Genomic DNA, 72,089 nt, shown 5'->3' with positions numbered 1-72,089 from the left:
TTTGGCTAAACCGAAGTGTATCAATGATGTTCAACGCCTTTCAGGCCGGATTGCCGCGTTGAGCCGGTTTATCAGTCGCCTTGGTGAGAAGGCCATCCCTTTATATCAGATGCTGAAGAAAACGGATAAATTCATCTGGAGTGACACCACCAATGAAGCATTTGAGGACTTAAAGCGGTAGCTTGCTAATCCGCCGGTTCTTGCGGCTCCTGTCGATAAAGAGCAATTGTTGCTATATGTGGCAGCTAATGCCTGGGCTGTTAGCGTGGCTATTGTGGTGGAGCGCAAGGAGGCTGGAAAGGAGTATCCAGTTCAACGACCGGTTTATTATATCAGTGAGGTACTTATTGAGTCCAAGCAAAGGTACCCGCATTGGCAGAAGTTGGTGTATGGAGTTTTCATGGCAAGCCGGAAACTTAAGCAATATTTCCAAGGTCATCCCATCACGGTGGTCAACTTTGCTCCTTTGGGGGATATAATCCAGAACAGGGAGGCAACTGGCCGGATTGCTAAGTGGGCTATTGAGCTTGGGCCTCACGGGTTGAAGTATATGCCTCGGACGGAGCTCAAGTCTCAGGCACTGGTGGACTTCATCAATGACTGGACAGAGTTACAGGCACCAGAAGAGAAGCCTGATCATACTTATTGGACTATTCATTTTGATGGGTCCAGGCAATTGGAGGGCTCGGGGGCTGGAGTCGTGTTAACTTCCCCACGAGGTGATAAGTTTTGTCATGTTCTTTGTTTAATGTTCCCTTGCACTAACAATGCAGCTGAATATGAGGCTTTACTCCATGGTCTTCGGATGGCTAAGGAGATGAATCTAAGCTGAGTTAAGTGCTTTGGTGATTCGGACCTGGTGGCTCAACAAGTGTCCGGTACTTGGGATTCCAAGGACCCACTCATGGCGGCGTATCGTCGCGAGGTGGATATTGTGGCAGGTCACTTTAAAGGTTATCAAGTCGATCATGTGGACCGGCGGAAGAATGAAGCGGCGGACGCTTTAAGCCGTTTGGATTCCCAACATAAACCGGTTCCACCTAATGTCTTCCTGGATGTGCTGCATAATCCGTCCGTCAAGCTCCCTGGTAAAGAGGATTTGGCTGTTCCTGATCCGGAGGCTCAGTTGGTGGCGGATCTTCATTTTATTCCGGAACGGACAGTTCCATATTTGGCGTATATGAACCGGGGCGAGTTACCAGAAGACAAAACTTTGGCCTGGCAGATAATCAGGCGGTCCAAATCCATGACTATTATCAACGGAGAGTTACATCATTGCAGTGTGACAGGGGCATTTCAACGCTGTGTATCTCCTGACGAAGGCCGTGAAATTTTGTGTGAGATCCACGAAGGAGATTGTGGTCACGACGCCGGTTCAAAGTCTCTGGTAGCCAAGGCGTTTCGTCACAGCTTCTATTGGTTGACAGCCCATGCTGATGCCGAGGACTTGGTCAAAAGATGTGATGGCTGTCAAAAATTCTCAAGGCGCGCTCATGTACCGGCTGAAGAATTGAGGATGATTCCAATCACCTGGCCGTTTGCGACTTGGGGGCTCGATATGGTTGGACCCTTCAAGAGATCCAAGGATAAGAAGACCCACCTTTTGGTGGCGGTGGATAAATTCACCAAGTGGGTGGAGGCAGAGCGAGTCAGTAAGTGTGATGCAGCTACGGCGGTTCAATTCATCAAAAAGGTGATTTTCCGGTTTGGCTTTCCACACAACATTATAACAGATAATGGTACCAATCTATCAAAGGGTGCCATGAAGGAGTTCTGTCAACGTGAGCACATCCGGCTTGATGTGTCATCAGTGGCTCACCCCCAGTCTAATGGTCAAGCGGAGAGAGCTAATCAAGAGATCTTGAAAGGCATCAAGCCCCGGCTTATGGTTCCTTTGAAACGGACGCCAGGTTGTTGGGTGGAGGAGTTACCTTCTGTGTTGTGGAGCATCAATACCACACCCAATCGGTCTACGGGTTACACACCGTTCTTCATGGTCTATGGAGCGGAGGCGGTTCTCCCATGTGACATCCGTCATGACTCGCCTCGTGTGGCGGCTTATGTTGAAGCTGACAATGAGAAGGCGCGGCAGGAAGCACTTGACCTGTTAGATGAAGAGCGTGACATTGCAGCAGCCCGTTCGGCGATTTATCAGCAAGATATGCGTCGTTATCACAGCCGACGGGTTAGAACCAGAACTTTTCAAGAAGGCGATCTGGTGCTCCGACTCATCCAGGATCAAACTGATATGCACAAGTTATCCCCACCTTGGGAAGGACCCTTTGTGGTCAGCAAGAATCTGCACAACGGGTCATGCTACCTAATCGATGTTCGAGAGCACAAAGACTCACGTAAGTCGGAGGAGGAGACCCACCGGCCGTGGAATATCGCTCATCTTCGGCCCTACTACACTTGAGCCATAGGCTCTGCTTATGTACATATTTATGACAATGTATATATTATGATCAATATAATAAACCGGAGCCTCAGCTAAAGCGGGGTATCTGTTGTTTTTCTTATATCATGTGTGGTTACATGGGGGCTTCTGTTCATAAAGCGGCGTCCGGTTTACCCCTTGATTCAGCTTATTAAAGCTTTATACAAAATCACTTGGGGGCTTGGTCGTATTCGAACCATAGTCACGCCTCTTGATCGGCTAAAACGCCAAATTACTTCGGGGCCAAAGAGAGTGTTGCAAAAGAACTACTCAAACATAGGCACCCACTGAGCACAGCTCAAAATGTTACTTGGGGATTCTTTGCTATCGCAATGAACAAAGAATCTACACTTGTAATAGGCTATCAAGCCATGGCTTGGAAGCCTGGTGTATACACCTAAAACCCCGGGTTAGCCTGCCTATTTAACTAAGTCACTCCGCCCAGGTAAACCTGGTATGACCCTTCGAACTTTGACAAGTTACTCTAATAAGACCCTGAACTTGTCAAGTTAAAACGATGATTGGTTAAGGATTGAGGACCATCTTAAAAGGCTTTGTGAAATGGTTTAACTCAGTGGCCTGGCAGCCCATGAAAAGCCTCGAATTTGGGGCCTGGCAGCCCGTGAAAAGCCTCGACTACAAGTTTTCATTTGCTTTTTGCCAAGTTTTTCTCTCTTTTGACAAAACTTATGATGTTTTCTGATAAACCGGTATTCATTAACCCGGCTAGGCTGTCAACTGCAAGTTGTTAGTACGTACTCAATTATAACCCGGAGTTTCTTAACCCGGTCTAGTTTAGACTCAAAGTCGCCAGTATTGAATAAACCGGTGTTTATCACAACCCGGAATGGTTTTATCATAAACTGGCAAAATATGAGAAGAGCTATTATACTCAACATTAGGGTTATCACCCTTACTACAATGTTGGTCAGCCAACATTATGACTCAAGGTCAGAGGTATCAATTATTTTCATATTTGATCATCTTTTTACAGCCTCGGTTATAAACCCTGGCTATGTATCTCGGCATCATGACCCGTCCGGCGGTAAACCGCCAGGACACTATCTACTTCTTGTGTGCAGGAATAGCTTGAGTAAATCGCTACGAATTATGCGCATCATCTATCTTAAGCATGGCGGATTAACAAATGTCAGGCACACGTAAATATGCACGATGGCATAGCAGGTGTTTTAACTAGCCTATTACAAGGCGTTTCAGTACCCAAAAGGATAATTGTTTCTCAATAAGCATTGCAGCACGTGGAAGACTAAACCGGCCTCCGGATCAGGGCTGGTCACTGGCTTGACCTGACGGCTGCGGATCATCTTGCACCAGTTCATCCTCTTCGTTTCTACCCAGCGGCTGGAAGTCAATAGTTGTCCAGTCGATCCCAGTTAAAGCTTGGAATACAGATTCATCGCTTATAAGGTTGGACGGTTCAATGTCAGGAGCATAAGTTTGCTTACGGATTGGTGGGATCAGATTTTGAGCTTCAGCAGTCGGTGCAGCAACCCGCTTGTTATTGGTGTCATAACTCGCCTGGTAAAATGTAAGATCAGCTTCTTCAGCAAGTTGACAAGCCAGTGGACATATTTCCCGGTTTATGGCGCGGAGATCCTCATTGCCAAATTCTGATCCGTCTTCTTTTAAGATCGGATAACCTTTGTTGACATCCTCCGGATCAAGATCAGGCACCCACGCCTTTGCCCGGGTTAGTGCGGTCAGAGCACCAGTCCTTGCAGCTGATTTCTTTAATTCTTCAAACCGGGCAGGCAGCATGGATAGTCTTTCTAAGGTATCCTTGATTAATGTTGGAGGAGGTCTATTGTGTGAAGCGGCGCAGATGATCCGTTGCGCGCCGGTATACAACTGCTCTTTCAGCGTATAGGCAGCCTTCAGTTTCTTCTGTACGTCAGAGCCCAGATGGCTAATGCGAGTTCCTGCATCATTCTAAAGATCAATAAACCGGCAAAACATGGGAAGATATGTTGAAAGGATAAGAAAAAGATGTTTACCAAACACAGCAGCAGTCATGGCATGTATCTGCCTCTTTACGCCAGTCAGCTCATCTACCACCGGTTTAAGAGCTGCTTCGACGTCTTCGGCTCTTTTTCGTAAAGCGGATTTTTCTGTCTCCCAATCCGCCCGCTCCTTATTGAAGCTCTCTTTCAGTTTCTCCATAGCGTCTAAAGCGCTGGTCAACTCTTCCTTGGCCTTGGAGGCTGCGGCTTGCTGGGATTTGATGTTCTCTTGTAGATTAGCAGTTTGAGTTTCCTTTTTGCTCTGCTCAGCCTAAAAAGAGACAGACGTATAATGAGTTACATATTTGAAGTACAAAGCACATAACAAGTTATGCCCTTGATACTTGGGGGCTAATGCATGTTTGCTCTTTATCAGAAATTTCTATGAAGTCCCAAGCACAATACAAGTATTATTCTTGGCACTTGGGGGCTAATGTATGTTTGCTCAAAGTACAGATCTGAGGAGTCTTTTAAAAAGTCCCGGTTCATCTTTACAAAGTTAAACCGGCCCCTTGGGGGCTACATCAGTGAAAAGATACAGTATTGCAAATATAAAGCTATTATTAAGTCCTGGTTTGGATTGATATCATAAACCGTCACTTGAGGGCTAAGGGAGTTGATATTTGGAATCTAAAGAGGAGCAGTTATGCAGAGTTGAGTATTAATTACCTCGTATCGCTCCTTCATCAGATTTACTAAACCGGCTTCATAATCACGGCTGGTGTACAAACGGTTCAAGAAGCCAGAGTGAATATCTTGGGCGTTGAGATCGGCGTAGCTGGACAAATCGGTGCTCCATTTGCCTTTACCAATAGTAGAAAGCTCGTCCTTGGCAGTATGCTTTGATAAAGCGACAGGATTGCAAGGAGTGGTGTGGCCAACACCAGTAACCATGACTTCATCCTCTTTATCATTAGCGGCCTTCGCTGGAGTTGACGGTTTGTCAGTCTCCTTAGCTGGGCTAACCGGTTTGTCGTCAGGTCAGGCCGGGCTGGACGGATTTTTAGCATGGCTTGTAGTGTCAATTTGTACTTGTTCAGTAAACAAGTCATGGTCTTGAGGCGGCGGATCATTGAGCATTGCATCAGCATCGGTTTCTTCCGGATCTGGAGTTTTTTCCGGTTCAACAACTGTATTATCGTCAGCCGGTTTATTCAACCAAGCTTTCTTGCTGGGTCTGGGTTTGGCACTGTGGAGAAGTAAACATGAAGATCAGTACAGTATGCAAAAATAATATATCAAGGATAAACGCAAGTACACAACTCGCCAGAAGATGAATGGGAAGTGCCCTGACAATTCGAATCAGACGGATTAAGAGGCTGGCGGAAACAACCCGCTTTGGGGCAAGAAGTGTCAAGAGTATAAGAGACCTCTGATCGGCGTTTCCGAACCGGAGTGTTCGGTAAACCGGCGGAGGTAACTACGTGGCTGCTGTGCCGGGTCGTGCGGCGAGCTTCGTGTTGCTGCGTCTTCAAAAGAAAGTTTGGGTCCAAGTAAGCAAGGGGTGAGAAAATTTACTTTCTGGTTTGCTCGACGGATTTTCGATGTTGGCAGAGGATCTAAATCGGAGGAAAGAATGATTACCTCGACGTCATCAGCTTGACTGCCTTCAGCATCATCCTGATAATAGTCATTGTCAATGAGGTGTACGAAAAATGAACCAAGAGAGTCAAATTCTACCTCTGATTCCGGGTTACCCACATCGTCATCAGCGTTTGGCTTGGAGGATGCAGTGGTCCTTTTCTTGGCAGGTTTCTTAACAACCTTGGTCTTCGGGCGAAGTGGCTTGGCCGGTTTGTCCTGTGGTTTTGCCGGTTTATCCTGTGGCGGTTTCTTCTTCCAGAACGGATCATCACCCTGGCAAAGATGAACAAAATTTTGAGGGAATGTTTTAAAAGGATTAAGCTAAAAACAAAGAAGTCATATGGTTCTTACAGCTGGCGGTTTGTTGGAGATGCAGAAAGGACTTAGTCCGGTCTGGCCGCAGACGGCCTCCGGTTCATTCAACATTTTCTTGACAGCCTCTGTAACTTCAGCCTCTGTTAGCTGAATGTTAATATGGCGTTGAGGGTTGGTCAAACTCCCTGTATATTCACACATCAAACTAGGGCGCCGGCTTAAGGGCAGAATGCTCCAGCTTATCCAACAGCGGGCAAAATCAACACCTGTTAAACCGTTTGCCATAAAGGCTCTAAGCTTTGACAGTTGTGGAGCATAGGTGGACCTTTCCTTTGCAGTGAACCTCTGAGGAAAACGATGTGTATTGCTTAGGCGGTGAGGCCGGTAACCCGGCAAGGGGTTTTCATCAGTCGGAGATGTATCTTTGCAATAAAACCAAGTGTGGTTCCACTCCTTGGGGTGGCTGTGAAGCTAGGCTTGAGGGAACCTGACTTCCTTCCTTTTTTGAACCGCCATTCCGCCAAGTTTAGTATTGGGTCCATCTGTGAATTCTGTGCGACGGTTTAAGTGGAAAAAATCTCTAAACAATTCAACTGTGGGCTCCTCTTGAAGATAAGCCTCACAAAAGACTTGAAAATGGCAGATGTTGGACACAGAGTTTGGACCGATGTCTTGAGGGTGAAGCTGGAAACTGGCAAGCACGTCTCGGAGGAATTTTGAACCGGGGGTGCTAAAGCCTCGGTCCAGGTGGTCAACAAAGACGACTACTTCTCCGTCTTTGGGCTCAGGAGGATTTTCTAGACCGGGGGCCCTCCAGTGGATGACCTCTTTCTTGGCTAAAGCGCCAGTCAACACACATCTGTCCAATTGCTCTTCGGTAACCCGGGAAGGAGCCCAGTTGCACTCATAGACTTGTTTGGCCATTTCAATGACAAGCTGAAACATAATTATTACCGGTTTAAGATTCACAATGGACAGCTATAAAGCGGTGCAAGGATGTATGCATAATGTTAAACCGGAGTTTGTTATTGGTAAACCGGAGTCTGGCAATGGAGAAGGTGCAAGGAAAAATGCATTGGTGGTTCAATAGGGGACTAATGGTATCTACCGAATCATCATTTTTCTATGAGATTAAACCGCCTAGTCTGGTATTGAAGATACAAGTTTAAAGATGCGTCAGTAAAGGAAAAACAAGTTTCACAGCTGGGCATGGTAATTTCAGATCTGCCGTGCGTTGGAAAATCAAAATATATTCTGACCTAATTTCAAGTGCTCAAAGAGTTCAGTAAGATCAGATGAGTTTGATATAAAGCAGATCCCTTAACAAGGAAAAAGGAGTTTAAACTACAAGGGCACTGGAAAAAATCAGATCTAGCTAGCCATTGGTATTACTAAAGAGGAACAAGGAAGAATAGCTTCAAGAACTTCGAAGAACTATGAAGAACACTGAACCCTAATGGTGGATTTGGAGTAAGGAGAAGATGAACTTACTGGTGCTGAGGAAGCAGCGGAGGATCGCCGCGTTTCTCTGGTACGGTCAGGTTGATGCAGCGGCCGTTGTTGAGGCAGAGGCGAAGGGCGAGGGCGGCGGCAGAGCTTGAAGGTCGGTCGGCGCGAGGAAGAAGACGACACGAAGAGGCACGAGGGGGAAAAGTGAAAGGGACCCCTCGGCCTTATTTATAAGGGGAATGGATAAAAAGCAGGCGCGAGAATCGAGGAGCCCGAAAAATGGGATATGTGACAGCTCTGTTGCCTCGATTGTCGGAGGCCCATTAATGAAGGTGGGTTATGCGTAGTGTTTTAAATAACAGATGACGTCATGGCGATTTATCATGGTCCTGGAAGGTGATGTCACGGCGGTTTACAAGATTATGTGAAGGTGTTGAAGAAGAAACTTTCTTAAGTATTGAGGATTGACATGAACCAGTTCAAATCAATCTGGGGCCTAATGTTGGGGATATTACTACTGGGCGTAAACCGGCCAGGAGAGGCCGGGTTAACCCCATAGTGGTTCATTATATCTGAAGCCCATGAAGACAAAGACGGTGACGCTTTACGAAGGCCTAGGGCCCGAAGCCGGTTTAAGGCCTGTAGACATAAACCGGCATTGATATGTAAACTTGTGTTGTAAGATAGAAAGAGCAGAGACCGAGCCGGACACGTTTATGAGCCGGCCTCGGGATTCTGTAAACCGACGGGCGTCAACCCATGTATATAAGGGGACGACCCGGCGGCGGTTTGAGGACAACAGACAACAACTCGAGACTCAGCAAAGCGTATTTGCTCCCTGGTCATCGAAACCCAAGCAATCCCACAACAACTGGATCGTAGGCTTTTACCTTCACCGCAAGGGGCCGAACCAGTATAAACTCTCTGCGTCCCTTGTCCGCTTTAACCCCTTTAAGCTAACCCGTTGCGATGGCTCCACGACTAAGTCCTTTACCTAGAACATCTGCCGTGACAAAACCACGACACTTTCTGATCGATCTATTCAAGAGTCCGTAGTAAAATAACAAGCTATTCTTTCCGTTCGATCTATCATAGAGTTCGTACTAGAATAACACCTTAAGACACAAATCAACCAAAACCCTAATGTCAACTAGATATTCCAATGTCACCTCAAGTATCTGTGGGTATGATTGTACGATATGCATCACACAATCTCAGATTCATCTATTCAACCAACACAAAGAACTTCAACGAGTGCCCCAAAGTTTCTACCGGAGAGTCAAGACGAAAACGTGTGCCAACCCCTATGCATAAGTTCACGAGGTCACGGAACCCGCAAGTTGATCACTAAAACATACATCAAGTGAATCACGTGATATCCCATTGTCACCACAGATAAGCACATGCAATACATACATCAAGTGTTCTCAAATCCTTAAAGACTCAATCAGATAAGATAACTTCAAAGGGAAAACTCAATCCATTACAAGAGAGTAGAGGGGGAGAAACATCATAAGATCCAACTATAATAGCAAAGCTCACGATACATCAAGATCGAGCCAAATCAAGAACACGAGAGAGAGAGAGAGAGAGAGAGAGAGAGAGAGAGATCAAACACATAGATACTGGTACATACCCTCAGCCCCGAGGGTAAACTACTCCATCCTCGTCATGGAGAGCGCCGGGATGATGAAGATGGCCACCGGTGAGGGTCCCCCCCCCCTCCGACAGGGTGCCGGAACGGGTCTAGATTGGTTTTCGGTGGCTACAGAGGCTTGCGGCGGTGGAACTCCCGATCTATTGTGTTCCCCGATGTTTTTAGGGTATATGGATATATATAGGCGAAAGAAGTCGGTCAGGGGAGCCATGAGGGGCCCACGAGGGTGGGGGCGCGCCCAGGGGGGTAGGGCGCGCCTCCCTGCCTCGTGGATTCCTTGAACCCTCCCTGACGTCTACTCCAAGTCTCCTGGATTGCTTTCGTTCGAAAAATAACTCTCCCGAAGGTTTCATTCCGTTTGGACTCCATTTGATATTCCTTTTCTTCGAAACACTGAAATAGGCAAGAAAACAGCATTTTGGGCTGGGCCTCCGGTTAATAGGTTAGTCCCAAAAATAATATAAAAGTTTATAATAAAGCCCATTAAACATCCAAAAGAGATAATATAATAGCATGGAACAATCAAAAATTATAGATACGTTGGAGACGTATCAACCTCCCATGCCATCTGGTCCGCCCTCGCCAACATGTTCTCTGCCCAATCCCGCTCTCGCTGCAATCACATCCGCATCGCCCTCACCACTGCCCAGAAGGGAACCCAATCTGCTGTTGCATACTTCGGCAATATGCCGGGTCTTGCCGATGAAATCGCAGCGGCTGGAAAGCCCATAGATGAGGAAGAGCTTCTTTCCCACATCATATCCGGGCTCGACATGGAATACCAGCCCATCATCAGCGCCTTGGACGTGCGTCCTGAGACAACCACCGTCGACGAACTCTTTGGCATGGTATCCACCTTCGACCAAAGACTCGAGATGTTCCAGGGCACAGACGGCCAAGCCTTCAAATCTTCGACCAACGCCGCTTCCCGCGGGCGGGGTGGCCCTTCCAAAGGCTACCGTGGCGGTGGCGGCGGCTCTCGTGGTGGAGGACATGATGTGAGAAGTGGTGGTGGCCACTACGGCGGCGGTGGCAGCGGCTACTACTCCAACTCTCATGGTGGTGGTAGCGGCGGCCACTACGGTGATGGTGGTGGTGCCTATGGCGGCCACTACTCCAACTCCGGAGGCAGCGGAGGACACAACTACACCAACAACGGCGGTCGCCCCTTCTACAACAACAACAGGGGATGCCATAACAACTACAACAACAATTTTAGAGGGTATGATGAGTACGAAGGAAAATGTCAGATTTGCAAGAAAACTAATCATATTGCAAAAGAATGCAAGTGGCGCTATGCAGATGATAACTCACAGAAGAAGAAAGTTGCCGCAGCAGCCAACAAGTCATATATATGGTGTAGATACCAACTGGTATGTGGATCCTGGTGCAACCAACCACATCACTCATGAGTTGGAAAAGGTCACCATGCACGAAAGATATCACAGACATGATCAAGTCCACAATGCGGATGGTACAGGTATGGAGATATGCAACATTGGCCATTCAATTATTCATTCCCCACATAGAGATATTCATCTAAACAATATTCATCACTGCCCTAGTTCATCCAAACATCTCCTATCTATTCATCGCATTGCTCTTGACAATCATGTTTTTCTAGAATTTCACCCATTCTTCTTTTTGATCAAGGATCAGGTCACGAGGCAAGTTCTCTACCGAGGTAGATGTGTGGATGGACTTTACCCGTTGATTCCCCAAGTCAGCAGATTCAATAAACAAGTGTGTAGTGCTATTAGGCTCTCACTTGAGCGGTGGCATGCTCGTTTAGGCCATCCTTCCTTTTCTATTGTTAAGCAAGTACTTAGCAAAAATAAACTCTCATTTGTTGGAGAGCACAATCCTGAAACAGTGTGTGATTCTTGTCAAAGAGCAAAAAGTCATCAGTTGCCATACCCTATATCAACTAGTGTTTCTACCAAACCACTACAACTTATATTTTCTGATGTTTGGGGTCCTGCCCCTCTTTCTGTTGGTAGACATGCTTATTATGTTAGCTTCATTGATGACTTTAGCAAATACACATGGATATATCTTCTTAACAAACGGTCTGATGTCTTTCAAGTCTTCCTTAATTTTCAAGCTCTTATTGAAAGACAGTTTGATAGTAAAATCCTTGCCGTTCAATCCGACGGGGGGTCGGGGGTGAATACGAAAAACTCAATTCTTTTTTTCAGAAAGTGGGAATATCTCATCATTTCTCTTGCCCACACGCACACCAGCAGAACGGTTCTGCCGAGCATAAACATAGACACATAGTTGAGGTAGGCCTTGCTCTGCTTGCTGCTGCATCTATCACTACTAGGAAAAGGGCTATAGATAATATTGACATTAATGGCGCACCATACATGTGGTGCGTCACTACTATATACTAATGGCGCACCATGTGTTGGTGCGCCATTAGTGTCCAAATACTAATGGCGCACCACATCCACGGTGCGCCACTAGTAACAATTTTTTTAATTTTTTTTCAAAACTAGTAATGGCGCGCCAGGGGATAGTGCGCCATTACTAGTTAAACTAGTAATGGCGCACCACATCCACGGTGCGCCACTAGTAATTTTTTTCAATTTTTTTTATTTTTTTTTCAAAACTAGTAATGGCGCACCGTGTGTGTGGTGCGCCATTACTAGTTGAACTAGTAATGGCGCACCACTCCCACGGTGCGCCATTACTAACTTGGCCCAAAAAATCCACCGAATGCACCCTTTTTTTCAAAACTAGTAATGGCGCACCGTGTGTGTGGTGCGCCATTACTAGTTCAACTACGGTGCGCCATTATTAACTTCGCCCAAAAAATCCACCGAATGCACCCCCCCCCCCCCCGACCGCCTTTTCAGTTTAAAAAAAATAAAAGAAAATGATGGAAATGTCAAAAAAATAAAAGAAAATAAGTTTCCCATGTGATATGTGGTCTACTTGTTGGGAAAATTTACAAATATGAATTTCGACTTTATTTGCAAAATCTCTCTGGAATTTGTAAAATGGGCATAACTTTTGCATACGAACTCGGATTAAAAAGTTTTTTATATGAAAAAGCATCTACTCGAAAAGTTACATCCGAATTTAACTGGGGGAACCCCGTTAAACATTTTCAAAATCCTCAAAAACCTAACAGAAAAAAGTTACGGGGCTTTTAAGATCTAGAGGGGGAAAAATGAAAAAAGTTCAAACTTACTAGTGGCGCACCATTTCTAGGTGCGCCACTAGTAACAGAAAAAAAAATTGGTTTCGAACTTTTTTTAGAATTTTTTTTCAAAAACTGATACGTAATATGACCGGGAAGTTTGAAATATTTTTCAAAATTTCATCATACTCATGAACATGAACAAAGTCGTAGACATCAAGAAGGTTTAATAGGATTGATATGATAGATATATCAACAAGTGCCTGTTAAGTGAGGTGGTGCTGGGGTTGGATAGAACTGCGAAGTTAAGCATGCTCGGGCTGGAGTAGTGTGAGGATGGGTGACCTTCCGGGAAGTTTGACCACTTAGTGCAATTTGACTTGAGATTGAGCATATTGACTCGAGATTAAGAAAAAAATGAAAAAAAAATGAAAAAAAATTCTGAAAAAAATGTTAGTAATGGCGCATTTCTATGTGGTGCGCCATTACTAAGTCAGATAGTAATGGCGCACCATGGGATATACTAATGGGGTGCGCCATTAGTATTAAATTTTAATGACGTGATGCTAGTGGCGCACCTGTAGTGCGCCATTAGTAGCCAAAACAGGTGCGCCACTAGCAGGCCTTTTCCTAGTAGTGTATGCCATTAAAATTCTGGGACGAAGCATTCCTTACTGTTGTGCATCTTATAACACATCTTGCCAAGTCGTGTCATCAAACATGACACTCCCACTGAACGACTCCTGCATACTAAACCGAACTATGCTCCAATTCGCGTGTTTGGGTGTGCATGCTGGCCCAACCTTCGTCCCTACAACAATCGAAAACTTATGTTTCGTTCCAAGCAATGTGTATTTCTTGGCTATAGTGCGCACCACAAAGGAGTTAAGTGTCTAGATATTCCCACTGGACGCGTCTACGTCTCTCGTGAAGTTGTCTTTGATGAAACACAATTTCCGTTTGCTAAACTCACCCCAACGCTGGTGTACTCCTCCGAAAAGAAATCCTTCTTTTGCCTCCACATCTTTCTGGTATTGATAGTGGGGAAGAAAATAATTGTTTTGGTCCATTATTGCCTAACTCTCCTAATGCTTTGCCTAAGTGTACTATTTCAGAAATACCAGCTACAGTACAAGATTTCATGTGCACGGGGTTCCCAGGCGCATCCTCCTCGGAATCAACCCCGCCCGACACTCTAGGGGCCTCGGGATCCACGCAGATTCGCTCGTCAGGTGTGCCTGCGACTGCAGCGCGATCCACTGCGGGATCTGTGCCTGTCCCTGGCCCCTCCTCGCATGCGGCGCCCCTCGACGAGTCGGGTCGGTCCGCGTGCCCCTCACCGAATCCCGCGCCCTCCACTCGCGCGGTGGCCACCAATCATCGCCTCGCCTCGGCCGACCGTGCGGGCCCTCGCGACCACGCTGCTTCCCCGGCTCCATCTGATGCAACGGGTGCCGCACCCTCGGGCTCCGCGCCTGTGGCGGCTGCTGATTCGCCGGCCCCATCTGACGCGACAGATGACGCTTCCTCGGGCTCGGGATCCGCGACGGCTGCAGATCCTTCTTCCGCATCTGGTGGGGCGCTCAGATCTTCTGCGGCTGCGCCTTCACCTCCACGTACACGGCTACAAATTGGAGTCACAAATCGCATAAACTATAAAAATATTTCCAAGTATGGCCTCACTTGTTTGACAGGAGAAGCTAGTGAACCTAAGATCCTGGCTGATGCACTTGGGGATGCACACTGGAAACAAGCCGTGGGAGAAGAAGTCTCTGCGTTACACCGTAACAAAACATGGCACCTTGTCCCTCGTCGTGAAGGTACAAATTTAATTGACTGCAAATAGGTTTATAGGGTCAAAAGAAAATTAGACGGTACTATTGATCGTTACAAAGCATGTTTGGTTGCCAAAGGTTTTAAACAACGCTATGGTATTGACTATGAGGATACTTTTAGTCCTGTTGTCAAGGCCGCAACCATTCATCTTGTGTTATCCATTGCTGTTTCCAGGGGATGGAGTCTTCGACACCTAGACGTACAGAACACGTTTCTTCATGGTGTTCTAGAAGAGAAGGTGTACATGAAACAACCTCCTGGGTTTGAGGATAAACACCCTTTCATGTTTGCAAGCTTGACAAGGCACTATATGGGCTGAAACAAGCTCCCAGAGCATGGTACTCTCGGTTAAATCTGAAATTGCAAGCGCTTGGCTTTATTCCATCAAAGTCTGACACCTCTTTATTCATTTTCAACAAGTTTCGCACCACTATCTTTGTTCTCATATATGTTCATGATATCATCGTAACCAGTTCAGCAGTCACATCATTGTTAAAAGATCTTAGGTCAGATTTTGCTCTCAAAGATTTGGGTGATTTGCACTATTTCTTAGTTGAAGTAATGAAAACTGACTATGGCATTCACTTATCACAAGGCAAGTATGTGACTTACCTGTTGCGCAGAATTGGTATGCAAGACTGCAAACCTTGTCCAACTCCTCTGTCCAGTTCAGAACCACTTTCTTTGACAGAAGGAGAACCCCTACATCAGGAGGATAGTACCAGTTACAGGAGCATTGTTGGCACACTTCAGTACTTAACTTTGACCAGACCTGACATTTCCTTTGCAGTTAACAAAGTATGTCAGTTTTTGCATGCACCCACCACGGCTCACTGGACTGCAGCAAAACGTATTTTGAGGTATGTCCAAAATACAATGGGTTCTGGTCTAGCAATCAACAAATCATCTTCTACTCGTGTCAGTGCTTTTTCTGATGCGGACTGGGCCGGTTGCTTGGAGGACAGAAGGTCCACGGGGGGATTTGCCATTTTTCATGGTCCTAATATGATTTCATGGTGTGCAAAGAAGCAACCTACTGTATCCAGGTCCAGCACTGAAGCAGAATATAAGGCCTTGGCCAATGCCACAACTGAAGTTATTTGGGTTCAGGCTATATTAAAAGAACTTGGAGTGGTGCACACTCAAACTCCTCTTCTTTGGTGTGATAATCTTGGTGCAACTTATTTGTCTACTAACCCAATCTTTCATGCTAGAACCAAACACATTGAAATAGACTTTCATTTTGTTAGAGAAAGAGTTGCAAATAAAGAACTGGAAATCAGGTGCATTCCTTCTAAAGATCAGCTTGCAGATGGGTTTACCAAGGCACTACCTACTAGAAGCTTTGAAGTGTTTCGACGTAATCTCAACTTAATCCAGCTGTGATTATGGGGGCGTGTTAAACACTGTCACATTACAAGTCTATCACGGCCAGCCTTGGACCTCAAGTCATCGGAGTAGTTAGGAAGATCTCCTTATCTTTCTCCTGTTGTAATCTTCTCTTATCTCTCTGTGTATCTCTCAACCACATATGTATGCCTCTGCGAGATCAGGCCTCGCTAATATCAATATATACATCGCGGGCTCCTGTGTATAGGAGTTGAGACGCTTCGATACATCTTCTCACAGCCTGGCCCGTAAATTCTCCACCCTGTGAAACTGGACGATGGCATCGACAAAGACGAGCATTGCTGAGACGCTCGCTGTGGCAAACCGTGCGGCCGCTGGCGCGCCGCTGCGGGTGGTGATCAACTCTTGGTCGATACTGGAGACAATTATGGTGAGAGCTCGGATCCACCTCTCGACCATTTCTTGGAGCCAATACCCAGATTCATGTTGGAGCTGGAACTGCAGCGGTTGGAGAACCCAGTCGGCGCCAAGCTCGATGAACTAATTCTTCAGTGCACGGTCCAGGCCAATTGTTCCCATGAGAGAGACACTGTGGAACGCTTGTACCATGCGCTGGGTGTAACCGTCTCTGACCATTCTGTGAGCAATCTTCGTGAGCTCGCTAGTACCCAAGCCCGCTGAGCCGACGGATGCCGAGTTGGAGGAGTACCCGGAGTTGTTGGACCTTGAGGCACCGGAGCTGCTAGAGTCGTAGTTGAAATTGGATCCACTCTGACCGGACTGGGAGGAGAGGGTTGATCTGATGCTCCACTCGGGGCAGACGATGCGGACGCTCCGGATTGAGTCGCGGTAGGCCGTAGGAGTTGGGCGGCGGCAAGGCATCCGTGAAGCCGGTGGTGCTCTCCTTCGGAACTGAAGCAATCTGCCCCGACGTGCTCTCCTCCAGCACGGAAGCGAGCTGCCCCGGCGTGCTGCTACCCTGAAATAGCTCTCTGAGACCGCTGAACACGCTTGACAGGTGCACCGCCACCATGCGCATTCTCTGCAGAGGTGGAAAAGATTGCTAGGGGAGAAAACTATGAGAAGTGCCGGCCCGGATTCGACAGTAGTTGCCAATGATACAACGATAGTTTCAATGAGAGTTTCCATTATAATTTACGTAGAATATAAACACTGATTGCCAGAAGCGCGTGACAGCGACAGATGACCGCACTAGCGCTCTAGCAGAGCTACTGATTGTTAGCCGAGAGCTACTGATTCCGGCCCCTACAGTTGGGATCTTGCGGAGTAAAAATAGTTGTATAAGTAAATGCATCATAGCTTCAGAATGCAGGTCATGAGCGCGTTGTAATTCAGCTGTATTGTGGGTTGTGTAACATGAAGGGGTTAGATGCTTGTTGAAGGAAAAGTCTTGGTGCTTCGCAGGTTCTGTTTTTGTGACGAAATTACCCCATCCCTTCCGTTTCAGTGCTCTTGGCATCTGCAAGCTGAAGTTTTACTGAACCAGACAAAAAATAAGTGCACACAGAATGCCGTTTAATCAAAACTAGCACATGGCACTTATCTATGTACCAAATTGACAAAGAAGTAGCATTTGGGAGTATTTTAAATGGAAACACGAAATCAAATAAAAATTACACCCGCAACTGGTGCCCAGGTTACAGTATCTGGCGCTTATTAAGCTACCAACGAAATTCAGAATACAACATAGCTTCACTTCAAAAGGAAGGGAATTTTTCTTAAAAATACAGCGCTGAAACATTACTCTGGCCTCTTATTTTTCGGGGGACCCTGTTCCATACCTGGAGCAGTTTTCATCCTTCATATAGCTCTCCCAACATCTCCTCCAAAACTTGAGGACTGCTGCTTTGGCGGCCAACATGTTTCTCTAGCTCCGGATGCTCCTCCAGGTAGTTACGGTAACCAGTAATGACTCTCTCAATGATAGCTCTCCGCAGCGCTTCTCTGAGCCGAGGGTCTGGAACCTTCCAGAACTTCTGAGCCTGATACGTTTCGTGAAATGCTGACTGGAATTTGGCCAGTGAAGGGGTATTGACCAAACGATGGATCAATCCAAGAGATCTCGATTTTGGTATGCAGGAGAGCACATGTCCCCAAGAAAAATCGAGATAACTATCCATGTACTTCTTACATTCAGGCGTAAGTTTAGGTGTGAGGTCCCACGGATCATCAGGAATGAACGATCCTGATGACTCAGAGACTACATGAGCTACGAAATAGGAATTATTGAGCAGGAACAAGTACCTGAGGCTTGGATCTAAGAGCAACCATGATTTTCTCAGAAGCAGATCCTCCAGATACTCGATATCGATCAGGCCATCAAGGTTTTCACTGTTGTTGCTCGGTGCAGAGTTGTGCATTGATGTTCGTGCAATCGTCATGGATACTATGCAATCCATGATGAACCGAGTGTTCTTGTGAACCTCTCCTCTTCCTCGCAGGATCTCGATAGCCCATGAATCATCTTCCTCCACGAGTGTCCTCACCTCCTTGGTGCTGTTTGATATGATCTCGCTTAGCCTGATTCCTTCTCTCTCTAACGAGTTGCCTAACTCTTTGAAAATGCTTTGGGCTTCTCGAGAGATCATGACCGGCCTAATCATGTGCGACGTACCACATACGCAGGTAAACATGTCAAGCACGGCCTGCAGCTTCTTGGCTTCGAGAGCAGTGACGATGACATCGACGACATTGAGCATCTCGGTGATGCTCGCTTTGCCAAACAGTGCGACTGCCGGCGTCCTGTGGAAGGCGAATTCGTACTCTGTCTCAGTGATACTGGCAACAATCACGGTAAGAGCCCGGACCCACTTGTCGATCAATTCTTGCGTCGTGACCGGCTTGTCTCGGAGCAGCCGTCGTAAGCCATGCTCGTCATCGATTTGGAGAACCCAGTCGATGTCGAGCTCCAAGAACCAATTCTCCAGGGCATGGCCCCGGACACCACCACCATGTTTGAATGCCGCCGGTGCAGATGAGGCGTCGTCGAATGCTTGGACCGTGTGCCAGATGTATCCGTCGTTGACCATTTGGTGAGCGATCCGCGTGAGCTCACCATTGTCGACAATGGCGGCGGACACCGAAATGGTTCCGCTGGAATTGCCGGAGTTGTTGGACGGACAAGAATTCGAGGCACCTGAGCTTGAGTAGCTGGATAATCCGTTACGGCCGGACTGAGAGTTGGGGAGACTCCATCTTATCGGCGATCCGGAGACGGGGACTGCCTGGATCAACTCGTGGTAGGAAGTGCGCGGCCGGCAGGGAGCTGTGAAGCCGATGGTGCTCTCCTCCGGCATGGAAGCAAGCTGCTCCGTCATGCTGGCTGCTACTTCGTGGAGCGACACCCTTGGTGGGGGTGGAGCTCGGTGAGATTGGCAGGGGAATGAACTATGGGAAGTGCAGGGCGTGGGCACAAGAATCCTTCTCCGTTGCTGGTATGGCTGCCCGGTGCTCAAAAGAAAAGGGGCCCATTCGCTTCTTCTGCTTCCCTCAGGAAATTTGGCGTGAAAGAAACAGAGGTGCCTCCTGTGCATAGGTTCGTTAGTTTGGCGCACGATGCGATTAATCTGTGGAACATGGCAGAGGCAAAAACCCCTTTCCGTTTGTGGAACATGGTTGAAGGTGCCGCCGGTGGCACGTATCTTTCCGTTTCTATTATCTGGTTCTGGCTTTTAGCATTCGCTGATTGTCTCTTTTTCTTTCTCCGTGTAACTCTTTTCTACTAATCAATGGAATTTGGCAGTTCTCCAGCCAATATTTAAAGGAAAAAAGAATCCTTTGCCGTCCATGCGGCTAAAGTCTCGATTAAAGCTTCCGGTGCCGGATTAAAAACACTACTTTGCCTGAACCGCGTGACGACGATGGACAATCGCAGGACCCGGGTCCGCGGGTCAACACCAACTACAAGAACCGCGTGATGGATGGCGTCTAAGGCAACTCCCAATGCTCAAGGAAGGGCCCATAACATTGTATGCAGACAACCAAATCTTGGTTAAGGCTGTGTTCGGTTGAGTTGCGGATTCTGCAAAAGTTGATGTGGAAAAGCTGCTATGAAAATGCTATTGTGGAAAAGCTGGAGGCAGTTTGGCAAAACAATCGTGAAACTGTAGATTTGGTTGTGAATTGTCTGTAATGCCAATGGGCCCTCAACGAATATGTTTATATACTTAATTGATCATAATGCAGTGATATGTATATTTGCAGGTAATTGAATGATAATTTCCAAACGAAAATTATGACAATGTAGGCGATTCATAGCTAACACATATGCAATTCAAAGATTGTATTTTGATGTTTCATACATTTCAATTGATAGTGATCCCATTCCTTTCACACAAAAAAGATAGTGATCCCATAATATTATTACAGAACACATGCACCATACAATACACATATGGTTCACCTGGGGATGACCTCCATTGACCTAGTACGAAATTGTTCATGCTATCCTCGTTCTCCTCCTCTTCAACCAGATCCGCTTGTGTTTGTACCACCTCCGATCATACTTCAGTCAAGCGAAACCAATTCAATCATATAATTTGTGATGCCTACCTAGTTGAGGTCATGCATACAATCAAATATATCCTACAATTCACTAAACTAGAAGAACAAGTACATAGGTACTGCTGGCCAATGACCTACTAGTTCAAAGTACATAGCAAATGGTTGTTAGATCAATCTGGTGCAGCAAGCAATTACATATCTATAGCAATAGACAGAAACATGACAAAATTGGGCCAATTGTTCTTCTACCTAACCCAAAATTGGAATATGGCATATACCAATACATCAGGGCTGCCTGCAGTTCTTCTATATGTCATGCATACTACCAAATATATCATACATCAAAGTGGGTTTATACAAGCAAATACAATTTTTTTTCATACAAGCAATAACACATAAATATTCAGAAAAGCAATGTCAAGGGGAGGGGATGAGGGAGGGGGTGGGGTAGAGGAGAAGCTTGGGAGGAGCCGGTAGTCCCATGTCCGGCCCGCGGCGCTGGACCACCCGCTGACAGGAGCCTCCTCGTTCCTGACTATGCAGCAGGCAAGCAGTAGGGGAGAAGGGAGAAGGGAGGAGGAAGCAAGGAAGAAGGAGGGAAGAGAAAGAAAGGGACGACGAAGAAAGGAAGGGACGGTCGGCGGACATCCAGCCGCCGCCGCCGCTGGACGGTCGCCTTGAAAAGGGCCGGCCGGAAGAGGGTTACAGGGATGGGGGAGCGAGAAATAAGGAAGGACGAGGCGCTACCTTTAAGAGAGGGGCCGAGGTGGAGGGTACTCTGGGCGGCGGGGCAGGCCGGAGGTGCTCGGGAGGGCCAGCTGAAGCGGCGGTTGCCAAACCCTAGCGTGCGGCGGCCGGCGGCAGCAGAGCCTTTTGTGCGCGAGTGCGGGTACGAGAGAAAACAGATACGAAGCGGTATGACTTGGCGAGGCAAAAACGACAAATTTGACCTGTGGACAAAAAAATTTACAAAGTGAACTGTCTTTGAAATTTTTTCACTCCGCTGACCCTTTCATGTAGCACCCGACAGCCAGGGGCCACACTACACTATGCAGCGCCTGACTGACAGACACTACACGTCTGACCAGCGTTGTACTCCGGGCTACCAAAAAATTGCTAAGTCAATGTGCAACGTCTGAGAACTGTAGCGCCTAGACACTAGGCGCTGCACTACTTGCATCTACAACAGCTGCAGCAGCTAGCACTCCCTCCGATCATCTCGAACGTTGTACACACAAACATGCGGCCGGTCAAACTGCGCTGCGGTTGACGTCGTCCGTCTGCTAGGTCAAAACTGCTTGATGCAACATGCATGTTAGTGTAAGAATCTATACCTACTAATAAAAGGAATAGGTATTCTTAGTTCGTCATGCTATTTTATAGAAAACCCCCTGATTTTTAAAAGGAATAGGTATTCTTAGTCCGTCATGCTATTTTATAGAAAACCCCCTGATTTTTTTGACATTAAACCCGCAGTAGATATCAAATATTTTTTAAAATACTCATATATCTTTTAAACCGTAACTTCAAATTTAATATGTTATATATGAATTTTGATTAGAAAACTATGTAGAATCAGAATATGATGTTATTTTACCTGTTAACACTTTAAAAAAATACTATCTAGGGTGTAATCTTAACCAATAATGCATTATCCATCTTTTTTCATCCCGGCAGTCATTCAGATTGGGGGTGAACACCTCAGCAAAATTAGGATTGGACACAAAATTGAAGATAAATTTGCTAGATACACCCAACAAAGATGAGATGGACCCAATAAAAAATAATAGAGAAACTGCAGAGGAGATCCGATAAAGATGAGATGTTTCGCTATTCTTCTATATATAAGAAGAAGAAAGAGAGGACATGCATGGCAAAAAGTAAAGGAGGCATACACGACCAAAAATAAAATAAAAGACATGTTTGCCAAGATATAATAATGATGAAACAGGGACCAATACCTATGACATATATGGCAAGAAATAGTGATGAAATATGGATGCAAGTACCTACGTCCATAGGAGACCATACAAAAATGTTCTTTTCCAGACAAAAAAAATCTCTCTTTATGCTCAAAAAATCATGTATATTTTTAACAACTCTTCATGTATTTAAGCAATATGCATGTGAAAAAAAAAGTGTTCAAGAGTTATCCTAAGTTGGTGATGCTTAAACTGAAAACCGTCCTTGATGCACACATGTCGCCGAAGTGTGCTAATGTGTCATCATCTGTTTTTGTCGTTTTCTTTTACCAGCCCGTAACAATACCTCATTTCACACATGACATGAATAAATGCATGATCACTTGCCCGTTTCTTTGTACGAATTAAATCTATATGCAAACCGTGTTGAAATAGAATACCTGTGGAATCTTGAAGTGCGCTTTTGTAGGCTAAGACCATCTTTGTTTGGGCCGTAGCTACAAATTCTTAGATTATAGACAATTTCCTGTAAATTAAGAGCGTGTGGTATTTTTTTCTCCCGTTGCAACGCACGGACCTTTTTGCTAGTAATACTAATATATCGTGTATGCTGCTCCATCGAGAGTTAGATGCCACGTCTTTGGTGACCTCGACGCTCAATACAAGATCCTCAAAATACGCACGTACTACCACATGTTGATCTGATCTTTGTCTGTACAACGTTTGAGATAAATCAGAGGGAGTGCCAGCTGCTGCGTAATGCAAGTAGTGCAGCCCCTGGTGTCTAGGCGCTACACTGTATAGTGTAGCGTCTAGTGTCTAGGCGCTAGCGCTTAGCTAGCTTTCAGGCGTTGCACACTGACTTAGCAATTTTTAGGTAGTTCGGAGTGCGATGATGGTCAAGCGTGTAGCGCATGTCGCACAGTGTAGTGTGGCGTCTGGCTGTCGGGCGCTGCATGAAAGGGTCAGCGGAGTGAAATTTTTTCAATGATAGTTCATTTTGTGAATTCTTTTCGTCCACAGGTTAAATTTGTTGTTTTTGCCACTTGGCAATGGCTATGGTGGGTAAATACATTGAAACTTTCAGGGGACAGCTAAAAATGCCATGTCGAAGTTGGGGTAACGCTTGCTACGAAATTACACTGCGAAAATCTGGTAGCTTTTGCAACTTGTGCTACCACTTTTCCCCCTTTGGTTAGCTTCTAGCTTTGAAAAGCTAGAAGTTGGTTCTAAAAGCTCAACCAAACACAGCCAGGCTACAAAGTCTAGAGATCTTCGAAATTATTGTGAACATTGGAAATCAGGAGTCACCTAGCAAGGTTTTTTTGCCACCATAGTCACATTCAGATAAATGTACATTTCATTCCCCAAGATCTCAACAATATAGGGCACATAATAATGCTGCCATACTTACTCTTCAAATCTCAATGTTAGCCCAACATGACTTGTAGTGGCAAATGTTATTTAGCTGATCACTGTCATCTGGTTCTAAAGCAAGGCAATCTGAATAGTAATAATTGTAAAGTCACACATGTATCTTTTACTTGATCATTATAATGGTAGCGCCACCTCTTGGTTAAAAGAAACAGCCCAAACTATTGGACGGAACCTTCCACAAGGTTCCCAAAACTGGTGTTGGGAGATACATGATTTGGGCTGGTTAAGCTCGCTAGCAAGAAGGAAACGAGAGTGCGCGCAAGTTACCAGTAAGGAAGGAATGCCCGAAGCGCTAAATAGGAATCGGTCATCTCGTCCCAGGCAGCTAGGTACAAAGTATGCATTTTCCCTCAAAGGGGAAAAAGCTAGCTACACAAGAGGCCTAAAGGGGAAAAACATCGAAAACCGGACAAAACAACTTCCAAATAAATAGTTGCAGAAACCGCCGCTACCTGAAAACCCCAGAAAAACCTTGCTACCTGAACCTTTGAAAGTTATACTAAAGGAGCATGAATTAATTTGGATCGGAGGGAGTATATTTTTTTAAATAAATATGAAGCAGGTTCATTATTTCTTTAGAAGTATTAATTAGTTTTAAATATTTTTATTCAATTTGAAAAATATTCTGGATATTACAAATTGTGAATTTAAAAAAAGTTTGAGAATATGAAAAAGTTACGAATAAGAAAAAAGTTCCTGAATTTGAGGAAAAGTCACACATTTTAAAAAAAATCAAGAAAAGTTACAAAAAAACCAAGTAAAAACCGGCTGAGAACACACTCAGGAAAAGGAAAAAAAACAGACGCGAATCTTCTATAAGGTTCCCAAAACCGGTCGGGAGCTTCAAGAAATGCAATACTCTAAATGGGCCAGCCGAACACTTGCTAGGAAGGGTATGCGCCACGTACGCCATTTGGTGCCTTAAGCGTGAAATAGGTTCTCCGCTCGTTACCATCTTCTACTTTGCACATAAGCTCCAAAAAACTGAAGTTCAGAAATAATCTCTAAGGGTCATTTTTAAGCCAAAAACAAAGCTTTGAGCCTAGCATGTGCCAAATTCTGCGCCAGAAACAGGTCCTGCCGACTGTAATAGTCTTTGTTAGGCGGCGTACAGGGAAAATGATCCCTTCAGAAGAACCAGGAATTTAAATGCTAGCGTTCTATCACAAGAAAAGTAAAGTGAGAGAAGAGTATGGAAACAGACTCTGTAAATGTGCATTGCATTTGGTTTTCTCGTGGAGCATACAAATGACTTATTATTGGACGAAATTTTGCAAGTTTACAGGTCATAAGGTCATTTACATCCGCAAATTAACAAAAACATGGAAATGAACAAATGTCCACGAAAGAAAAACTGCGCCCGCACGAGTATACAAACCGGCCCGGCCCACTTGTGCCCCACCTGCCGCCTTCCTCCTCGTCGCCGTCCATGGCGGGTGTCACCTCACCTCCACGGCCGCGGCCCCTCTCCCTGGTGCTTGCTCTCCGCCCTCCTTGCTTCCCTTCCCTTCCCTCGACGCCAGTCCCGTCGTCCTCGACACCAGGTAACCCGCTCAAATCGATCCCCCCTCAACCTCCTCCTTCCCCTCTCCGGGCGTCTGTGTTCCGCTGCAGCTTCTGCTTGTTTGGTGTCGCGCACAAGGGGGTCGAGCTTCCGCGCGGAGGAAACAGCGGGCGCATGATACCCAAGTGGCCACCGTCGTGGAGTCCTTCCTCGTCAGGGAGGCTGTCGGCTCTCCTTCAGGACCGGATGGCGCCGAGGACGACCCATTGGCTCCAGCGGAGGACGACGGCTGGGTCGTGAGGCTCGAGCAGTCCTTCAACATCTTCCTCACCGTGAGTGACCCATACACGCAGCTGGCTCCAGATTCCCGATGTACGTAGATTTTAGCTCTGAATTTATTTTCAGCCTGTCCGTTTTACATCTTGTTGTGCGCCCACATGTTTCTGTTATCATGCATTTCACTGCAACAAAAAGAGAGACCACTCTTCCTGATATCACTACTTCTGCACCCTTAGCTTCCCCTTCAGCAGGTTCACGTCTTGAGACAGCATCCCTGTGTTGCCACAAACCATATAGCATTCTAGTGTATTGAGACAGCTGGCGTTATCCCTCCTAATCCCAGATCGCCCAAGAACCAAACAGATGGCATCCATCAAAAAACTGATATCCCTGTCCCAAGAAGGGATAGCCCAGCAACCAAACAGTTTTAGCATTGGTCATCATTCGCCAGATCTCGACCTTCTCTGCCCTTTCCAGGATGTTGAGGCAATTTCCTGTTGCCATGGTTTTCACTTTCAGTGAAATTTTGATGAAATTCACTGAATTTCATTAATTTTAGTGCACACCGAAATATTTACCTTTGGGTCAAATATATTTTTAAATACTTTTTAAAAATTTCAGATATTTGTTTAAATTCAAGTGAATATTTCAGCCTTTTGGCAGAAATGCAAACTGAAATTATTGAAATTGACTGAATTTCGGTGATATCGGTTGCTACTAAAATTTTACTGAAACTGAAATTGAAAACCTTGCCTGTTGCACTAGCTCCAACCAAGCGTCCTTCACATAACAGCAGCCTCAAAAGCAGTGTATGAAAAAAATCCACGGTAGATCCACAGTGTTTATTTCAGCAGGCGTAGATTATAACGGTTCATAACAATAAATCATATTACATAAACTCTTACAATTGTTATACTGAATGCAAATTAATTTCCATACAGAAATAGGGCAACCACATAGAAAATAATATAACTATTTTTTGGGTGAAATTTCCCTATTCTTTAGGGTGCAACCTTGAAGTCCAGAGTGACCCTGGCATCTGCAAGCTCAAGTTCCACTGAAGTGGATGAAAACAAATCTTGCATAGAGTGTTGTATAATCATAAGTATTTTACATGGGACCACGAAATCAAATAAAGAGGCACTTAGGCTACAACGGAATTCACAATACAACTTCATTTTTAAAGGATTTTTTTTCAAATACAATGATGAAACATGAACTCTGTACTCTTATATGGTGGGTGACTTTGGTCGATGTCTCCAGTAGTATTCATCCTTCAAACAGCTCTCCCAACATCTCCTCCAAAACTTTAGGGCTACTACTTCCGCCACTAACGTGTTTTTGTAGCTCTGGATGTTCCTTCAGGTAGTCATTATAAGCTGAAGTGACTCGCTTGATGATTGTTTCCCGCAGTAAGGACCGGAGACGAGGTTCCGGCACCTTCCAGAATTTCTGAGCCTGGTACGTATTATCAAAGGCTGACTGGAATTTAGCCAGCGATGTGGTGTGGATCCAACGACGGAGTGGTCCGTGAGAATTCGATTTGGGTATAAAGGACAACACATTTCCCCAAGAAACATCGAGATAGCTATGCAAGTAGGTCTCACATTCAGGATTCAATTTAAATCCTCTTTGGTGTCCTCCCCACAGCTCAGGATTTAAAGATACCGATGTCTTGGACACTGTCTGTGCTATGAAATATGAATTGTTGAGCAGGAACAAATACCTGAGGCTTGGATCCGAGTACAGCTCTGATTTTCGCACAAGCAAATTGTTCAGATAATCAATTGTGTAATGTATCAGGTCTTCAAGCTTTCCGGTGTTGTGGCTCTGTCCAGAGTTCTTCAGTGTCCAAGCATGTGCTTTACTCATCAAAACTATGTAATCCACCATCAACCGGGTGTTCTTGTGAACCTCACCTCCTCCTTCCAGAATCTCGGTGGCACACAAGTTGTCATCCTTCATGAGTGTCCGCCTCACCTGCACCATCATGTCACATATGGACTCGATTAACTTGTTCCCTTCTCTGTCCATTGAGCTGTTTATATCGTTCAAAATGCTTTGGGCACCTGAACTGACCGTGTGCATCGGCAAGATGCCATATGATGCACTGCACACGCAGATATACATTTGTAGCATGGCTTGTAGCTTCTCCTCCCCGTTAACCTGGACCATGGCATCGACAAAGACGAGCATTGCTGAGACACTCGCTGTGACAAATCGTGCGGCCGCTGGCGCGTCGCTGATGGTGGTGACCAGCTCTTTGTCGACACTGGCGACAATTACTGTGAGAGCTCGGATCCACCTCTCGACCAATTCATTTAGCGAATACGCCGATGCCTCTTGGAGAAGGAGCTTCAGCCATACATTGAGAACCCAGTCGACGTCGAGCTCGATGAACCAATTCCTCAGCGCGCGGTCCTGGCCAAATGTATGCGTGAGAGATACGGTGTGGAATGCTTGTACCATGCGTTGGGTGTAACCGTCACTGGCCATTCTCTGAGCAATCTTCCGGAGCTCGCTGGTACCCAAGTCCGCTGCGCCGACGGACTCTGAGTTGGAGGAGTAGCTGGAGTTGGTGGACCTCGAGGCAGCAGAGTCGGTGGATCCACTCTGACGGGATCTGATGCGCCAGTCGGAGCAGACGACGCTGACCCTCCGGATCGACTTGCGGTAGGAGTCGGGCGGTGGCAAGGCATCCGTGAAGCCGGTGGTGCTCTCCTCCGGCACGGAAGCAAGCTGCCCCTCCGTGCTGCTACCTTGTAATAGGGCTTTGAGACTCGTATACTCGTGGCCCGCCATGCTCCTACTTTGTAAAGCTGGAAGAGATTGGCAGGGGAGAAAACTATGAGAAGTGCCGGGCCGGGCTGGAATCAACACTAATTATCGATGATGCATCGATAATTTCGATGATAGCTCCCATTATAATTCATTAAAAACACCTCTTGCTGGATCCGCCGGACAGAGACTGACAAGTGCCGGACCCGGGTGCCGACCAGAGCCGCGAGATGACGAAATTTTGGTGCGATAGCAACGCAGGTCTCTAGATTTTGCCTGTACATATGGCTTAGTGCCTCTTTTGTTTACTGATTGATGATTGTTAATCAGCTTAGCTTCTCTCGATGAGAACTTCGGCTGGTGGAGAAGAGCTGATTAATCAAAGTGAACTTTGCTGAAGTCACGAATGAGTTCCATCACCTCTTCATCATGTAACTAAGTACGTTGAAAATCCTTGCATATCTGTCCATCCATTATTCTGTCAGAATGGACTCTGTTCAACTCCTACATATCATGTTTTACTGAACTAGATGAAAATAAGTGCGTATAGAATGTTGTGTAAACTCGAAACTAAGCGTGTCAATTATTAGAGGAAGTCTATAAATGAAATTGACGCAGAAGCAGAATGGAAAAGTATCCAGCATACAGTCAGGACATCAAATAAATTCAAAAAAAAAAACCACACAAAGAGAATGTGACCATTTGATGTACTGTCCGACACTTCAGCAACCAACGAAATTCAGTATTACTACTTCACTTCAAAAGGAAACAAATAATTCCTAATACAATGACGAAACATAACTCCAGTCTCTTATTTGTTGGGTGACTCTGGCCGATGCCTCAAGTAGTTTTCATCCTTCAAATAGCTCCCCTAGCATCTCCTCCAAAACCTCGGGACTGTTGCTTCCACGGCTAACCTGTTCAGCTAGCTCTGGATGCTCCTTCAGGTAGTCACGGTAACGTGAAATAACCCTCTCGATGATAGCTCCACGCAGCGCATCTCTGAGCTGCGGGTCCGGAACCTTCCAGAACTTCTGAGTCTGGTACGTTTTATGAAATGCTGACTTGAATTTACCTAGTGAAGAGGTGTTGATCCAATGACCGATAATTCCAGGAAATTTGATTTCTGTATGTAGGACAACAAATGTGCCCAAGAAAAATGAAGATAGAAATCTTTGTACTTCTCGCATTCTGTTGTAAGTTTAATTTCCAGAAGCTGCGCAACAAAGTTGGAGTTGTTGAGCAAGAACATAGACCTGAGGCTTGGATCGGAGGACATTCTTGAATCACTCAGAAGCTGATCCTTCAGATAATCTATTGTTTCATCTATCGCGTCACGAAGCTTCACGGTGCATTGGCTTTGTGCAGAGTTGAGCGTCAAAGCACATGTTTTCCTCATTGATAGTATGCAATCCACCAGGAACCGAATCTTTGTGTGAATTCCGCCTCCGCTTCGTTCAATCTCGATATCCCACGAGATTTCATAATAATCTGTCCTGATGTCCATCATGGTGCTGGATATTGCCTGAACTAACCTGTTCTCTTCTGCCTTCAATGAGGCGCTTATCTCATCGAGAATGCGTTGAGCTTCCAAAAAGACAACGGGCATCATCATAATCATGTATGATGCGCTGGAGACACACATATACATGTGTAGGACAACCTGTAACTTATCCTCCTGGATAACATCGAGCATGGTGTCGACAATGACGAGCATCGCTGAGATACTTGCTTTGCCAAACCGTGCGACAGCCAGCGCCTCATGGACGAGCATTACTTCCTTGATACTGGCGACAATTATGGTGAGAGCTCGGATCCACCTCTGGACCAATTCTTGTAGCCAATACGCAGTCACCTTTTGGAGCTGGAGCTGCAGCCGTAATTGGAGAACCCAGTCTACGTCGAGCTCGACGAACCAATTCTTCAGCACAAGGTCCGGGCCAACTGTTTCGGTGGGAGATGTGCTGTGGAATGCTCGTACCATGCGCTGGGTGTAGCCGTCGCTGACCATTCTCTGAGCAATCTTCATAAGCTCAGTGGTACCGAGGTCCGGTGACACAGACGCCGAGTTGGAGGAGTAGCCGGAGTTGTTGGACCTCGATTCACCGGAGTCGCTGTAGTCGTAGTTGGATCCACTTTGACCGGACTGGGAGGAGAGACTCGATCTGATGGGCCACTCAGGGAAGACGATGCCGACGCTCCGGATTGAGTTGCGGTAGGAGTTGGGCGGCGGACCCAAGACATCTGTGAAACCGGTGGTGCTCTCCTCCGGCACGGAAGCAAGCTGCCCCTCTGTGCTGCTGCTACCTCGCAATAAGACTCTGAGACTGGTAAACACGCTTGACAGGTGGTCCGCCATGCATGCTCCAATCCTCTCTGTGTAACTCGAAGAGATCGGCAGGGGAGAAAACTATGAGAGAAGTGCCGGCCCTGAATCAACACTAATTGCCAATGATACGTCGATAATTCCGATGAGAGCTCCCAATATAATTTAAAAAAAAAACACCTATTGCCGGATCCGCCTGACAGCGACTGACAAGTGCTGGACCGGGGCCGGTGCAGACCATGGCCGCGTGATGGGAAGAAAATCGTATACGACCAGGTCGCACAGGCACAAACGGGAGACCCACCTCTCTATGCGACACGTAGCATCCCGAATCTCAAAGCAGCGGCCATGGTTCATCGTTTCCAAGTTTCAACCCACCCCGATTCCCACGACCATACAAACCATAGTCATCTCTGCCCATCTCGCCGGCGACGGACAGAATATAGCAGAGCCCAACAACGGCAACGAGTCACCGGAGCAAGGAACGCAGATGGCAACTTGCCCACCGAAATTGGTGTTGCTGTTGGGGGTCCTCTGCCACAACTCAACGGTTGGGTTCCGTGGGCGGCTCCTCCTCCCGAGTCGCCCCCCGCGTGGGTGGCCGGGAGGCCCCCAGATCCCGTCGGCCGGCCCTCCCCCACTCCTCCTCCTCCTTCCTCGCCGCCGCCCAAGGGTGCGGCCAGGCGAAGCCTGGTCATCACCGGCGACGGCGGGGACTCGGGCCCTCTCGCTCGCATGGGGCTGGCGCGGGCCGGCGCCCCCGGGCCGGAGCGTGGCGGTGGGCCGGACGCCACGACGGGTGGTGGCGGCGCCTCGGCGACTTCGCTCCCCCGCGGCAGGAGGCCTCGCGATCTGGTGCGTCGCGGTCGCCAGGGACGGCGGCGGCGTGACCGGATCGAGTCGCGGTGGCGCGGCCGGATCTATGCCCAAGCGTGGGCCTTGATCGCTGGTCTGCCGTTGGCACGGCGACGGGTGTGACTCGTCGGCAGCTGGGAAAATCTGCCGGGATCCTACCCTTGTCTGGTCCTTGACAGCACGGGCAACTCCGGGGGAAACCCTAGATCTCCTTGGGATCGAGCGATGACGGCGATTTTGCGTCGTAGTCCCTCTTTAGGGCATCGTTTTGGAGTTTACTCCGGTTGAAGGGACCAGCGACGTCGGTGGCGCACGTCTGGTGGAGCAACTGCCGATGAAAATCGTGCCGACTACGGTCATGGCGGACGATGACGGTGTCTTAGATGCCGTTCCCTTGTCGAGGCATCGTCGTTGCAGTCTGCGTCATCAGGCTCGGGATGCTCCGGGGAAAACCCTAGATCTGGGTCTTCCGGATCGGACGATGATGGCATTTTATCGCTTTCCCTCCTGGGGGCATCGTTTTGAAGCAAGTGATGGCTAAGGGGATGGTGGAGTGGTACTTCATCTCACACATTGATGGCGGCGGAGATCGGCGGCATGGCGCTGTGGAGGCTCGGCGTCCGATGCGCGGAGATGGACTCGCGCAGGAGGAGGTAGCTGTCTGGCGTCATGGTGACGTCGATGGCAGAGTGGCCAGACAAGGTAGAAGCCTCAATATGATCTGAAGACGGACCTGTGGAAGATGGCGGCGACGACACACGAGTGTGCCTGACCGGATTGTGCCCCAGACCCGGTATGTGGCTCGGCTGGGGCTTCTGGCTTTTGATGTTAGGCTTAGATGAGTGGTTTGGGTAGTGACCCAGCTAGCACACCTTCATCATATGGATAGGAGTAGCGGCATATGTTGCCAAGATGGTGGATTCAGGTATATTGTTTGTAATACTTTGTAAGGTCCTCGAAAATAATCAATAAAGTGGCCGTATGCATCTCCCAGATGCAGAGACCGGGGTCATCCTCCTTTTCTAAAAAAGAAACTTGCCCACCGAAACCTCCTCTGCCCACATCTTCTACTAGCCGACGGGGACAAGCATAAGGGGCGGTGCCGCGAGCTGCGCAGCGGACGATCCTAGACGTTGCCGGCAGTGAGGGAGCGCGCCGAGCTGGGGAGTTGCACCTGTCTTCGACGAGCGCACCGGCAACGATGCGGCGAGCAGCCGAGGCTCCGGCGGCGGCTGGAGTTTGAACATCAAACCTGAGCTATAGAAATTGGGATTTGGCGAAGGGGATTAATGGCTGCTTTGAGATTCGGTCTGCCACGTGTCGCAGAGAGAGGTGGGTCTCCCGTTTGGGCCTGTACGGCCTGGTCGTATACGATTTTCTTTCGCGTGATGACGACCACACCACACCATGGCCAGCAGTTGTACGTAAAGGATATATAGGACTACGCCCTAGTGCCCCGCACATCGCCGACGACTCCGACCGGCTCAGGCGTGGCGACCTCCTGTGCGAACAGATCAAGCAGCCAAATCGAGCTGCACGGCTAGGCGGAGCTACTTGGCGCGTCATGGGACCTGACCGCGGAGTTGTCGCCATGGGAGTAAATTGCACAGAAGTACCACAATTGGGGCATTGAAAGCAGATTGGTACCAAGTTTGGTAATTTTTACGTGTCAGTACCAAGTCTGGGGCTAGACGTTACAAAAAGGTCTAAATCGCGTATAAACGCGTATTGACAGTGTATCTGACCGGTGGGGCCCGCATGTCAGCTACCGATGTGGCATTCTTTTTGCAGAAAGCCCCTTGCTTCGCCGGCGTTACTGTTCATCGTCTCCACCCGAGCAATCCCCACCACGCGTGCCCAGCCAAGCGCACTAGCGCGCACAGATCGGAGCAAGGTACATTGGCTAGTAACTATTGGCTAGTAACTGACCATGGTACATTGCCAACGCTTTAGCAGTATGCGCATCAAGAGTTTGGGCTAGTGTATTCCATGTAGCTGCAAGAAACACCCCATGCGAATCTCTGATGACAGACGCGCTATCGCTCCTCTACCCTCCTCTGCGTGAAAAGAAGCATCTACACGCACCTTTACTAGACCATCAGGTGGTTTGCTCTTAACACATGAACGGTCAGCTGCTGTTTTTTTAGTTGCGTTCTTTGGAAATTCAGATATATCACGAACAGCCAGTACGCTTCTAGTAACCAGAGTGTGCTGGTCATGGTGTGTTCGTTACCTTCTCAGCCACCATAGGTCCCAACATGTGACAGCAATACCTTCCTTGCATCCGACACTGGATAAGTTTGGTATTGGATCATCTGGCCGTCTGAGTTAATGCTCAAGAACCACGGTGCTTGCCTGATCTGTCCTCTTGCATTGCTTCAGAGATATCACTTGAAGGACCAAGTTTTTTTTTTCTTTTAAAATGGAGGATAACCCCCGGCCTCTGCATCTGGAAAGATGCATGCGGCCATTTTATTGATTATTCACAAAGACTTTACAAAGAAATACATCAGTAAGTCTGAAGCCATCATCTTCGCAACATCTGTTACTACTCCAATCTAACTGATGAAGGGGTGCCGAAAGTCCGAGCCAAATACCAAACAGACCTCGCACCAATGCCTAACATCTAAAACCTAAGGCCTCACACGACTAGCCCGCTAGGGTTCCGCCCCTTCCTCTCCCGCCGCCGCCACCGGCCGCCGGCCTCGCGCCCCGCCTCCGTCCCCTTCCTCCCCCCCCTTCCCCGTCCAGATCCGCCTCGCGCCGCCTCCCCGGGAGGTGGCCGGGGCGGAGCTCGAGCTCCTCACCAGCAGGCCCCCTCCTCCCCCGTCTCCCCCCGCCACCGCCGGCGGTCGCCCCCGACGCTGGCCCGGATGGTACCAGCGGCGGCGGGCCTTCTCATCCCCGCGCGCGCGTGCTCCCTTCCCGGGGCAGGGAGGCGGCGGCGGTGCAGCCCGGCTTGGCTGCGGTCCGGCGGCCTTGCGGCGGCGGCCGGCGGTAGGCGTGGTGTCGGCGCCGCTCCTTGGCGGCGGGGCGACGTGGTGGTGCCGGGTGGCTGACGTCGCGACCCCGGCCCAGATCTGGGCCCGGCGGGCCCCATCTGGGTCCTAGCGGGCCGGCCCCCCGGCGTGGCCTCGTTGTCTGCGGCGCGGTGAGGAGGAGTGATACGTCTCCGTCGTATCTACTTTTCCAAACACTTTTTCCCTTGTTTTGGACTCTAACTTGCATGATTTGAATGAAACTAACGCGGACTGACGCTGTTTTCAGCAGAATTGCCATGGTGTTATTTATGTGCAGAAACAAAAGTTCTCGGAATGACCTGAAACTTCACGAAGATTATTTTTGGAAAATGTAAAAAATACTGGCGAAAGAATCAAGGCCAGGGGGCCCACACCCTTACCACGAGGGTGGGGGGCGCGCCTGCCCCCCCTGGGCGCGCCCCTGCCTCGTGGGCCCCCTGGTGCTCCACCGACCTCAACTCCAACTCCATATATTCGTGTTCGGGGAGAAAAAAAATCAGAGAGAAAGATTCATCGCGTTTTACGATACGGAGCCGCCGCCAAGCCCTAAACTCTCTCGGGAGGGCTGATCCGGAGTCCGTTCGGGGCTCCGGAGAGGGGAATCCGTCGCCATCGTCATCATCAACCATCCTCCATCACCAATTTCATGATGCTCACCGCTGTGCGTGAGTAATTCCATCGTAGGCTTGCTGGACGGTGATGGGTTGGATGAGATCTATCATGTAATCGAGTTAACTTTGTTAGGGTTTGATCCCTAGTATCCACTATGTTCTGAGATTGATGTTGCTATGACTTTGCTATGCTTAATGCTTGCCACTAGGGCCTGAGTGCCATGAACTCAGATCTGAACCCTTTATGTTTTCATCAATATATTTGTGTTCTTGATCCGATATTGCAAGTTATAGTCACCTACTATGTGTTATGATCCGGCAACCCCGAAGTGACAATAATCGGGACCACTCCCGGTGATGACCGTAGTTTGAGGAGTCCATGTATTCACTATGTGTTAATGCTTTGGTCCGGTACTCTATTAAAAGGAGGCCTTAATATCCCTTAGTTTCCGCTAGGACCCCGCTGCCACGGGAGGGTAGGACAAAAGATGCCATGCAAGTTCTTTTCCATAAGCACGTATGACTATATTCGGAATACATGCCTACATTACATTGATGAATTGGAGCTAGTTCTGTGTCGCCCTATGTTATGACTGTTACATGATGAACCGCATCCGGCATAATTCTCCATCACCGATCCAATGCCTACGAGCTTTTCACATATTGTTCTCCGCTTATTTACTTTTCCGTTGCTACTGTTACAATCACTACAATACTACTATCACTGTTACCTTTGCCACTGTTACTGTTACTATCATACTACTTTGCTACTAAATACTTTGCTGCAGATATTAAGTTATCCAGGTGTGGCTGAATTGACAACTCAGTTGCTAATACTTGAGAATATTCTTTGGCTCCCCTTGTGTCGAATCAATAAATTTGGGTTGAATACTCTACCCTCGAAAAATGTTGCGACCCCCTATACTTGTGGGTTATCAAGACTATTTTCTGGCGCCATTGCCGGGGACCATAGCTCTATTCTTTGAGTCACTTGGGATTTATATCTACTGGTCACTATGAAGAACTTGAATGACGAGAAAACAAAAATTTATCCCTCGACTACGAGGGGAGGTAAGGAACTGCCATCTAGCTCTGCACTTGATTCACCTTCTGTTTTGAGTAAGCTTGCGACACCTAAACCTGCTTCTGCTATTAATTCTGATATGTCGCATGTTATTGATGATGCCACTTCTGCTATGCATGATACTTGTGATGAAACTACTTCTATGCTTGATACTACTGTGCCACTTGGTGAATTTCTTGATGAACAACTTACTAGGGCTAGAGAGAATGAAATTATTGAAACTGATAATATAGATGAAAGTGATGATGAAGACTCTCCCCCTAAATATGAATTACCTGTTGTGCCTGAGGGCTATGTTATGGATGAAGAAACTGCTAGAGACTTTCTTGCTTGCAATGATAGAAGTGATCTTAAGAAATTACTAGCTAAGCTGAAACAAAAAACTCTGAATGCTAGGATGAAATATGATCCTGCTTATGCTACTTCACCTATCTTTGTTACTGATAAGGATTATGAATTCTCCATTGATCCTGATATAATTAATTTGGTTGAATCCGATCCTTTATATGCCTATGCATCTGAAACTGTTGTGGCACATCTTACTAAATTAAATGATATAGCCACCCTGTTCACTAATGATGAGAGAACTCGCTACTTTTATATCCTTAAAATATTTCCGTTCTCATTAAAGGGTGATGCTAAGATATGGTTTAATTCTCTTGATCCTGGTTGTGTGCGTAGTCCCCAGGATATGATTTATTACTTCTCTGCTAAATATTTCCCTGCTCATAAGAAACAAGCTGCTTTAAGGGATATATATAATTTTGTGCAAATTGAAGAAGAGAGTCTCCCACAAGCTTGGGGGAGGCTTCTCCAATTACTTAATGCTTTGCCTGATCATCCTCTCAAAAAAATGAAATACTTGATATCTTTTATAATGGACTAACCGATGCTTCCAGAGACCACCTGGATAGTTGTGCTGGTTCTGTTTTCAGGAAAAGAACACCGGATGAAGCTGAAATTTTATTGAATAATATGTTGACCAATGAAAATAATTGGACACTTCCTGAACCAACTCCTAAGCCAACTCCGAAGAAAAGGGGTGTTCTATTTCTCAGTCCTGAAGATATGCAAGAGGCAAAGAAATCCATGAAAGAAAAGGGTATTAAAGCTGAAGATGTTAAGAATTTACCTCATATTGAAGAAATACATGGCCTTAATTTACCGCCTGTTGAAGAAACACATTGTCTTGATAACCCGACACAGGTAGTAAAGGTAAATTCTCTCTATAGATATGGAAAAGCTGAAATCCCGCTTACTAAGCTTGCTAGCCGATGTTTGGATGAGTTTGATAACTTTATGGTTAAGCAAGAAGATTTTAATGCTTATTTTGGAAGACAATTAAAACAAATGCTTATATGATTGAACACTTGAGTGACTATATGTCCAGAGTTAAAGGTGAACTTAAACTCATTAGTAAACATGCTTCTATGGTTACAACTCAAGTAGAACAAGTACTTAAAGCTCAGAATGATTTGCTCAATGAAATGAATAGTAAGAATAATGATTTTGCTGTTAGAGTGGCTTCTAGAACTGGTAAAATGACTCAGAAACCTTTGTATCCTGAAGGTCATCCTAAGAGAATTGAGCAGGACTCTCAGAGAACCAATGTAGATGCACCTAGTCCTTCTAAAAAGAAGAAAAAGAAAAATGATAGGACTTCGCATGCTTCTAGTGAACCTGTTGTTGACACACCTGAGAATCCAAATCTTTTATCTCTGATGCCGAAACACAATCTGGTAATGAACATGAACCTAGTGATAATATTAATAATGATGTTCATGATGATGCTCAACCTAGCAATGATAATGATGTAGAAATTGAACCTGTTGTTGATCTTGATAACCCACAATCAAAGAATCAACGTTATGATAAAAGAGACTTTGTTGCTAGGAAGCACGGTAGGGAAAGAGAACCATGGGTTCAGAAACCCATGCCTTTTCCTCCCAAACCATCCAAGAAAAAGGATGATGAGGATTTTGAGCGCTTTGCTGAAATGATTAGACCTATCTTTTTGCGTATGCGATTAACTGATATGCTCAAAATGAATCCTTATGCTAAGTATATGAAAGAAATTGTTACTAATAAAAGAAAGATACCGGAAGCTGAAATGTCCACCATGCTTGCTAATTACACTTTCAAGGGTGGAATACCTAAGAAACTAGGAGATCCAGGAGTACCCACTATACCATGCTCCATTAAAAGAAATTATGTTAAAACCGCTTTATGTGATCTTGGAGCCGGCGTTAGTGTTATGCCTCTCTCTCACTCTATCGTAGACTTGACTTGAATAAGTTGACACCTACTGAAATATCTTTGCAAATGGCTGATAAATCAACTGCTATACCTGTCGGTATTTGTGAGGATGTGCCTGTTGTGGTTGCAAACGTTACTATTTTAACGGACTTTGTTATTCTTGATATTCCCGAGGACGATAGTATGTCTATTATTCTTGGAAGACCTTTTTTGAATACTGCAGGGGCTGTTATTGATTGCAACAAAGGCAATGTCACTTTTCATGTTAATGGCAATGAGCATACGGTACACTTTCCGAGGAAAAAACCTCAAGTTCATAGTATAAACTCTATTAGAAAAATTTCATCTATTATTTTTGGAGGTTTTGAATTTCCTCTTCCCACTGTCAAAAAGAGATATGATATTCTTATTATTGGGGATGTGCATATCCCCGTTGAGGTAACTTAGTGCTATTCGAAAATTCTCCGGTTCCATGCAATTCGGAATGAGTTTGTTAACAAGACCTGATCAACCTTGTTAGTGGATTCCTTTTGATGAGCATGAGATGGATGAAGTTAGAAGGCACAACCTTCTGTACCCTCCTTTTACTTTCTGTTATTTAGATGAAATAAAGTAAAATTGGTATTTTCTGTCCGTTTTCTGAATTATCCGTTCAATATAAAAATACCCCGAAAATAAAAGTTCCCCAAATCCCCTGAAATTGAAATATAATTTTTTCTGGAATATTTGAGAATATTTGGCACTGAGAACACATCAGGGGGAGCTGGCACCTGGGCACGAGGGTCCAGGGCCCCCTGCCTCGTGGGCCCACGGTGGCTCCCCTCCACTTATTCCTGCCACCACACACTCCTTCCTCCAAAAAAATCACCAACCAGCTCAAGCACGAGTTCTAGCTCATTTTGCTGCGATTTTCGATCTCCTTGCTCAAAGCACCTCTCACAAAGCTGCTTTGGGGGATTGTTCCTTGGTATGTGACTCCTCCAATGGTCCAATTAGTTTTTGTTCTAGTGATTTATTTATTGCAAATTTGTGCTGCTTAGGTGACCAGGTTCTTGAGCTTGCATGTCAAATTTAATTGGTCCCAAGTAGTTCTAATGCATGATATACTCTCTAGGCACTTGTAGGAGTAGTTGCTATCAATTTTATTGAGTTTGGTTTACTTTTATTTGAAGTTACTAAAAATTTCAGAAAATGATGAACATATTTTGAGGGGCTCTTCGAGCCGAAGCTCGAAGGATAAACAAAGCAAAGAAGAGGAGAGGCCCAAATATAATCTGCCTCGCACCACGGAGGCCTCACCGACTTCCTCCGTCACCAACGCGAACAGTATCTCTTACTCACCAATACCTTTGTGCAAAATTTTCATTTCCATTCTAGGAGGTCACCACCTACGGTGGATTTTTATTTATATGATGAGTATAAGGAGATGACCCTTCGTGCATTCTGTGAGGCTTGCAAGTTACCTTTTCCGGGTTTTGTAGAGGAACCACATAGTAACGATGTGGAGGGGTTTATTGATACAATTGCGGTAGGGGAAACGAGGAAGGTTTCCGACGCACGAATCACTAGCATACATTTTCCCGTTCTACGTTACTTTGCTATATTTGCTAGTAGGTGCTTAATTGGTCGCGGAAACTGTGGAAACCTGAGTGTCCCTGATATTATTATTTTGTTCCATGCCTTGTTTCGTGATGACACATTTAGTATAGGCGCTATTGTTGCAAGGCGGTTAAATCTTAACCGTACTAAGGGCCCCATCTTGGGAGGCATCTTCGCCTCGCGCCTCGCTGCATACTATAACCTACCTATTAGGCACTATGAGAAAGAAGAAAAATTGCTGTCTACTGTTTTTCTAGACCATAAGAGTATGGTGGCGCATGATTTTATTGTTAAGAATAGGGAAAGGGCGCTTAAATACAAAATGTTATTTGATAAGAGTCACCCTGAGACTATTACCTTGCCTGCTCCTTCCTTGTTTGATTTATCTGCAGGCAAGTATCTTGTTCCGCTGGCGGCCATCCAAGCGTACCGGAACCCTACATCAGCCACGGAGCCAGAGCCGGAACCACAATTTGATCCTCCACGACAGTCTAATTACCAGTGGGATCCGGAGATGATTGCCAACCAGTGGCAATCAGAGGCTTCTTCATCTCAGTACGACCCCAGTTATAACTTCAGATATCCGCCAGCCCAGCCGTGGCAATAGACCAACTTAGGCCAAAAGCCTAAGCTTGGGGGAGTACGTATTTCCCACCGACATTACATTTATGTTTACACACTCATTGCTAGTTGTCGGTGTTCATACTTTTTCACTGTATCATCCATGCTAGTTTATTTTCCTTTTTCTGCTTTCTTCTTGTGTGTTTGAAAAACTTTAAGAAAAACAAAAACAAAATTAGTTGTAGCTTTTAGCTAGTTTACTTTTCATGCTTGTAGTAGTAGTAATTAAAAGGAAAACCCAAAAAGATTTCCTGTTCTTCTTTTGCTTGTTGGGAGCTTTCCCGTGTAAATATTTTTATTTCTTTTCTTTTCTTTGGGGGTCGATAGGAGAAGACCATGATGAAATTGTTGAAGTGGCTCTTATATGCATTATTGTTGATTTAACCAAGAGCCCATATTGCCTTGTCTTCTCCTGTTTATTGAATGCTTGCAGATTCCAGCTTAGTCCAATGCACGTGCACTATTATTATTATTCACATCGTTCGGTCGTGCAAGTGAAAGGCAATAATGATGATATATGATGGACTGACTGAGATGAGAGAAGCTGGTATGAACTCAACCTCTCTTGTTTTTGTAAATATGATTAGTTCATCGTTCCTGATTCAGCTTATTATGAATAAACATGTTTGCAATGACAATTAGAGATCATAGTTGCTCGTGCCATGCTTGATTAGCTATGAGTTATAATGGTTTACCTCGCATGCCAACATGCTATTAAAATGGTTGCGATGTGGTATGATGGGGTGGTATCCTCCTTTGAATGATTTAAGTGACTTGACTTGGCACATGTTCACACATGTAGTTGAAACAAATCAACATAGCCTTCACAATATTTATGTTCATGGTGGATTATATCCTACTCATGCTTGCACTCAATGTTTATTAATTTTAATGCATGTTCATGACTGTTGTCGCTCTCTAGTTGGTCGCTTCCCAGTCTTTTGCTAGCCTTCATTTGTACTAAGCGGGAATACTGCTTGTGCATCCAATCCCTTAAACCCCAAAGTTATTCCATATGAGTCCACCATACCTTCCTATATGCGGTATCTACCTGCCGTTCCAAGTAAATTTGTATGTGCCAAACTCTAAACCTTCAAATGAAATTCTGTTTTGTATGCTCGAATAGCTCATGTATCAACTAGGGCTGTCCGTATCTTCCATGTTAGGTGGGTTATTCTCAAGAGGAGTGGACTCCGCTCCTCACTCACGAGAAAATGGCTGGTCACCGGGATGCCCAGTCCCATGCTTTATGCAAATCAAATCAAAATAATTGCAAACAAAACCCCCCCGGGACTGTTGTTAGTTGGAGGCACTCGTTATTTCGAGCAAGCCATGGATTGATGCTTGTTGGTGGAGGGGGAGTATAAACTTTACCATTCTGTTTGGGAACCGCCTATAATGTGTGTAGCATGGAAGATATCGCCATCTCTTGGTTGTTATGTTGACAATGAAAGTATACCGCTCAAAATATTATTTATCTCTATTTCAAAACCGAGCTCTGGCACCTCTACAAATCCCTGCTTCCCTCTGCGAAGGGCCTATCTATTTACTTTTATGTTGAGTCATCACCCTCTTATTAAAAAGCACCAGCTGGAGAGCACCGCTGTCATTTGCATTCATTACTGTTAATTTATATTGGGTATGACTATGATTGGATCTCTTTTACCATGAATTACAATGTCTAGTCAGTCCTTGATCTTTAAAGGTGCTCTACATTTATGTTTTGCGGTCTCAGAAAGGGCTAGCGAGATACCATCTTGTTATATCATATCATGATTGTTTTGAGAAAGTGTTGTCATCCGAGATTTATTATTATCGCTCGCTAGTTGATTATGCCATTGATATGAGTAAACATCATACCTAAGTGTTATTGTGAATGTGGTTAGTTCATAATCTTTGCTGAAAACTTGAATGCTGGCTTTACATATTTACAACAACAAGAGCAAACAGAGTTTGTATAAGTTTTTTTATCACTTTCAGTTTATCAACTGAATTGCTTGAGGACAAGCAAAGGTTTAAGCTTAGGGGAGTTGATACGTCTCCGTCGTATCTACTTTTCCAAACACTTTTGCCCTTGTTTTGGACTCTAAGTTGCATGATTTGAATGAAACTAACCCGGACTGACGCTATTTTCAGCAGAATTGCCATGGTGTTATTTATGCGCAAAAACAAAAGTTCTCGGAATGACCTGAAACTTCACGAAGATTATTTTTGGAAAATATAAAAAATATTGGGGAAAGAATCAAGGCCAGGGGGCCCACACCCTTGCCACGAGGGTGGGGGGGTGCGCTTGCCCCCCTGGGCGCGCCCCCTGCCTCGTGGCCCCCCTGGTGCTCCACCGACCTCAACTCCAACTCCATATATTTGTGTTCGGGGAGAAAAAAATCAGAGAGAAAGATTCATCGCGTTTTACGATACGGAGCCGCCGCCAAGCCCTAAACTCTCTCGGGAGGGCTGATCTGGAGTCCGTCCGGGGCTCCGGAGAGGGGAATCCGTCACCATCTTCATCATCAACCATCCTCCATCACCAATTTCATGATGCTCACCGCCGTGCATGAGTAATTCCATCGTAGGCTTGCTGGACGGTGATGGGTTGGATGAGATCTATCATGTAATCGAGTTAGTTTTGTTAGGGTTTGATCCCTAGTATCCACTATGTTCTGAGATTGATGTTGCTATGACTTTGCTATGCTTAATGCTTGTCACTATGGCCCGAGTGCCATGAACTCAGATCTGAACCCTTTATGTTTTCATCAATATATTTGTGTTCTTGATCCGATATTGCAAGTTATAGTCACCTACTATGTGTTATGATCCGGCAACCCCGAAGTGAAAATAATCGGGACCACTCCCGGTGATGACCGTAGTTTGCGGAGTCCATGTATTCACTATGTGTTAATGCTTTGGTCCGGTACTCTATTAAAAGGAGGCCTTAATATCCCTTAGTTTCTGCTAGGACCCCGCTGCCACGGGAGGGTAGGACAAAAGATGTCATGCAAGTTCTTTTCCATAAGCACGTATGACTATATTCGGAATACATGCCTACATTACATTGATGAATTGGAGCTAGTTCTGTGTCACCCTATGTTATGACTGTTACATGATGAACCGCATCCGGCATAATTCTCCATCACCGATCCAATGCCTACGAGCTTTTCACATATCGTTCTCCGCTTATTTACTTTTCCATTGCTACTGTTACAATCACTACAATACTGCTATCACTGTTACCTTTGCCACTGTTACCGTTACTATCATACTACTTTGCTACTAAATACTTTGCTGCAGATATTAACTTATCCAGGTGTGGCTGAATTGACAACTCCGTTGCTAATACTTGAGAATATTCTTTGGCACCCCTTGTGTCGAATCAATAAATTTGGGTTGAATACTCTACCCTCGAAAGCTGTTGCGATCCCCTATACTTGTGGGTTATCAAGGAGGAGCGGCTCGGATATGGGGCGTCGGTGCCGATGGCGTGCCGGCAGCAGCGTGAGGGCGGGAGCTTTACGGGCCCACGAGGGCTCGGCCGGGCCTGTGGGCCCACGGGCCTGGTGTGCTCCTGCTATTGGTTCCGGATGGCTACCGTCGCGGACGGTGGAGGTGGGTCCCTCCAGCGTGCCGACGCTGGTGATGCCCTAGTCCCAGCTCTGATTCTTCGCCGCGCAGTCCTCACTTCGCGGTGCCGTGGTGAGACGGCGTGGGGGCCTCATGACCGCGTTGGCGCAGGGTGATGGTTGGTTTGGTGGCTGGTTCCGGAGCGCCCGAGGTGCGGGTTGGAATCGGGGGAAACCCCTGTCGGCGTGGCCGACACCGGCGCGGTGGCGCCTGTGGGTGCCACCTGAACTTTCGGGAGGGCTTCAGGGGCTACCCTTCCTTTCGCCTCGTCGTGTACCAGGGGAAACCCTTGGCAGCAGCGTCGTCATCGTCGCGATCCTTCTTGGATGTGTTGATAGGTGTCGGCGCTTCGGAGCCTTGGAGCCTAGTGGAAGATCCTGGTGGGCGCAGCAATCGCAAGGCTTCTTTATTTTTGTTGATCCGTCGTGGTCGGCATTTGTTTCTTTTGCTCCTTCTCTGTGTCGGTGTCAAAACCGGCGGATCTCGGGGAGGGGGTCCCGAACTGTGCGTCTAGGATTGATGGTAACAGGAGACGGGGGACACGATGTTTACCCAGGTTTGGGCCCTCTCTATGGAGGTAATACCCTACTTCCTGCTTGATTGATCTTGATGAATATGAGTATTACAAGAGTTGATCTACCACGAGATCGTAATGGCTAAACCCTAGAAGGCTAGCCTGTATGACTATGGTAATGAGTCCATCCCTATTCCGGACTACCCCTCCGGTTTATATAGACACCGGGGGGATCTAGGGTTACATGGAGTCGGTTACATAAGATGGAATCTTCATAGTTGGTTGCCAATCTTGCCTTCCATGCTAAGGAGAGTCCAATCCGGACACGGGTACAGTCTTCGGCCTTCATGTCTTCACGGCCCATCAGTCCGGCCCACGGATAATAGGCAGGACGCCCGAGGACCCCTTAGTCCAGGACTCCCTCAGTAGCCCCTGAACCTGGCTTCAATGACGAGGAGTCTGGCGCGCAGATTGTCTTCGGCATTGCAAGGCGGGTTCCCCATTTTCCGAACTCCAAGATAGTCTTCAGACACGGTGATTGTATCTGGACCTGCAACACGTACCACACACAACCGCAGAGAGAATATAATACTTGCACGAGTCTAATCTGCTGACAGCTTTTTGCAACATGACCTCACATCTGACCAGTCATAATTTTGGACCGTTTTGTGTTCGCCGTTCCACGTTTCGAGACGCGGTTGCCATTGGCACGTCTTGTCAAAGCAGAGATCGTGTCCCCTTATTGCGGGATTCTCATCAATACGGGCATGGGTAACCCAACCGTGTCGTTTATACATCCCTTGGAAATAGGCGAGTTTAAGGCGAGTGGGGAGGCGCTTGACAATCACGGCCTTTATAAGGGGATAAGGATTCCCTTTCTTCACCCACACCTCGGTTCCACATCAGCCCTTCCGTCTCTAAGTTCTAGCGCCCAAGCTTTAGCTTTTCCCTCGCTCGAGAAAAACACTCAAAAGATGTCCGGATCCGGAGCTGGAGGCAAGTGGACGGCCTCCTCCGTCAGGAAGAGGGATATCAAGGAGCTCCGGGAGGCCGGATATCTGGCCAAGGAGATCGCTCACCGACTCCCGACCAAGGGACAGATCATCCCTACTCCAGAGCCCCACGAGAGGGTTGTGTTTCTTACTCATTTCGTCCGCGGGCTGGGCTTCCCCCTTCACCCTTTCATTCGGGGACTTATGTTTTATTACGGGCTAGACTTCCAAGACCTAGCCCCCAAGTTCGTTCTCAACATCACGGCATTCATTGTCGTGTGCGAGGCCTTTCTCCGCATCCCACCTCATTTCGGCCTATGGCTGAAGACCTTCAATGTAAAGCCGAAGGTGGTGAGCGGCCAACAAGCAGAGTGTGGAGGCGCCATGGTGGGCAAGATGCCCAACGTCATCTGGCCCGAGGGCTCATTCGCGGAGACGGTGAAGGGGTGGCAATCGGGGTGGTTCTACATCACCGAGCCGCGCGACGCCAACTGGGCGACGGCCCCCGAATTCCGATCCGGAATCCCGATGCGGCTCACCTCCTGGCAGGAGAGGCGCCTAACCTGGGGTCCTTCGGATGAGCTGACTGGGCTCCAGACGTGCGTCCAGAACATAGACAGGAAGATCAAGCTTGTCAACGTGGTCCAGGTCATGCTCATTCGTCGGATCCTTCCGTGCCAACGCCGGACTTGCTATCTGTGGGAGTATGATCCGGCCAAGCATCAGACGCTACTAGAGCTCTTCGGCACAACGCACGAAGAAATCTGGAAAGTGCTCTTCAAGGCCGGCGAGACGCCACCGCCCACGACCGAAGATCACGGGCTTAGCTTAAAACGCCAAGCAAACTTGGTAAGTCCTTTTAATGTTTTCCAGGTGTACCCTGTACTAGCATATTTTGAGAATAAGCCTAAGCTTTCCTACCCATGTTTTCAGGCCTAGATCAAGGTAGCAGAGGGGATTAACTGTCCGGCTCCGCTGCCCGAAGACCAAGAATTTCCATTACTGACGAGAATGCTTTTCCCAGCACCTTATGAGGTGCCAGAGAAGACGGCCAAGAAAGCGGCCAAAGGGGCCAAGAAGGGCCCTTGCCGAAAAGGCGCACCGGACATGGCGTCCGAGGACGAGACTTCCTCTTCGTCTGCTGATGACGACGACGAAGAGGAAGAAGAAAACGACTCCCCACCTGAAGTGGGGAGGAAGAAGAGAGCGGCCCCCACAAATTCGGAGGCGAAAGTGCCTAAGAGGGTTAAAGGCTCCCACGCGGATAACTCCGTGTGGGATGTTGATAGCAGTCCGGAGCGACCTCGCCGGACCTAGCCTCGGGCCGCCTCGTGAGTACCAGAATCAAAAACATCTGGCTTTCTCGGTTTGTAATATTGATATATCTTAAATCTTGTCATTGCAGTCCGGCACGCGATGGTTCCCGGCGATCCTCAACGGAGGAATCGCTAGACTCAAAGGAGATGGCTAGCATGTCTCCGCCACCTGCTCATTCCGTCTCTCCCAAGGGTGATGATGAGATGGTGTCGCAAAAGACCTTCACCGACCGGGGGGAGTTTCCGGATACCTACACGGCTCCGGAGTCCAGTGAACGGCATTCCCCAAAAGGAGGAAATGTGTCTGTTCCGCCGGTGACCTCTGTCCAACCAAAGGCACCGGATAATCTGCTGGAGGTGCTGTGAGGCGCCTCTATTGTGGATGAACATCGTGTCCTTATGGGCACGGTGGTAGAGAAGGTTCAGTTCGTCAAAAGCGTACTGACCGAAGCATGTACTAGCCTTCTAACGGGCTTTGAGGTAAGTAATGTGATTGTAGGAAGAATATCACAGCATAGACAGTAGCCCTTGATGCTCTGTTTGGTGTTCGGAATGAAAAAGCCAAACAGAAGATCAAAAATAAATACCGCAAGAGTCTAACATGAGTTGTCTATGTGAATAAGCAGGTATCACTGCAGGCTGCAACCGCTCATGCTGCGGAGGTCTCCGGACTGAAGCAGAAACTGGAGCGGGCCGAGGAGGAGCTCGGCCTCATGAAGAAGCAGCTGGAGGATAGCCAAGGTATGCAGTAACCTACAGGTATATTTTAAGAAAAGAAAAGTGAATAGTCCGTCCGAACTAAAGTGTCATAAACTTTATTAGGGGCCACAATCGAGGTGGCAGCCCTCAAGAAGGCGTTAGCCGAGGCCGAAGACAAAGCGGCCAAGGAACGCGTCGCGTGCAAGAAGCACGAGGCCCGGGTTAGCGAGGCGCAGCCAGAGCTCCAGGATGCGATTAAGAGGTTTGAGTCCTTGGAGCGCGATTGTAAGGCGCAAGAGTCCAAACTGGCGAAGGCCCGCCAGAGCGCACAGGATGCACGAGGCGAAGCTCAGAACGCCCTCCAGGAAATTTAGGTGGCTAAGGAGATTGCGGCGGGTAGGTCCTTCACCCTACAAAGCGAGTGTGTAAAATAAACATTCCTTTTACTTATCCGAAGTTGGGTTTTCCAGGGGCGTTTATGGATCTGCCACGCAGTGTATCCGATGCGGCCGAGCATTATAGAGCCGAAGTAGGGATGTCTACGGAGAAGCTGTTCTTGTCTCGACATCTTGGACCCGAACATCCGATGCCCTTTAGCGACCAGCTGAAGCAGTTGGTCGAGCTGCACAGGTCGACAGAGCTAGCCATGAAGGACCTTATAGTCCGGCTGTGGCCTGCTGAGCCTATATCGAGTAGCTACTTCGGACTTGTTAAGCGGCTGATACGTGCCTGTCCGCGGCTCGAAGCCGTGAAGCAGTCGGTCTGCATTAAAGGTGCGCGTATGGCATTTGCCCGCGTCAAGACGCATTGGGCAAAGCTGGATGCCAAGAAGCTGATGACCGAGGGGCCGCCGGAGGGCAAGGGGCATCGTCGACCCGAGCTCTATTTTGATGGTGTCCTGGAAGGGTCCCGCCTTGTGGCGGAGCAATGTTCGAAGGATGTAATATTCCCGTGAAAACATTCATATTATCCTCTCCTGTAATATGGAACAATGATGTTATGTAATAGAATGCTTGTTATTTAGATTTTACCTCCTGTGCGGCCGTTTATGAAATCTGAGGGTTGACTAGTCGTTGGCTTCTGCCCCATGTAGATAGTATGGGGGTGTTTGGGATAAATCTAAACACTCTTTACTCCATATTTTGGTCCTTAAAGGAGGTGTTTAGCGCAACGAACAAGACAATCTGACTATGCGGCCTTTACCACCCTCACTTAGCCATAGGAGTTTGACAATTAAGAAAGTCGGCGAAGCCCCTGGTATTCGGAAGACCGAACTAGGGGCGCTATACACGCCTAATCGGGGGAACCGATTCTTCGCAAGAAGCGGAAAAAATCTCTAATGATTTGGGACCTCTCGAACAGCTGACCAGCTCTCGCCACATCATGACAGTCAGTTTTTGGCTTTCTCTACTGAGGTGCTCGTCCGAAAGAACCGGGACACAATCGCAGTAGTTCTCCCTTTACTACCTTAGCCGATATAGCGGAACGTAAGGTAGTAAGCACAGGAGCCGGGCAACCCAACTATTGACCAAAAACATGATTCGGAGCCGATGCATATAATGCTATAAGTTCAGGGTGCCGAACTATACTGTAAAAGCGTTCGGACTTTTATTGCCATGATGCTGGGTGTAATGAAGCCCCTGGCGTAGTAGTTCGTACCATGGCGTACGTGTGCAATGAGTAACGAGTACAAAGGCAAGGAAACAGGAAAAATGAAGTAATAAGCTGACGCCATCATTTATTCACCATTATGATGTAATTAGTACGTCGAGGCGTACTTTGTACAAGTAATGCGATAAGCAAGCAAGGCTATTTGATATGCCGCAGCCAAGGGCGAGTGGCATGCGGGTATGTAAAACAAGTATGGCAATCGTTTAGTAGAGACCACCTGAGGATTCCCTTGTATGCCTGAGCTCCTTGCCTCCTTGGTGTGCTCTGCGAGCGGGTCGTCCGTATAGACCTCGAAAAGAGAAAAAACCCGTAAAAAGAAAAAGTAAAGGCGTATGAGTCCCAGGGTCGGTCAAGCCGCACTGTGGATCGCGAGCGAGTTATGCCTCCGTAGGTACCCATGGGGTGTTGAGTGCGTAGTTATGTACGCGCGGTACTAATGTCATTTCCTCATCGGGGCTGGGACGGGGGCCGAATTTACTAATTCAGCTCTTGACGAACCGGGCTGCCCTGTTGCAGTGTAGTCCGAACTTTCTTAACGATGTCCCGGGGCTCAATGGCCGGATTATGGTGCCGCTTGAAAAGGCCGATCTGCACTTCTGCTGCTAGGTCTACGGTGTGCTCCTCTGTACGGAGGGAACGTTCCGTGTTTCCATTTACTGTAATGACGCCGCGTGGACCGGACATCTTGAGCTTGAGATAAGCATAATGTGGCACCACGTTGAATCTAGCAAACGCGGTTCGTCCGAGCAGTGCATGATAGCCGCTGCGGAATGGGACGATATCGAAAATTAGCTCTTCACTTCGGAAGTTATCCGGGGAACTGAATACAACCTCCAGTGTTATTGAGCCCGTACAACGGGCCTCAACGCCTGGTATGACTCCTTTAAAGGTAGTCTTCGTGGGTTTGACTCGTGAGGGATTAATGCCCATTTTACGTAATGTATCCTGATAGAGCAGGTTGAGGCTGCTACCACCGTCCATTAGAACTCGTGTTAGGTGGAATCCGTCGCTGATTGGGTCGAGTACCAGTGCGGCCGAACCGCCATGACGGATACTGGTTGGATGATCTCGACGATCAAAGGTGATCGGAAATGACGCCCATGGGTTAAATTTTGGGGCGACTGGCTCTACCGCATAGACGTCCCTGAGTGCGCGCTTACGCTCCCTTCTGGGGATTTGTGTAGCATATATCATGTTCACCGTTTTGACTTGAGGCGGGAATTTTTTCTGCCCCCCAGTGTTCGTCTACCGGGGCTCCTCGTCATCGTCCTCGCTCTGCGATTCCCCTTCCTTGTTTCCGCTATTTACCTTGCTGGCTTGCTTAAAGACCCGGCAATCTCTGTTAGTGTGGTTTGGTCGGTTTGTCTGTGGTACCATGTATCTGGCACGGATGATCGAGTATGCGATCCAAGCTGGATGGTCCTCCGTCGTTCCTTTTATAGGGCTTCTTTCGCTGGCCGGACTTGGGGCCACTGAATCCGGCGTGAACTGTAGTGTCATCGGTGTTATCGCCATTGCTTTAGCGTTTATGTCTGTTGCGCCGGAGCTTGCCGGTGCTGTTTTTGGCCTCGGAGGGGCTGCTTCGTTAGCTGTGTTTGTACTGCGAGCCAGCCAACTATCCTCTCTGGCGCAAAAGCGGGTCATAAGTATCGTGAGGGCTGCCATGGACCTCGGCTTTTCTTGGCCGAGGTGGCGGGCGAGCCATTCGTCACATATGCTGTGTTTAAAGGCCGCTAGAGCTTCGGCATCCAGACAATCAACGATCTGGTTCTTTTTGGTTAGGAACCTAGTCTAGAATTTTCTGGCTGATTCTCCAGGTTGTTGAACTATGTGGCTTAAGTCATCGGCATCGGGTGGCTGGACATATGTACCTTGGAACTTGTCCAGGAAGGCTTCTTCCAAGTCCTCCCAGCTGCCGATGGAGTTTTCTGGCAGGCTATTTAGCCAGTGTCGAGCTGGCCCTTTGAGCTTTAGTGGGAGGTATTTGATGGCGTGGAGATCGTCTCCACGGGCCATGTGTATGTGGAGAATAAAGTCCTCAATCCATACTGCGGGATCGGTTGTTCCGTCGTATGATTCCATATTGACGGGCTTGAAACCTTCAGGGAATTCGTGATCCATTACTTCGTCTGTGAAGCAAAGAGGGTGTGCAACGCCTCTATAATCGGACCGCGTCGCGGCGCCCCTCCGATGGAGTCCGCCTGCGGTTATCGGCCGGGCGTGGCTGGGTTTGTCACGTCCGAATACGTAGCCGTCGTCGCGAGTTGAAGAACGTCCTCGCGATCCGTAGATTGATCTGGTGTGTCTTGCTCTCTTGTCCAGGTCTTGCCGAAGGTCGTATGTATAATCCCGAGCTGCTTTATCTCTTCTTTTGCAGCGGGCTGCTGTGCGGCCTGAGTTGCCGCTTTGTCCCGACCGCGGGGCGGTCGGTCCGCCGCACTGTCACGACCGCGTGGTGGTCGTTTCGCATTGTGTGAGGGAGACAAGGGCTCCGGCGCCTCCTCATCGAACTGGGGTAGCAGTCTCCGTTTCGGGTAGCTCTTGACTGGGCGCTTGGGACCGTATTCCTCGGCTGCTAGGACGTCAGTCCACCTGTCAATGATCAGGTCCTTATCGGCTTGGAGCTGCTGCTGCTTCTTCTTCAGGCTTCTTGCAGTGGCTATTAGCTGGCGCTTGAAGCGCTCCTGTTCGAGGGGTGCCTTAGGCACGATAAAGTCCTCACTGTTGAGGCTCTCCTCATCCTCGGAGGGTGGACGATGACTATCGTCATCCGGGTCACTGGGAATGGCCTGTTTATCAGGGTTAACTTGCTCGTTGTCTTGTTCCTCCTGTTCAGATGCTGCTCCAACAGGGTCTTCATTGTTTTCGGCATCATCCGGAGTGTTGTTTTCTCCGGTGCCAGTGTTGCCGTCTCTTGAGAGGCGCGGCTTACAGCGGCGTTTAGGGCGCCGGCGCTTGGACTGCGTCTCAGATGGTTTATTCGCATCTGTGTCTTCTTTGTCATCGCCGCTAGATTCTTTGGGTGTATCTACCATGTACACGTCGTATGAAGAGGTGGCCGTCCAACGTCCAGTAAATGGCGGGTCCTGGCCTTGCTCCTTATCAACATCGTCGTCCATACCGTCAATGTCTTCGGAGCCATAATCAAGTACATCGGTTAGGTTATCGACAGTGGCTATGAAGTGGGTGGCGGGTGGGAAGCGAAATTCCCCGTCGTCAGCCTCTAGCTCGAACCGAACATAGTTCGGCTGTGAGTCCTTCTCCAAGGACAAATGTTTTAAAGATTTTAGCACGCCACCCAATGGTGAGTGCTGAAAGATGTCTGCCGCGCTAAATTCGAAAATCGATAACCGATCCAGCTCGGTGTCCGCAGGCGTACCCGGTCCGGAACTCATAGCCGGAGACGAGTCCAGAGTTCCATTGGCGCAAATATTGCAGGGTGTCGAGTCTATGTGCGGCTCCATCGCTGCGGACTCTATGACTTCGGATGGCACGATCTGCTCCAGCTCTAAGGCCGTTGCAGTAACAGGAACCATCTCCTGGATGTGATCTGATGACAGATTTAAGTCATGTTCATCGGAGAGAGGGGGAGCGATCGCCGTGGTCTCAAACCCGTTGAAGATCAAGTCTCTACGGATATCCGCGACGTAGTTCAAGCTTCCAAATCTGACCTGTTGGCCAGGGGCGTAGCTATCGACCTGCTCCAGATGGCCAAGCGAGTTGGCCCGCAGTACGAAGCCACCGAACACGAAAATCTATCCGGGGATGAAGGTTTCTCCCTGGACAGCGTCACTATCGACGATTGAAGGGCCATTGAACCTTTTATCGACAGCACAGTGGAACTCTCAATGAAAGCACCAATGTCGGTGTCAAAACCGGCGGATCTCAGGTAGGGGGTCCCGAACTGTGCGTTTAGGATCGATGGTAACAGGAGACGGGGGACACGATGTTTACCCAGGTTCGGACCCTCTCTATGGAGGTAATACCCTACTTTCTGCTTGATTGATCTTGATGAATATGAGTATTATAAGAGTTGATTTACCACGAGATCGTAATGGCTAAACCCTAGAAGTCTAGCATGTATGACTATGATAATGAGTCTATCCCTATTCCGGACTACCCCTCCGGTTTATATAGACACCGGGGGGATCTAGGGTTACATGGAGTCGGTTACATAAGAAGGAATCTTCATAGTTGGTCGCCAAGCTTGCCTTCCACGCCAAGGAGAGTCCAATCCGGACACGGGTACAGTCTTCGGCCTTCATGTCTTCACAGCCCATCAGTCCGGCCCACGGATAACAGGCCGGACGCCCGAGGACCCCTTAGTCCAGGACTCCCTCACTCTGTCGTTTCTTTTGGGCGTGACTATGCTGCTTCCGCCCCAGCACCTATCCCTGTATAGTTCGGTTGGTTGCTTTGTATACAAAGCGGGGGAAACCCTTTTTCGATAAACCTAAGGCCCCAATCAAGCCACACTGCCGGGTCTGGGCACTCACTGGTTTGGCACCCTCTCAGAGGCTGCTACCGTCATCGTCCACCGATTCATCTTCAGAGTAGGACCAAGTAAGTGTCATATTCTTCACTGCCCGCTCACATCCAAATAACAGGTGTCTAGCATCTTCAGGGCCATGTGCACATACTGGGCATTGACCAATACTTCCATTTAAATATACTATATCTGGCCAAAGTCTCACACACTTACAAACGGGTCCCACGTTAATCCCGTCAGTGACGTATTCAGACAGTGATCCAAGCGTTGCCGTTGCTTGCATATCGTGCGGATGGGACTGTTGCGCGACTTGATCGTCTTGGTCCTTCCGTGACGCCCTCTGCTTTGCTCTGCTGGTTCTGAATTTGTTCAACTTGGGCCTTCTTTGCTGCTGCATGGTCTTTGAGCTGCTGCAACTTCTTCAGTGCACATCTTGTTACAACGGCTGGCCCTGCCGAACAGGCCGTCTGACACGGACGACCCGCTGGCTCCCACTTAGGCTGACAGCTGGATCGTGAGGCTCGAGCAGTCCTTCAACATCTTCCTCACAGTGAGTGACCCATACAAGCAAGCTGGCCCCAGATTCCCCATACATATTTTGGCTCTGAATTTATTTTCTGCCTGTCCGAAGTTCTAAACATGTGGCCGATTTACAACTTGTTGTGCGCCCACAGGATTCTCTTATCATTATACCTGATGCTCTGTACCTTGACTGCGTCTATGCCGGGTTCTTCATGCTCGAAACGATCTCTAGGCACGTATTTCGGTGAGGCTCTTGTCTTACATGCTTGTAAGGTCTCTGAATTTTGGTATAGTTGGTATACCAGTTCAGTACCTCTTTTCTTGACTGATTGATTGTTGATCAGCGTTTATATCGGTGCTTCACCTGATGAGACAGACCTTCGGCTGGTGGAGAAGAGCACTTTGCTGAAAACAGAAATGATTTCCATCACCTCTTGATCACGGAAGTACCTTGAAACTCCTTGTATATCTGTCCATCCATTGTTTCTGTCAGAATGGACTCTGTTTAACTGCTACATATCATGTTTTACTGAACTAGATGAAAATAAGTGCGGATAGAATGTTGTATAAACTGAAAACTAAGCAAACAACGCTTAAAGTATACGTCATACAATCAGGACATAAAAAAAATCAGACAGATGATGTGACCAGTTGATGAAGTATCCAACGCTTAAGCAACCAACGGAATTCAGTATACAACTTCACTTCAAAAGGAAAGAAATACAGTAGTATCAAAAACGCTCTTATATTATGGAACGGAGGGAGTAGTTCCAAATACAATGATGATACATAAGTCCGGTCTCTTATCTGTCGGGCGACTCTGTTTGATGCCTCTAGGAAGTTTCATCCTTCAAATAGCTCTCCCAACATCTTCTTGAAAACCTCAGGACTGCTGCTTTCGCGGCCAATGTGTTTCTCTAGCTCTGGATGCTCTTCCAGGTAGTCGCCGTAACCTGAAATGACTCTCTCGGCGATAGCTCTCCGCAGCACATCTCTCAGCCGAGGGTCCGGAACCTTCCAGAACTTCTGAGCCCGGTAAGTTTTTTGAAATGCTGACTCGAATTTGGCTAGTGAAGAGGTGTTAATCCAACAGTGGATTGGTCCAGGAAATCTCGATTTGGGTATGCAGGATAGGACATGTCCCCAAGAAACATCAAGATAGCTATCCATGAACTTCTTACATTCAGGTGTAAGGTTAAGTTCAGACCGTTGCTCAAGATAAAGCGATACCGATGGCTCAGAAACCTGTGCTACGAAATGGGAATTGTTGAGCAGGAAAATGTACCTCAGGCTTGGATCCGAGCATAGCTCTGATTTTCTCAGAAGCAGATCCTCCAGATACTCGATCGTGTCATCTATCAGGTCACCAAGGTTTACGGTGTTGTTGCTGGGTGCACAGTTCTGCGTCGATGCACATGCTTCCCTCATGGATGTGATGTAATCTACCATCAACCGAGTGTTTCTGTGAACCCCACCTCCTCCTCGAAGAATCTCAATAGCCCATGTGTCGTCCTCCTCCATGGGTGTCCTCACCTCCTCCATCATGCTCGATAGGACCTCATATAGCCTGTCTCCTTGTCTCTCCAACGAGCCGCCTATCTCGCTGAATATGCTTTGGGCTTCCGGAGAGATCACGACCGGCGTAAACATGTATGATGCATTGGAGACACAAGCAAACATGTCTAGCACGGCCCGTAAATTCTCCACCCTAAGAACACGGGCAATAACATCGACGAAAATGAGCATCTTGGCAATGCTCGCTTTGACAAACCGTGCGACCGCCGGCATCTGGTGAGCGGTGATGACCATCGCTTGGACACTGAAGGCAGTTACGGTAAGAGCTCGAATCCATCTCTCGACCAAGTCTTGGAGCCATGACGCCGGCCGGAGCCATGCCGGCGACTTGTCTTGGAGCTGAAGCTGCTGAAATAAGCCATGCTCGCTATGGATTTGAAGAACCCAGTCCACGTCAAGCTCGAAGAACCAATCCTCCAGAGCACGGTCCGGGCCACCGAATCCAAATGCTGGTGCGGGAGATGCGACATGGAACGCTTGGATAATACACTGGGTGTAACCGTCGCTTACCATTTGGCGAGCGACCATGGCGAGCTCGTGGCCGTGGGCGCCGAAATCCGTTGCGACGGCGGACGGCGAATGGGAGGGGCTGCCAGAGTTGTTATAGGAAACGGAATCACCGGAATCGCCGGAGCAGCTGGATCCGCTTTGACCGGACTGAGAGTGGGAGGAGAGAGTGGATCTTATCTGTGCTCCGGTCACGGCGACGGTCCGGATCCGGTCGCGGTAGAGGCCGCGCGGCGGGCAGGCAGCCATGGAGCCGTTGGTTCTCAACTGCGGCACGGCAGCACGCCACCCCGCAATGGATGGACGCCCTTGGTCGAGCTCGCTGAGATTGGCAGGCAGGGGAGTGAGGATGAGAAGTGTGGCACGGCAACGGCAGCACCCGGGTCAACGTCAACCACACGATACGAGCAGCTGAGGCGTGGCGTTCTAAACGCTCCACTAGGACAGCTGTCTTGTTGAATAAGTGAGCAAATTTTATTGATTTCAATCCACAAAAGCGTTGCTAAAACATAACCGTCGTAAATGACACTGAAATCAAGCAACCTCAATGTTTTGCGCCAAACCGTCTGCAAATGTCTTGATCATGCTGTCCGGACACTTTACGTCATCTAACATCATACATCAAACTTTCACGACACGGTCTAGACGTCTGAAATCACACAAACTAGAAGCAAAGCCAGAAAGGTTTGCGGGCGTCAGACCTCCGACACCGTCGGCTCCCACAAACCTCTTCTCTCTCTCTCTCTCTCTCTCGTTTCACTTCAACTGACACTTCGCTCTTCCAGCCGCATTCATGTTTTTTTTTTCAACACTCATGGTTTACTTCCACTCGATAAGTTATGCAGCTTGTGCCTGATACCTTGTACTACGTCAGCCTGATAACTTCTAGGGTGTCAGCATGGTAACACTAGATTTTGTTACCCTCTTTAACTATTTTTTTCCAGTAATGGTAACTTTAATTGTTTCTACTTGGCAATTCATATTAATTTAGCTTGATAAATTACATCGTGTCAGCATGTTTAACTCTCTAACCGCTTTCAACACTTATAAGTTTACTTCAACCAGATAACTTATGCAACTTGAGTGTGATAACATGTAATATGGTAGTCTGTTGACTTGTCATGTGTTGCAATATTTAACTCGAACTGCTATCAACGCTCATGGTTTACTCCATCTTAATGATTTGTGCAGCTTGAGCCTAATAACTTATAATATATTTACTTGATAACTTTAAGTAAGTCAGCATGATAACAGCCACTTCTGTTAGTCGTGTTATTTCATTCTATTTTTTCAGCATGGTAACTTAACAGTTTCTACCTCATAATTCATTTTTTAGCCTAATAAATTATACAGTGTTAGCAGTTTATCTTGATCCACTTTCAACACTTTTTTTACTTTCAACTTGATAATTTTATGTAACTTGATAACTTATGAAGTGCCAGTATGTTTAACTCACACTGTGTTAGAATGTTTAACTCATTCTATTTTTTAGCATGGTAAATTAAATTGGTTCTACCCTGATAACTCATACAACTTTAGCCACATAACTCACATTGCTTCGGCCTGATAACTTATATTGTGTCAGCATGCTTAACTCTACCCTTGTGTTTTTGTTATGGTGTATCCCATTCTGACAAATAACTATGAGTCGACATCTCTGATCATATCCCTAGGTTTAGCAAGAATTTAACAGTTACCAGATTGATTATGCTATAATTATTACCATGGCACAATGCAGGTTACCCAACATGCTAGGTCATAGCCAGAATACTAGAACAGTGATGTAGTTACGTGGGTGGTTGCGGTAATGTCTAGTATTAGGATCGATAACTATCCCCGAGTAGTCCGAACAGTGACATAATGTTGCTGGTAAAAACATATGAATAGCCTGGGTAATTTCTTATAGTATCGAGTGATAATATTCGACTTAAAAAAGTCATTGAAACGGTGCAAAAAACTTCCAGTGCAAAAAACTTACTGTTTTTCGTGCCTATAAGTTCGGTGTGAGCAGGTTGGTAACTTATGTAGCAGAGGCATGGTAACTTTTGACCCAAAAAAATCATCGAAATATACCAACATAAGATCTAATTTTGAAGATCTCGTCGCAATGGATTTATTGATGAAAACGGATTTTGAATAGGACGAACGATTTGAGCTACCAAACATTTTGAATTTTTTAATTTACATGAAAATATTTGCTGACATCAGTTTTTACGTTTTATATGCATGTATGCAATAATCTAAGTGTGCATGTGGGAGGAGGCTTTCAGATCTCTGTCTAAAGTCGGAACGATCGAAAGTTAGCAGGCTCCTTTAAAAAATGCCCATGCATTTAAAAAAAGTTTGTGATCTTAAAAAAATGTTTGTACACTATAGAAAATTATTTGGGTAAGTATTAAAAAAATGTATCGTGGCATTCAAATATGTGATGAAGTTTTTTTAAAAGTTGTTAGTATAATGTAAAAAAATGTTTGTGTAATCTAAAATGATGTTTCATACCATTCATAAAAATTGTTCAACACATATTTGAAAATGTTTACCATACGAAAAATGTACAACATGTATTGAAGAAGCCAACATTTATTTAAAGAAAAGACCAAAGAATCGATAAAAACATATCTCTACCACTTAAAAAGAACGTAAGGCTACCATTTCACCTCTCTTTCGTCTAACCTTTCCTTATATATATGTTCCACTCTTTCCTTCTCCTCTTTGATTTTTTATTCTCATCTCTGATTTTCACCCATCCATTCTCTCTAAAATAGAATCTATTGTCTCATGTTTTATTAATTTACAAAAAAAGAAACACATTTTTTGGTAAATAATTAAATTTTACCAAATAAGTGCTTAACAATAAAATGACAGGTAAATCATGACGATTGCATACAAAAACTTGCTGAGATTTTAGCGCATCAATATAATAATAGATGACACACAGTCACAAGCTAATCTACTAGAATGTTTATATTCTCGTTGTAATGCACGGGCAATTGTCTAGTAGAAACAAAAAGAAGGAAAACGTAGAACCGAAGAAAAAATTGTTAGCACTATTGCCACGATTTACTTATGTTGATCATAAAATTGTTAATATACCCAACATTCGGGACTTGTCGCATCTTTCCTAGTCTCGGCTCGGTAGGAGACACCGGCTTGCATCTCTGTTGAATTTTAGGGCTCTCTCACGTGGTCGGCAATGATGAAAGGAAGGTGAGGAAAACGACATAATGAATATGGATATGTTAATTTGAAAATAGCCGTTGTGTTGCAAGGGTGTTGACTTTGGTTGCTTCGGTGGTAGAACCAAGCGGCGCGCTGGATCAGTGTCAGTGAGTGTGCATAGTAAAGGTTTGGAAGCCAGTGTTGCAGCTCCAGAAAAACAAAGCGCCTACGTGTTGTGGGTTGTGCGAGAGCCGGTGGCTAGGCTGGTGATTAGCGTGTGTGCATTGCAAATGTATAGGTTTTTGGCCAGTTTCCCTTATTAATTATGATTAACTATCTTTATTAGATTTAATGACAAGACAGATCTTCCGCTGATTGCTCAAATTTTTACCTAATAACAACGATTAGGTATCAATAGGTGATGAAATTTCACTAGGAAGAAGTCCAACATAGACTAGGTATTAAAGGAGCACCACAACATATAGATAAAGTAAACAACATAGAACATAGATAGAAAACAGTAAGATGCAATCCCACACGTAAAGTTCAATAAATTGTAAGATTTGAAACTGGGTCGGGGATATAATTTTACGAACAAAAGAATCAGCCTTGCAAGATCAATCAGTCTTCAAGCACCGGATATAATCCTTGCCATTTGAAAATACCCAACACACCCCGCTCATCGTCGACGTACCTGCGGATCCTCCCAAACCCCCCCTCGCCCCAGCGTGGTCCCCACGAGTTCTTGAAGCGCCGATACTTGATGCCATCGGGATCTACCCCATAACCGACAATCATGACAAAATGCAAGCGGTTGGTCTCACCAGCTTTATAATCGATGATGCCTCCTTTGTACTTCCGAAAATCATTGGAACTCTCCAAAGCGACTACCACGGGTTGTTTCGCGACCGCTTTCTCCAATGCATCCTCGGTCGGGTCGACAAGTCGAAATCCTGATATCCTTGTTGTCAGTGTGGCTGCTATTTTGTTCCGCATGCACTACCGGAAAACGGGCCTACCGCGACGGCCAAACCTATGCCTACGGCTGTCGTCGGCCTAGTTGGAGCTATGCCGACAGCCCAGTCCTGGCCGTCGGGTTACACCGATCTACGCCGACGGCAGCCGTCGGCACAGAGCGGCCGTCGACCTAGATGCAGACATGCCGACAGCAGCCGTCGGCATACCTGTGGGCCCGGCGACCCCGCCCGTGACAAGCGGCTAACGCCGTCAAACCTATGCCGACGGTCGGGACGGGCGGCCGTCAGCATATCTCCGCATGCCACGTCACCGGTCCGCGACATAGGTATGCCGACGGCAGCCGTCGGCATAGGTGCCACGTCACCGATCCGCGACACGGCGCCCACCAAAACCCTGTCGTCTCTATGCCGACGGCAATGCCGTCGGCATAGCTATTTTTTACGTGCGTTTTTTTGCATATGTTTTAATGCTTTTTTTACATATGTTTTTATGCTTTTTTTAATATGTTTTAATGCTTTTTTATGTATTATATGAATATATATGTTGTTTGTAATTTTTTCCATAGATTATGAATATATATGTAGTTTGTATTTTTTTCGAGCACATTAATAATGTGCCGTCATGTTCTTTTGAATATAGGTCCTTATATTTTATTAAAATAAAAAACAGCTATGCGACAGAAGTTTAGTGGCGGTTGCAAACGCCCGGCACCCGTCTCCGGAGTGTGACCCCCTCACGTCCGCGGTGTGCCCCCCTCACGGACGGCGCCGCCGCCAGCATCTGGAGGGCGGAAACAGCCGCATCGGGTCTATACGGAGGGGACGTTGCTCCCAAGTTTTTCTATGGGATGACCTACCACAACCGGGTGGTGTTGTGGCATGTCCGAAGAGGCGGCACGCATCTCCGGGGCGTGGCCCCCCTAACGGACGGCGTCGCCGCCGGCACCTGGAGGGGGAAAACGGACGCATCGGGTCTACACGGAGGGGATGTAGCTGTCAGTTTGGCCCGGATGTTGCTCCCAGGTGCCCCTTTGAGCTGACCTGACACAACCGGGTGGAGAGGTCCACTAGTCAAAGCCCGTCCGTGGAAAGTTAAAGGGCTAGATCCCGTGGTCAAACGCTACAGGGTTAGGCGGGACGGGGGCCCTGGGGGTAGCAATGCCACCAGAGCCCTGATACATGCGGGGTGGTGTGGTGGCATGTCCGAAGAGGCGGCACGCGTCTCCGGGGTGTGGCCCCCCTCACGGACGGCGATGACACGGTAGTAGACGTTCTGCGGTAACGATGCGGCGTGAATATTATTAAATACTCGGAGCGCGATAAAATCATGAGTTATTTACACGACGTGGGCACATGTGCTATAGGACCGATGATAATTTTTCATAATTTTTCGTGATGGAGAAGTATCCGAACAATTCCCTCTACGTGGATTGCCCCTCGCATGTCTACGACTATGGCCGGGGGCCTCCGTGGGCTAGCATGCCGCCAATCTTGCATACGCGGCTTCTCACAAGTCTGAAGGTGTTGTGGCGGTTGCAAACGCCCGGCACGCGTCTTCGGGGCGTGGCCTCCCAGCTCACAGACGGCGCCGGCGACACCTGAAGGGGGTAAACGGACGCGTCGGGTCTACACGGAGGGGATGTAGCTGTGGGTTTGGCCCGGATGTTACTCCCAGGTGTCCCTCTATGCTGACCTGACACAACCGGGTGGAGAGGTCCACTGGTCAAAGCCCGCCCGTGGGAAGTCAAAGGGCTAGATCTCCTGGTCAACCGCTCCAGGGTTAGGCGGGACGGGGGCCCTCGGGGGGTAGCAATGCCACCGGAGCGTCGCACCGGCCCCTCATACATGCGGGGTGGTGTTGTGGCATGTCCGAAGAGGCGTCTCCGGGGTGTGGCCCCCCTCACGGACGGCGATGACACAGTAGTAGACGTTCTGCGGTAACGGTGCGGCGTCAAAATTATTAAATACTCGGATCGCGATAAAATCATGACTTTTTTACACGACATGGGCACATGTGCTATAGGAATGATGGTAATTTTTCATAATTTTTGGTGATGGAGAAGTATCCGAACAATTCCCTCTACGCAGATTGCCCCTCGCATGTCTACGACTATGGCCGGCGGCCTCCGTGGGCTAGCATGCCGCCAATCTTGCATACGCGGCTTCTCACAAGTCTGAAGGTGTTGTGTCGGTTCCAAACGCCCGGCACGCGTCTCCGGGGCGTGGCCTCCCAGCTCACGGACGGCGCCGCCGACGGCACCTGGAGGGAGGAAACGGACGTGTCGGGTCTACACGGAGGGGATGTAGCTGTGGGTTTGGCCCGGATGTTGCTCCCAGGTGTCCCTCTGTGCTGACCTGACACAACCGGGTGGAGAGGTCCACTGGTCAAAACCCGCCCGTGGGAAGTCAAAGGGCTAGATCTCGTGGTCAACCGCTCCAGGGTTAGGCGGGACGGGGGCCCCGGGGGGGGGGGGGGTAGCAATGCCACCGGAGCGTCGCACCGGCCCCTCATACATGCGGGGTGGTGTTGTGGCATGTCCGAAGAGGCGGCACACGTCTCCAGGGTGTGGCCCCCCTCACGGACGGCGATGACACAATAGTAGACGTTCCGCGGTAACGGTGCGGCGTGAAAATTATTAAATACTCGGATCGCGATAAAATCATGACTTTTTTTACACAACGTGGGCACATGTGCTATAGGAACGATGGTAATTTTTTGATAATTTTTGGTGATGGAGAAGTATCCGAACAATTCCCTCTGCGCGGATTGCCCCTCACATGACTACGACTATGGCCGGCGGCCTCCGTGGGCTAGCATGCCGCCAATCTTGCGTACGCGGCTTCTCACAAGTCTGAAGGTGTTGTGGTAGTTGCAAAGCCCGGCACGCGTCTCCGGGGCGTGGCCTCCCAGCTCACGGACGGCGCCGCCGGCGGCACCTGGAGGGGGGAAACGGACACATCGGGTCTACACGGAGGGGATGTAGCTGTGGGTTTGGCCCGGATGTTGGTCCCAGGTGTCCCTCTGTGCTGACCTGACACAACCGGGTGGAGAGGTCCACTGGTCAAAGCCCGCCCGTGGGAAGTCAAAGGGCTAGATCTCGTGGTCAACCGCTCCAGGGTTAGGCGGGACGGGGGCCCTGGGGGGGTAGCAATGCCACCGGAGCGTCGCACCGGCCCCTCATACATGCGGGGTGGTGTTGTGGCATGTCCGAAGAGGCGGCACGCGTCTCCGGGGTGTGGCCCCCCTCACGGACGGCGGCGATGACATAGTAGTAGACGTTCTGCGGTAACGGTGCGGCGTGAAAATTATTAAATACTCGGATCGCGATAAAATCATGAGTTTTTTACATGACGTGGGCACATGTGCTATAGGAACGATGGTAATTTTTCATGATTTTTGGTGATGGAGAAGTATCCGAACAATTCCCTCTACGCGGATTGCCCCTCACGGACGGCGCCGCCGCCGACACGTGGAGGGGGGAAACGGACGCGTCGGGTTACACGGAGGGGATGTAGCTGTGGTTTGTCCCGGATGTTGCTCCCAGGTGTCCCCGCGCGAAGCATCTCCCTCCGACGGACTTGGATCCGCCGCCGCCCCCACCCCCCCCCCCGCCCATCGACGACCTCCCTCCCCCTTCAGTCAGCTGACCTACTAAGCTCCCGATCGAGCATGCGAGGCGGCGGCCATGCGCTCCCAAACCCGCGACCAGGCCACGGCCCGCGACCAGAACACTCGGAGATTGACCAATTCATGAAATTTTTACACAGTGCAGAGACATGTGATATAATAGGTGTGGCAATTTCTTATATTTTTTAAAGATGCAAGAGTATGTGACCCCCCCCACTACGGAATAAAAGGAGGATAGCTAGTCCTGTCGAAGACTACGCTTCTGGTCATCTCCATCTTGCAGCATGTAGAAGAGAGTAGATTGAAGTCCTCCAAGTAGCATCGCATAGCATAATCCTACCCGGCGATCCCCTCCTCGTCGCCCTGTTAGAGAGCGATCACCGGGTTGTATCTAGCACTTGGAAGGGTGTATTTTATTCAGTATCCAGTTCTAGTTGTCATAAGGTCAAGGTACAACTCCGGGTCGTCCTTTTACCGAGGGACACGGCTATTCGAATAGATAAACTTCCCTGCAGGGGTGCACCACATAACCCAACACGCTCGATCCCATTTGGCCGGACACACTTTTCTGGGTCATGCCTGGCCTCGTAAGATCAACGCGTCGCAGCCCCACCTAAGCACAACAGAGCGGTCAGCACGCCGGTCTAATGCTAAGCGCGCAGGGGTCTGAGCCCATCGCCCTATGCACACCTGCATGTTGCGAACGCGGCCGCGAGCAGACCTAGCAACCCACACGATCACGGCGGTTACGTCAAAGCGGTCCAACACGGCGCGCGCCACTTAGTCGCTGACGTCACAACGGCTTCGGCTGATACCACGACGCCGGGATACCCATAACTACTCCCGCGTAGATGGCTAGTGCGTATAGACCAAATGGCCAGACTCAGATCAAATACCAAGATCTCGTTAGGCGTGTTAAGTATCCGCGAACGCCGACCAGGGCCAGGCCCACCTCTCACCTAGGCGGTCTCAACCTGCCCTGTCGCTCCGCCACAAAGATCCACTTGCGGGTACTCCTTCGAGCCGACCCGACTTTAGTCATCACATGTGTCATGTATATAGTATATAAGTATATACCCGTGATCACCGCCCAGGTGATCACGGCCCGATAGTATAGCACAGCAGACGGACAAGAATGTAGGGCCATTGATGGTAACTAGCATCCTATACTAAGCAGTAGGATAGCAGGTAAGGGAAACAACTGTAGCAACAATGACAGGCTATGCAACAGAATAGGATTAATCGAAAGCAGTAACATGCTACACTACTCTAATGCAAGTAGTAGAGGGTAGAGTAGGCGATATCTGGTGATCAAGGGGGGGGGCTTGCCTGGCTGCTCTGGCAAGTAGGAGGGGTCGTCAACTCTGTAGTCGAACTGGGCAGCAGCAGTGTCGGTCTCATAGTCTACCGAAGAGAAGAGGGGGAAGAAACAGTAAATACAATGCAAACATAAGCATGGCGATGCGTGACATGACAATGAGCGGTGCTAGGTGTGTCCTAACGCGACAGTAGGTGGTACCGACGAAGGGGGGGAACATCCGGGAAGTATTCCCGATGTTTCGCGTTTTCGGACAGACGGACCGGAGGGGGGAAAGTTGCTAGTTCGATAGGTTAGGGAGGTGTGGTGGACGAACGGACTGCGTATTCGGATTCGTCTCGTCGTTCTGAGCAACTTTCATGTAGAAAACATTTTCATCCGAGTTACGGTTTAAAAGATATGAATTTTCGAAGATTATTTGAATTTCTAGAATTATTTGAATTTAGCAAAAATGAATTATGACGTCAGCATGAGGTAATGCTGACGTCAGCAGGTCAACAGAGCGGCTGACCAGGTCAAACTGACCAGTGGGCCCTACCTGTCATAGACAGTGGGCTAACAGAAGATTAAACTAACTAATTTTAGTTAATTAACTACTGGACCCCACCTGTCAGTGTCTAATTATATTAATTAATTAGTTTTATTTATAAAAACATTTTTTTGTTAATTATGCGGCGGGGCCCGCATGTCAGTGGCTGGGCCTGCCCAGTCAGCAGTTGACTGGGGTCAACCCAGTCAACGGGGCCCACGGGGCCCACTGGCAGTGGCCCTGGGGTGGCCCCAGGCAAGCCACGTCGGCGGCCGGCGCCGGAGCGACTCCGACGAGCCAAACGCGGCGGCGCGGCTCGGGAGGGGCGCGGGTTCCGCGCACAGGGGGTCTGCGGGGTTGTGGCTGGGCGCGTTCGACGCGGCTCGGCGCTGCGCGTCCAACGGTGGTGGCTGGAACGGACGGGGGTGAGCGCTTCGAGCTCGCCGGTGGCGAGGTGCTTCGGGCGAGCAACGGGGACGATGGTACGGCGCGAGATCGGGCAATCCAGAGAGCGGGGCGAGGCCTACGTGCACGCGCGAGCAAGATGGGCGCTAGCGAAAGACCAAAAGGTCGCCGGAACGACGCCGGCGACGTGCTAGGCGGCGGAGGGTGCGGCCTAACGCGGCGCGGTGGCTACGGCGAGCTAGCTAGCTAATGGAGAGGGGGAGGAGGTAGAGGAGCTCACCGCGCGGCACACGGAGGCCGGTGAGGGGCTTAGTAGCAGCAGCAGTCGCCAGAGTCGAAGAGGACGGCGGCGACCCGAGGAAGAAGACGACGGCGTTGGGGGGTGATGTTGGGGGTCCCGGCTCGAGCAGGTGGTCGGGGAGGACGGGCTCAACGCAGCGGAGCTCGTGGACACGTCGGGGAGGGGAACGGGGCTCGGTGACCGCGTGAACGACGGAGAACGGCGGCGACCGCGTCGGGCGTGGGGAAGGAGGGAGCGGCGTGGATCTGGGGGGGGGGGAAGGGAGAGGCGCAGAGGCCGAGAGGGTGAGCGGGGGCGAGTGGGAGAGGGGCCCGAGGAGGCGGGGGGGCGCTGGCGTCCTTATCCTCCCCGTCGCCGGCGAGGGGGTGCGGCGGGGACTTGCCCTGTTCCGACCTCGGTCGGGGGAACAGGGAAGGGGAGGGCGAGTGGGAGAGGTGGGCTAGGCCGGCTGGGCCTGGGGTCGGCCCAGTTGGGCCAGGGGTCCAGTGGGGGGTTTTCTCCTTCTCCTTTTTTTGTTTCTTTGTCTGTTCTGTTTTCTTTTGTATTTTCTTTTTATTTATTTACTTTCTTTTCTATTTTATTTCATTTAAAAGTATTTAGGCATTTTATAAAAATGTGTTTTCTCCACAATAATTATCAGTGCAATATCTGGCATGGCCCGAACATTTTTGTTTAAATTTTTGAAAACTTTTATTTTCCACTTTAAATTTAATTGAAGTTTGAATTAGGAGTTTGAAATGAAATGTGATTCAAATGTGATCAAGCCCTGTTTAGCAACATGATTAGCTTAATCACAGAGAGTTACTGTAGCATGATTCTCGGGGTGTTACAAATCTCCTCCACTACAAGAAATCTCGTCCCGAGATTTAGGAGGTAGAAGGAAACATTGTGGGGTATTCTTCGCGCAGACGATCCTCTCGTTCCCAAGTGGCCTCATCTTCAGAATGGTGCGACCACTGGACTTTGAGAAACTTGATCGCCTTCTGACGCGTGCGGCGTTCAGCTTGATCGAGAATGCGGACCGGATGCTCCTTATAGGAGAGGTCTTGCTGCAATTCGAGCACTTCGTGATCCACAGGTCGGATTGGGTCCTTGAAGCAACGGCGGAGCTGTGACACATGGAACACATCGTGAACCTGAGAAAGGTTCGGCGGTAGCTCCAGTTGGTATGCCACTTTTCCACGCCTTTCGAGAATAGTGAATGGGCCAATATAGCGAGGAGCTAGTTTGCCCTTGATTCCGAAGCGGTGAGCACCCTTCATAGGTGTGACTCGAAGATAAGCCTTTTCGCCAGGTTGATAGACCATGTCTTTATGATGACGGTCATACTGACTCTTCTGACGTGACTGAGCAGTCTTGAGATTCTCGCGAATAATACGGACTTGTTCTTCGGCATCTTGGATAATATCCGGACCGAAGAGTGGACGTTCCCCAGTTTCTGACCAGTTCAGAGGGGTTCGGCACTTTCGTCCATATAACACTTCGAAGGGGGCCATCTTCAGACTAGCTTGATAGCTATTATTATAAGAGAACTCAGCATACGGGAGAGATTCCTCCCATTTCTTGCCGAAGGAAATAACACAAGCTCGAAGCATATCTTTGAGAACTTGGTTGATGCGTTCAACTTGCCCTTGCGATTGAGGATGAAACGCAGTACTGAAGGACAGATGAGTTCCCATAGCTTCTTGGAAACTTGCCCAGAATCTTGAAGTGAATAAGCTGCCGCGGTCTGAACTGATAACCAATGGAATACCGTGGAGTGAAACAATCCTGGACATATAGAGCGTTGCGAGTTGACTAGCAGTGATCGTTTCCTTGACCGCCAGGAAATGTGCAACTTTGGAAAGCCGGTCAATGACGACAAGAATAGCATCATTACCTTTCTGTGATTTAGGAAATCCAGTGACGAAGTCCATCTCAACATGGTCCCATTTCCATTCAGGAATAGAGATAGGTTGCAGAGTTCCAGCAGGCCTTTGATGTTCTGCTTTGATACGACGGCAAACGTCACATTCAGCAACATAACGAGCAATGTCTTGCTTCATATTAGACCACCAGAATCTCTGACGGATGTCTTGGTACATCTTTGTACTACCAGGATGGATACATAGAGGCGTATCATGAGCTTCTTTCATAACTTCCTGTGTCATATCCAGGTTTTTCTCTGCACATGGCACCACTAGGCGGCCCTTGAAGTATAAGGTGCCATCTTCAGCATTGGTGAAGAATGAGGGCTTTCCTTCTGCGAGGTAGCGCTTAATCTTGTGGGCTTCAGAGTCATACTTCTGTAGCCTTTTGATGCTGTCCTCGAGATCTGGTTTAGCAACTAGGGTATTGAGGGAACCCTGGGTAACAACGTGGAGGTTCACCTTGCCAAACTCCTTAGGAGGGGGAGCGAGTGCACCCGGAGGAACAATATGGAGGTTCAGCTTCCTGAATTCTTCAACAAGCGAGGGCTGAACTTTGTGAACCTGGAGGTGGTTGCAGTAAGACTTGTGGCTCAAGGCATCAGCCATTACATTAGCCTTGCCTGGCGTATAGGAAATACCCAAGTAAAAGTCTGCAACAAGCTCCATCCATCTCTGCTGACGGAGGTTCAGATCTGGCTGAGTAAACAGATACTTCAGACTTTGGTGGTCAGTGAAGATCTCGCAACGATTACCGAGAAGGTAATGTCGCCACTGCTTCAGCGCATGAATGACAGCAGCAAGTTCGAGGTCGTGAACTGGGTAGTTCTCTTCGTGAGGGCGCAATTGCCGAGAGGCATAAGCAATCACTTTGCGGTCTTGCATTAGGACACAGCCTAATCCTTGACGGGAAGCGTCGCAGTAAATGACAAAGTCCTTCTTAGTATCAGGTGGAGCTAGAACTGGAGCAGAAGTCAACTTGTCTTTGAGTGCCTGGAAACTTTCCTGACATTTGTCTGTCCATTGGAACTTGACGCCCTTATGCAACAGGTTAGTCAGAGGCCTGGCGATCTTGGAGAAGTTCTCGACGAATCGACGGCAATAGCTGGCGAGACCGAGAAAACTTCTGACTTGCTTAACGTTCTTGGGAGGAGTCCAATCAAGAATAGCCTGAACTCGCTCGGGGTTGACGGCAATACCATCCTTAGAGATGACATGCCCAAGATAGGTTACTTCCGGTAGCCAGAATTCACATTTGGAGAACTTGGCATATAGTTGATGCTCTCGTAGCTTTTCCAGCACAAGTCGAAGATGTTCAGCATGTTCTTCTTCGTTCTTGGAAAATACCAGGATATCATCCAGATAAACCACGACGAACTTGTCGAGGTAATCCATGAATATATAGTTCATCAGACGAGAGAAGGTGGCTGGAGCATTGGTTAAACCGAAAGACATGACGGTGTACTCGTATGAACCATAGCGAGTCACGAAGGCGGTCTTTGGGATATCCTCTTCGCGAACACGGATCTGGTGGTAGCCCAACCTCAAGTCGAGCTTAGAGAACACTGACGAACCCGCCAGTTGATCATACAGATCATTGATCCGAGGAAGAGGGTATTTATTCTGAATGGTAGCTTGGTTTATAGGACGGTAGTCTTGAACCAATCGGTTAGTCCCATCCTTCTTCTTGACAAAGAGAGAAGGTGCTCCCCAAGGAGAGCAACTTGGGCGAATGAACCCTTTGCGAAGAGATTTGTCGATTTCCTCCTTAAGCTCAAGGAGTTCATGCGGCGGCATCTTGTAGGGTCGCTTGGCTATAGGAGTGGTGCCTGGTTTCAAGTCGATGATGAATTCGACAGCTCTAGCAGGGGGAATCCCTGGAAGTTCTTCAGGGAAGACGTCGAGGAATTCACGCACGACGGGAATGTTTTCAATGCCCTCGAGTGGTGCAGCGTTCAATGCATTCAATGCATAGAGCCTTGCCTCGGCATTTTGCACCAGATGGGCTTGGTAAGTAACTATCTCATCTGAAGGGTGTAGCAGATGGACGGTCTTAGTGGTGCAAACGATCGAAGCAGTATGCGCTTTTAACCAATTCATTCCCAGAATGAGATCAATGCTACAGGACTTCAGTACGATGGGAGAGGACAAGAAATTCCAGTCCTTCAATTTCAACAGTAAGGTCGTGACTAACCATAGAGGTTTGACATTGGCCCGCAGGGGTGTGTACCACTAGCGGAGTGTTTATCTCTTCGTAATTAATGCCATGCAGGAATGCAAATTCTGCTGATATGAATGAATGGGATGCTCCTGTATCAAATAAAACGGATGCTGGTACTGAATTTACGAGGAGTGTACCCATCACAGTCGCAGGCTGGTCTTGAGCTTCGCTGAGATCAACGTGGTTGGCCTGAGCACGACCATAAGACTTAGCATTGTTGTTGCGGGGCTGGTTGTTACCACGGCCAGCTGCTGGAAGGGCCAGTTGATTCTGGTTCTGATAGCAGTTCCTGGCAAAGTGACCCGGTTGACCACACTTGAAGCACAGACCATTATCGGGAGTGGGAACAGGAGCCCCAGGTGGGGGAGCTGGTAGCTTTGACTGCCTAGATGGTGGAGGAGGCAGACGCGGTGCAGCATAAGATTTCCTTGGAGCAGGTGCATTTGGACGATACATGCTGTTCGGGATCCATATCTTACGCTTCTGTGAGGGCGAGCCCGAAGATGAGCCCGTGTCACGGTTGCGCCTCTGAGAGCTCTGGTATTCCTGCAGACCAGTCTCGACATTGATGGCCTTATTCACCAAGGTGGCGAAATCGGCGAAGTCATGCACTAGAAGTGCGAGCTTGATGTCAGCTTGTAGTCCATCACGGAACTTCTCCTGTCTGCGTGCATCAGTTGCAATGTCTTCTTCAGCATAGCGGGACAAGTCCAGAAACTCCCGCTGATAAGCTTCGACAGTTTTGTTGCCTTGGGTGAGGTTGCGGAACTCACGCTTCTTCCGGTCCATGACTCCCTGAGGAATGAAGCGGGCACGGAAAGCAGCTTGGAAGTCTGGCCAGGTGATGATTGTTCCAGCTGGCAGAGTACGCCTGTGGCTGTCCCACCATTGAGCTGCGGGTCCCTTCAAGAAGAAGGAAGCAAAGTGACATAGCTGGCAGGGGCTACATCAGCAGACTCCATCTCATAGGTGATGTCACGGAGCCAGTCATCAGCATCCAGAGGCTGAGTTGAGCTGCGGTAGATGGTTGGGTTGAGGCGTATGAAATCTTGAAGAGTCACTTGGGCTGGCTGCTGGTTCATATTGGGGCGAGAAACTGAGCCATCATATTTTCCATGAACTGGCGTT

At 48.0% G+C, this 72,089-nt stretch overlaps 3 protein-coding genes and 1 pseudogene across 3 annotated transcripts; all 4 read right to left on the bottom strand.

Annotated features, from left to right (window-relative positions):
* Nucleotides 1–17,611: 17,611 nt before the first annotated feature.
* LOC123050521 (exocyst complex component EXO70B1-like) lies at nt 17,612–18,532 on the bottom strand. The gene has a single exon (XM_044473305.1). The coding sequence runs from the start codon at nt 18,515–18,517 to the stop codon at nt 17,612–17,614; it is 906 nt and encodes a 301-aa protein (XP_044329240.1). The 5' UTR covers nt 18,518–18,532.
* Nucleotides 18,533–26,732: 8,200 nt separating this feature from the next.
* On the bottom strand, nt 26,733–28,265 carry LOC123056088 (exocyst complex component EXO70A1-like). Its single transcript, XM_044479829.1, has one exon. It carries the CDS (start codon nt 28,263–28,265, stop codon nt 26,733–26,735), a length of 1,533 nt encoding a protein of 510 aa, XP_044335764.1.
* Nucleotides 28,266–29,092: 827 nt separating this feature from the next.
* On the bottom strand, nt 29,093–30,600 carry LOC123056086 (exocyst complex component EXO70A1-like; annotated as a pseudogene).
* A 24,485-nt stretch (nt 30,601–55,085) lies between these two features.
* LOC123055084 (exocyst complex component EXO70B1) lies at nt 55,086–56,900 on the bottom strand. Its single transcript, XM_044479002.1, has one exon. The coding sequence runs from the start codon at nt 56,763–56,765 to the stop codon at nt 55,278–55,280; it is 1,488 nt and encodes a 495-aa protein (XP_044334937.1). The 5' UTR covers nt 56,766–56,900; the 3' UTR covers nt 55,086–55,277.
* Nucleotides 56,901–72,089: the final 15,189 nt, after the last annotated feature.

This window comes from Triticum aestivum, chromosome 2D, assembly GCF_018294505.1.
Source record: "Triticum aestivum cultivar Chinese Spring chromosome 2D, IWGSC CS RefSeq v2.1, whole genome shotgun sequence".
NCBI lineage: Eukaryota > Viridiplantae > Streptophyta > Magnoliopsida > Poales > Poaceae > Triticum > Triticum aestivum.
The sequence above is the reverse complement of the archived record's forward strand: the minus strand, read 5'-3'. Positions and strand labels throughout refer to the sequence as shown.

Excerpts from the sequence above, each read along its gene's own strand:
- LOC123050521 (XM_044473305.1), bottom strand. The coding sequence starts at position 18,517 with ATGCTCAATGTCGTCGATGTCATCGTCACTGCTCTCGAAGCCAAGAAG.
- LOC123055084 (XM_044479002.1), bottom strand. The coding sequence starts at position 56,765 with ATGGCTGCCTGCCCGCCGCGCGGCCTCTACCGCGACCGGATCCGGACC.
- LOC123056088 (XM_044479829.1), bottom strand. The coding sequence starts at position 28,265 with ATGGCGGGCCACGAGTATACGAGTCTCAAAGCCCTATTACAAGGTAGC.